The 70,915-nt window shown below is 43.7% G+C and overlaps 3 protein-coding genes across 8 annotated transcripts in view; all 3 read left to right on the top strand.

Moving 5' to 3' along the window:
* The first annotated feature begins 14,684 nt into the window (after positions 1-14,684).
* On the top strand, positions 14,685-28,146 carry LOC110003744 (hexokinase-2-like). Its single transcript, XM_065963269.1, has 10 exons — positions 14,685-14,724; positions 18,342-18,504; positions 19,471-19,610; positions 20,040-20,159; positions 20,286-20,381; positions 20,811-20,910; positions 21,280-21,463; positions 21,557-21,712; positions 26,287-26,520; positions 27,064-28,146. The coding sequence occupies exons 2-10, from the start codon at positions 18,417-18,419 to the stop codon at positions 27,281-27,283; spliced, it is 1,338 nt and encodes a 445-aa protein (XP_065819341.1). The 5' UTR covers positions 14,685-14,724; positions 18,342-18,416; the 3' UTR covers positions 27,284-28,146.
* Positions 28,147-30,512: 2,366 nt separating this feature from the next.
* zgc:77151 (uncharacterized protein LOC337153 homolog) lies at positions 30,513-52,962 on the top strand. Of its 2 annotated transcripts, none has more exons than XM_065963264.1 (12): positions 30,513-30,794; positions 39,389-39,541; positions 41,473-41,580; positions 42,399-42,603; positions 42,752-42,982; positions 43,099-43,205; positions 43,289-43,436; positions 43,540-43,592; positions 44,143-44,240; positions 44,317-44,554; positions 44,829-45,029; positions 45,588-52,962. In XM_065963264.1, exons 1-12 carry the CDS (start codon positions 30,774-30,776, stop codon positions 46,746-46,748), a joined length of 2,724 nt encoding a protein of 907 aa, XP_065819336.1. In that variant the 5' UTR covers positions 30,513-30,773; the 3' UTR covers positions 46,749-52,962. The 2 variants fall into 2 exon arrangements, with proteins under 2 accessions (XP_065819336.1, XP_065819337.1); XM_065963265.1 differs by having other exon boundaries at positions 30,514-30,794; positions 44,832-45,029.
* A 9,567-nt stretch (positions 52,963-62,529) lies between these two features.
* The window catches only part of dbn1 (drebrin 1), a 67,683-nt gene continuing 59,297 nt past the window's right edge, over positions 62,530-70,915 (top strand). For 3 of the 5 annotated variants that reach the window (XM_065963263.1, XM_029281651.2, XM_065963262.1), the window contains exon 1: positions 62,530-62,688. In XM_065963263.1, coding sequence (XP_065819335.1) covers positions 62,606-62,688 — 83 coding nt within the window. In that variant the 5' untranslated portion in view covers positions 62,530-62,605. The remainder of the gene's footprint in view (positions 62,689-70,915) is intronic. The other 2 variants (XM_029281653.2, XM_020656025.3) reach the window with 1 other exon arrangement.

The following is a 70,915-nucleotide window of genomic DNA, read 5'->3' as shown; positions in this document are numbered from 1 at the left end:
TTTTCACAGAGCCATGATGTCCAAAAGGAAGTCCAGGATGAAGCCTGTCGAAGATGCAAAGTCGTACATTCTGTCTTCGAGAGACAAGCCATGGTTTGCAGAAAGATTTATCAACAATATCAAAGGTATGACCTCAAGCCCTTTTGGTAGCTGCAAATTACAGCATTGCATTTCTAAATACTATTCATTAACACACACATTTGGAATGAAGAAATATTTCGGCTACTTGTCAGAAGATATTTTACAGAAAAAAACTGGCTTCAATCTGCTGTTTTGTTAAAATCCAATGCGTTTAGGTATAGGCATGTCTTAATAAGCCTGAATTCTATCAGAGAAGTTTCATGTACACACTGGTGAAATCAAATATAGTCAGTTATTTATTTTATTTCTGCTGTACTTACTGTATAGTGTCCAGCACATTCAAATACCACTAAGGTAAGTGCTAGACCAATAGAAGACAGTAATGAAAACATGAAAGGACTGAAATCTGTGCAACTGTCAGGCATCTTCAGAAGTGACATTTTAAGTTAATGCGTAGAATTAGTTTCACAAACAGAGAACCGAAATACAGGCTCTTGGGTCACGTGGTTAACACATGATGGTCCCTGTTAAACAGAAACCCCATATATTTAAAAGTCATGTCACAAACAAAACATTTTTAGAAAGACACATATGATACACAACTGTACAGAGAAGATCCTCAAGGAACAAAAATACATCATTAGACCAGTGACCATCATGCATTCAATTTGGCTAATTACTAGATAAAGTCATCTCTTTATTTAAGATGGTATGTTTCCAGAGCATTTAGGAAATGAAATCCAGCTCACAGATATTCCCAAAGGAGGGAGACGACATATTGATTTGGGTTAATTCTGTTTCCTTGTAGGAAGAGGAGTGTTTGCTACACAACCAATCGAGCAAGGTTCTTTTGTGTTGGAGTACAGGGGGGAATTCATATCAGTGGAAGAATGCCGATCAAGGCACTACTCAGAGATACAGAGTACATTCCTGTATGAATTTGATTGGCAGAAACGCAAGTGGTGGTAAGTATATGAGATGTATTTTTAGTAGCAATTACGGTTTTCTTGTTAAGACCTGAAACGTGTTTAAATATTTCATGAATTAACAAGTAAAATGTTAGACTTAATGTGCTCTATATCTTAAGTGGCTCTTCAAATCAAACTGTGAAGAGACACTTTATAAAAGTTGATATTTGAGTAGCACTAAGTTTGATGTATTGTTTTTGTTTATCTTTTAGTATTGATGCATCCAAAGAAGATGGTTCCCTTGGAAGATTAGTGAATGACAACCACAAATCTCCAAACTGCATCATGAAAAAACAGGCCACATTTGTGTCTGTTTGCTGTAAAGAACATAGAAATAGGAACTGAACTCGATTACAACTATGGTGATTCAAAATGGCCATGGCGTAAAAAGGTGAGCTTGTTAGGTTATGCATTGGTCACCCTACATGATTTTTAAAGTTATTAAGTTCACTTCACATAACGTGTCTCGTAATTGAGAATCTTTGAGTCATAGTCTTAGTCATAGACCAGTGTCCAAAGTATTTTTTTCTAAGAAAAACAGTGACATGGGAAGTGCCTAAAACTGGCTAATGGCTGTATTTGAAGACTATAAGATCTTATAGTACATTTGTGGGCAATCCTCATTAAACATCTTGGGTATGCAGATCATTCCTTTAGCAACTGCTGCATCACGCTTTCATTCTAATCAATGAAACTGTCTACACAAGGCTGAAACCAGCGCTTAATAAGTGGTGTGTTGGTGCTAAAGAGATCTGCTTTACTAACGTAAAAATAGGCCAGTCTGTCCATTTTTACATGAGTTTTTACATGGGTGATATGATGACATGATGACAAATGGATCATAAAGTCATGTCTCATTTTTATTAATTCTAGGCTGTAAGCAAGAAGGCTTCTGCTGTGGCAGTAGAAGCAAACACCTTCCCTACAGTGCTGACATCCCATGAGGATTCAAAGGGAGATTATGCTGGGGTACAGGTAATGAAGTAATGTGGATAATGCCGTTACAAAATATCTTTGTTAACTTATACAACACTATGCAGTTCCGAACTGTGTGGAAGGTATAAGCATTGTTTTTCTGGTGCAGGTTTTCAGTCAAAGTTGCAAGTTTTATCACGTTTTTTTTTTATTTTTTTTTTTACTTGATCAGTTGCAGTTGATTCATGTTGTCAGAGTTGCTGATATAGCTATAGTTGTAGGAAGTATTGAGAGAGGAGATATTTATCATTTATTCTTGATAAAGAGTAGGAACATGTTGTTTCAGAGATGGTTTTAATGTGAGCAAACTTTTGTGACCTGTAAATGTGTCTGGACTTATTATTTCTGTCAGAGCTCATCTTTTTTTATATATCTTAACACCAGGTGACATACAAGCAGGCTCCTGCAGTGGAAGAAGAGACCGATGGTCTTCCTGTTAATCTGTCTCTCTATGATGAGGATGAGGATGCTAGCCTAAAAGTAAATGAAAGAATGAATGTTGTGGAGTTCTGGTATAGGGTACACTATTTACTTGACTGACTAGTTTCTATTTGACTTCCATTTGGTCAGTTAACTCGTGATACACATTCACATGTTCCTGTGCATGTCTTCATGGGGCCCTCTATATTACTCTTCCTGCAAGAGATTTTTCCAACTTTTCTCTTCCACACACACACACACACACACACACACATACACACACACACACACTCACAATGTCCTCATGGGGCCCTCCGTATGGACCTCTCTGTCAGTGACTGTTAACCTACAGGACAACACTTCTCACTATACAAACTAAGTGTTTCACAGTACAAATAATGCACTTTATGAGCAACTGCATGGTGAAGAAAATATTTTGAAGTGAGAGCCCTTTTTGGGCCTCTTTTTTGATGTCAAGATAGGGAGACCTTTTTTGAGGTTGTGAGAGTTTTTGAGAACCCTTAAAGAATAATTCTACTTGGCTCAAAGTTTAATGCCCATTAGAAAAATCTCATCACATATGCAAACATTTCTAACTTTTGAATGTTTTTATGTCCAGGAATATATCCTGCTTTTTGTTTATACTGAGGGACTGTTGCACTAAAGTATTGTGCAACTTTTACACTTTTTGAACCTGTGCAAAGGAGCCAAATCCACACCGTCTAATTCACAAAGCATGTGTGCTTTCATGTGGAGGGAAAAAAAGGCTCTTTTCTAATTTCCTGAGCCTCATTACAAATAACCGCCAATTCACTAACACTGGTGCTACCAGCCCAGCACAGTTAGAGTGAAATATGTACTGTCTGCTTGTAGTAACTGCACCACAGTGTTTATAAGAGTTGTTATGCTCTAACCCCCTGATTATTTCGTCTTTTATGATGTTTAGGAATTTACTGCCAGAGGACCATCCTTGGTGGATTATTTCGACACTGATGAAACTGATGAGAATTGTTTAAATGACCAGCCATTGGTTCCACACTATGATGAAGTTGTTCCAAAGTCCAGAAGGACAAAAAGCATTCTGGTATGCCCCTGACACTTTAAATACCAATAATTTATTGGTCAGTCATTTACCCCTTTAATCTTCTCCCTGTGATTGATTTTGATAAATGCAAACAAAACTGTATAACTGTACCATAATGTAACACTCTCCGCAGATGAAAAAAGTTCCAGATTTTTCTGATTCCCTTTATGATTCAAGTGATGACAGCGCAGAGGGCCCTTCTACTCAGTCTAAGTCTGAGATGGCTTCATAAAGGGTGAGTGGAGGCTGTTACCGTCCTGAAAGCCTTTTTGTTATTGCTCTGTGTTATCACTTAAAGGTTAACCCCTGCCAAACTGAACACCTCTTTTACTAACTACACTGTCAGACATACATATCATTGGTCAGATGGTCATCATTGCACATGTTTGTTGCTCTCCTTGGTGAGCTTGGTGTTGATTTTTGTAGGTGCTGCCATTTTAGTAGTAACATTGTTATTGCATTCATTCATATTTTCTCAAAAATTTCAGTACAGTTCTGCAAAGGGTGTGCCTTTTTAATTCTTACCTCCCATTTGACGAACAAATTGGGATATATTTGCTCCATTATTCTGACATAACCTTTGAGTATTTACTTCTAACATGTAGGTTTGTATATCTAAACAAAAAAGAGATAACCTTACCCTAACATAACTCTTATTTGCAGTTGGATACATTACAAGATTTTCCTCAAACTCTTAGTGATTCAACTGAGAGTATTGTGGAAGAAACTGATGATGAGGATTCCATAAAGGACCATTCCGATGTGCAATCAGACATTGAAGTTATTCCAAAGCTGAGAAGGACAAAAAGCATTCAGGTATGGCCCTGACACTTTGAATGCAAATAACTAAGTGACAGACCTTTCCCCTTTAAATCTGTCAACTGTAATTAATTGTAATAGTTTGCAAAAAAGGATAACTACACACTCTTTTTGGTAGATGAAAAAGTTCCAGATTTTTCTGATGCTCTCTATGATTCAAGTGATGACAGTGCAGAGGGCCCATTTAAGTCTGAGATGGCTTCACAAAGGCCCAGGAGAGGCTGTTACCGTCCTGTAAGTCTCCTAATTACTTTTTCTGGGTAATCACTTTGAGGGTAGTGCCTCCCAAACTTAAAACAAAGTTCCATTACTAAAGTTCCAGGCATGCATATAGAGAGATGCAATCATAAAGACTATCATCAATGAGCATGTCTGTTACTCTTGTAAGGAAGTTTACTGTTTGAAGGTATTTTTATTAAATTTTTGAAGTTAATAAAGTTATCTACCCAGATATTGTAGTAGATTTGTGCTAGTGTTGGGCCACGCAGGCTTAGGACAGTCAAACAATGGACTTGGGCCTGCACCTCATTTGAGTTATTCACTGAGATCACAAAGAGGCCTAAAAGGACTCTTAATCCCAGAATCTCCTGCGGTACTTCACACCTAAGCGTGAAGTAAGGGGGACCGGAACCTCTCTCTCCTCATTAGAGGAGACCTGAGGTAGACCCCCCATGGAGCAGGCCAGGCTACGAAACTCTGAGACTTCCATTATTCTTTCTCTTTCCACGCACTGACTTCAAGTGTTCGGAGACACAAGCGCACCTCCTGTTTTCTGCAACCATCTTCCTTTGTTTTAAGTTTTGGCACGCAGGTAATCCGCGGCCGGCAGTGTTCTAAATTCCGAGCTCGGATTGTCCAGTGAATGCATCTCAGTTTCTCAGAGAGCGTCAGACTATAACAGATTATCAGAAAGATAACGGTCTTATTCCGTCCTGCAACAAAAGGACATCAAAGGACATCTTTCCACTCAACGGAGAACCAACGAAGCCGCTCTCGCCGTAAGGGACCCTCGCCGCCATCAGACGCCTCTGCACCAGGACGGACAGAAGATCTGTTTCTTTTTTTTTCACCAATCGTGGACAAAGCGATTCACAAGTGAGGCTTAATTAGGTCTGGGCAGAATTAGCTTTAGAGAGTGTTTTTAACAATTGTTGATCGAAGCAGAAACTGTAATTTTTATCTTTGTTGGACCGCTGCGTCCTGAGTTTTAACTGTTTAAAACTCTTGTGTTGTTGTTTCAGACCGCTGCGTCCTATATGTGTTTAGTGTAACAGCGTTATAACCGGGTATTACTCTTCTGATCAGAAAGGCCAGTGTAAGCCGTATTAACTTGAATTCGGCTATTGGTTTGTTTCTGTGAATGAAGGGAATTACTCCGAGTTGTGGTGCGGGAGTCGGACTGTGATCCGGCCTCTTCAAGCACGCATTTCTCTTTTATCTTCTTCTATCCTCTTTTCTCCCCCTTCTACGAATAGACACCACACATATTCCCGTGTAAACGTACATCTGGAGACTAACTCCACCACTGCGCTATTACGCACATAGGCCGCACGCACGCACGCACGCACGCACGCACGCACGCACGCACGCACGCACGCACGCACGCACGCACGCACGCACGCACGCACGCACGCACGCACGCACGCACGCACGCACGCACGCACGCACGCACGCACCCAGGTCTTTGTTAGGTGTGCGCCATCGTGAGTGACCACGTGGGTACGAAGCCATCTCCCCCCTCTCTTTTTCCCCCCCTCTCTCTCTCTCACACACACACACACACACACACACACACACACCTTCCACAAGACTTGCTTGATAATGTTTGTTGCTTAGATTAGTTTATAATAGTTATTTGTTCACACCTTCAATTTATTAAAAATAGTTATTAATTATTAATAATATTAGTAATTAAATAACTAATTTGAGACTGATTTGAGTGATATTTTGGTTATATTTACCTCAGTACAGGTTGGTGCCCCAAAACGAGATTAAACATAGTTTAATGATATTTTATTTATATTATTAATAATTAAATATAATTATTAAAGAATATAACCAAAGTTGACTTGATACAACCCCGACACTAGGTTTTTTTAATATAAACTTAATATTGACATAGTGAATTATTTTTAAATGCGGGTCCCTTAGTCTGTTGTAATTTAACAGTATTTCTCTTTAGATTTGAATTTACTTGACTGAAAGCACTCTGAATTTTACTCATCCTACTCTGAATGTGTATACTTATTGTACTACTTATTGTTAATTTTTGGGAATGCACATTTGGAAAAGTGACTATCTTATCACACAACATTTAGAGCATTCATATATTTGATGACTTTTATAGAATCTTTAATTTAAAAAAAAATGTATTTGCTATATTTTAAACTCCCCATCTGTCAAATTAGAAGAGTTTGCACAACTTTCTCAGTCACCATAGATAGATTCACGTTATATACTCAATTATCATGAAAGAAAAGGATCAAATGCAGCCAGCTTACTGAAAGCTACTTCTGTCTCGTTTATTTGTTTTAACTATTTTCTGTTACCAGATGCCAGTATGGCAGATGTCCAGGGGTCGGAAGATGAGACCAGCACCACAACACTACAAGAAAACAGCTTTGCCCAAAACCAGAGGAGGAAGTTTGTGAAACAGCGGTAAACATCTCAAGTCTGCTCCGTTTGTGCTGTTTTATTTTCAATGAGGAACTTGGTTGACACAGTTTACAGACAAAACAAATTCAACAAACACAAACCAATTATGACTCAGGTCATCAATGGCATATGTTGTGTTTGTAAAATTCTTAAAGGACCTTAAAAAAACACTTTATTCATGTGTCCAAAGGTTAGTGTGTTGTTAGCAGGGGGGCTTAAGGGTAGAGGGGAGAAACCCTTTTAGTCTGAGTGACAAGGACCTATATAGATGTACAGAGGACATGGGGGCCTAGTGGGTGTTAGGTATGCGTTTTCTACTGCAATTTATGAGGTCTTCCTGTAAGTCTCTTGTGGATGCTGCTGAGAGGTTCCTGTCCCTGTCTGATGATCTTGTTCCTAGTCCTCACACTCTTGTTAAAGGGTTGGTAAAGGTTCTTCAAAGCATCCGTAGAAAGCTCAGAATACTTCTGGCTGGCCCAGAAACTCTAGAATAACAGTTTACTGCTGCTCTTCAAAATAAGCTTGTCGTTGATGGGGTTGCCAAGGTATCTACACCGTTAAACATGCTTATTTTTGCTACTTTTTACCTCCAGTGTCAGTTATAGTGGAGCTCCAAAAGGCGTCTGCTTATAATGTCAGGCACAGGGGCTTTATTTGCATGTATTCTCTTGAGCACCCCCTCAGTATCCCTTGGATGAAAACTCTACATATATCAGTGTAAGGTTGGTACTCAGTTCCTCCCACTCCAGTTTGCAGCTGTGCGTAGGTTGGACTTCAGTGTTTGGAAGGCCAGCAAATGTCTTCACACCTTTCAAGACATCCCTGGTTTTGGCCTCTTATAATTCCTGTCTTATTTCATTATTTAGCCTCCTTGAATAAGTTCAGCCTCAGTCCTGTTGCCTGAAGCAAAGACTGATTTCCTTTTTGCGTCTTTCAAATTGTTAGTGGTCCTGGATTCTCATCATTTTCACTTTTAATACAATAACCATGTGTTCACAAAGATAATATAATTTGTGAGAACATCAATAGCTTCCGCCACACTTGTCTGGGCGATGAGCACTTCCCAGTCAGTACACTCATTGTCTTGCAAGGTCTCAGTGGCCTCATTGCATGGTTGCTAGCATTACAGAGGCACAGGAGTCAGAAGATAAGAACAGTGTGATGTCACTGCCAGACAGCACCTCTGCAGCATCTGCCCGAAACCAGAGAAGCTCTGCAAAAACTAGAGGGAGCTGAGAAGAATAATGTACAAATTCTGTCCATTTATCTGTAAAAGACACAGGAACAATGTACAAATTATATAATTGTATAAAATCTTTACTCTCTATTACTACAATTTTATAGTTGTCACTATGACCAATCAAGGTATACATGACAAAGACCAAAATGCAGTTTGAGGAGAAGAGATGCAGGATGTAAATCTGACTGTAAAGCTCTGATGCAGCCCTGTAGTTTGTTTGGTAATCAAACGCAAACTATAGAAACAACTAATCTCCATTTAGTAAATGGTCCCTGCTAAGATATAAAGGCTAAAAATATTTGTGTGTGTGGAAGTGGATCCCATAATGTAACGAATGCTAGAAACAAGTTTAAAAAATTAAGTTTTTTGTCAATACCATTTTCAATTTTTGAATTTTTCACACTTAAACACATGTAGTTTAGGCAGAAATTAAAAATTGAAACAAAAATTCAAAAGGTATGTAGATCAAAGTCTGTCATTTTTTAAGTAAGTACACCAAACATTAAAATATGTTATTTATATCTTCTTTAGACTGTTATCTCAACATAAAAACAAGCCATTTGACTTTTCACTTGACCATATGCTGTCACCAGCCCCTAACAGGAAACTAGTGCAGCCAGGATTTCAGGGCAACCTGGTACAATGGGGCCCTATGGATGTGTATATGGGAGGAGGTGGCCACAAGCAATAGATTAAGACACAATATAATTGTATTCTGTAATATAGTCTAAAGAGCTCCTGATGAAATCAAAACAACTTGTGTACCGTCAAACAAAAGGGATTCCTGCTAATCATAGCAATAAAGTGGCTTCATGAGGTTGCCCCATATCGTGTATTATTGTAGTAGTGATCCAATTGCATAACGAAAAGTGCAGGAAGCGTTTATATCTCTGTTTATATTGAAGTAGAAAAAAAAGATGGAAAAAGAGAATACAGGTAGTAATCAAGGTGGAGGAATGTGTTTCCTCTTTGAATCACTCAATTAACTCTGACATCCTGAAAAAAAGAGTAATCCCAAAAACAAGACAAAACCATCCTCAGTCACACGCAGTCTGTGGCTGGTTATCAACTGTGAGGATTGTTGTTCACAGTTGTATTATTAAAGGATGTACTAATATGACACATGAATGTTTTCCAGCTTTCAAGCGATCAGCTGTTTGTCCTTTCCTCTCCATCCTCCAAGAAGTAACAGAAGGAGTGTCTCCTCGTGTTGCGACATTCCTCCTGTGGGTGAAGTGGGTGTCACCTCTCTCTTAATCTCTCTCTCTCTCTCTCTCTTCTTCTTCTTCTTCTTCTCTTCATTGAGGAAGTTCCATCCTGTCAGAGAGCGACGCAGTGCAGGACGCGAAGGTAAGACGGGAGGTCCGACGTGAATCACTGAACAAACTGAGAGGAAGAGCGGAGCTCTCATTCAGTTCATTCAGTGAACGAACTGAACGAGAGCTCCGAGAGTGTGTCAGTGAGTGATTCGTGGACTAAACATACTGAACAGAACAGTCGGGAAAATAAATGTGATTGTTCCAACAGCTTTCAGTTTACAAACTGTAGCTTTATCCAACTAAATTCTCAGCTCATTGGTTTAGTATTCACCACCAGCTATTCTCAGTATGATCGCGAGCAGAACTAAATGTTCAGCCGTGTTTCAGCTTATTAAATTCTGATTCGCAAACAGAGCTGCTGAGAAGTACTGAACGATTCAGTGAACGAATCTTTTGAACGAATCACTTTGCTGAACTGATTCTACTGATTCAGTACATTGAAAAGAACTGCTTTTCACATCACTAGTCACATCTTCAGTGTTTGACACATCTTCAGTGTTTGACATCTTCAGTGTTTAACATCTTCAGTGTTTCACATCTTCAGTGTTTAACATCTTCAGTGTTTGACACATCTTCAGTGTTTCACATCTTCAGTGTTTAACATCTTCAGTGTTTGACACATCTTCAGTGTTTAACATCTTCAGTGTTTCACATATCTTCAGTGTTTCACATCTTCAGTGTTTCACATCTTCAGTGTTTGTCACATCTTCAGTGTTTCACATCTTCAGTGTCTAACATCTTCAGTGTTTCACATCTTCAGTGTTTAACATCTTCAGTGTTTCACATCTTCAGTGTTTGTCACATCTTCAGTGTTTGACATCTTCAGTGTTTGTCACATCTTCAGTGTTTGTCACATCTTCAGTGTTTAACATCTTCAGTGTCTGACACATCTTCAGTGTTTGACACATCTTCAGTGTTTGACATCTTCAGTGTTTGTCACATCTTCAGTGTTTGTCACATCTTCAGTGTTTGACATCTTCAGTGTTTGACATCTTCAGTGTTTGTCACATCTTCAGTGTTTGACATCTTCAGTGTTTGTCACATCTTCAGTGTTTGTCACATCTTCAGTGTTTCACATCTTCAGTGTTTCACATCTTCAGTGTTTGACACATCTTCAGTGTTTGACATCTTCAGTGTTTGTCACATCTTCAGTGTTTGACACAAAGAAAACAACAGCAGATGACAGATTCATTTTATGACGCCTTCACATTAAAGTAAAGAGTTAACGAGAGTTTCAGTGTCTGGGTCTCTGTTTCTATGCTGATGATTTAGATGTTTCCACCTGCTCGATATTGTCGTTGGACCGTCTCTACAGGTGTGTGTTTCACGCTAATTCTCTCACCTGGCTGAGCGTCAACCTGTGAGCACAGTTCCCTTTAGAGAACAGTCTCTTTACTCTCCTCCAAATATCTGAGCCCAGGCTTCAGTGTTGCTGAGACTCAGGTGGTGAAGGAGCAACAGCACCACACGTTGTTTTTAACTGGTCTTTCTCGCTGGTCGTCCTGTTGTAGGGGCGTCCCTCACACTGTAGGGACTTGGGTTGGGAACTGGATGGTCGCCGGTTCAGGTCTCGGTGTTGACTAAAGTTGGTCTGGTATCTGGAGAGGTGCCAGATCACTTCCTGAGTACTGCCGAGATGCCCTTGAGCATGGCATCGAACCCCCAACAGCACGGGTGCGCTCACTGTGTTTTAAAAAATCTGTAAATATAAGTCATCAAAACTTTGACCGACCACTAAATGAAGTTTCACTTCACTCATTATTTTACTTGTGATGTCTCACGACCCCCTGAGGTCAAGTTCAGATCAGTTCAGTTCCTAAAGGAGGAAGTGGCAGCTCTCATGTTGACCTCCTGACCTTCTGATTGGGAACTTTCCCTTTAACAAAGGTCTCTGATGCTGCCGACCTCAGACTGAAAAGCTGGAAGTAAAGACTTGTTCCCCTTTAGACCGTCACTGGACTTTCCTGTTTGAATGCTTTAAATCAGCAGTTTACTTTATACGACTACATGACAGGCAGAGGAAAAGGATTCTGGGTAATTTATTGACAGTAGTTACTTCCATTTCTCTAAAAAGAAGACATTTTTCAGAAGTTTACAACCTTAAAGATCCAATATTATGCCCTTTTTGGGGTTCATATATTTAATCTATGTACCTACTTTTGTACGTTCACAATAGCTAAAGTTCTAAAAAAAGTGTCTGTTTTCATGAACTGCTCCTCCTTGCTCCCTCTACGCTCTGAGTCCGTCAGCTACACTCTGTTGAGCCCACACTGTTAGACCCCACGTGGGCCAAGTCTGCTCTGATTGGTCTGCCGATCCGCTCTGTCGTTATTGGTCAGTTGCTCAGCACGCTTCTCGGAAATTTCAACATGAGCTGCAGGGCTTGCTCAGTGATCTCACACTGACAATGACACCGCACTGACAAATTTTTATTGAGGGGGGCTAGAACTGAGCGTTACATGCGGCTAATGCTACAGCTAATAGTTATGGTGTCTTGATTTGGTGATGCCTTGATTTGTTTGTGATGTCTTGACATGGTTGTTATTTTTGTTTGGTTGGTTGACTTTGTTGATGGTTATTTTCTGCAGCAATTGTTTTCTTAAACCTCCTGTAGCTGTCGCAGAACATTATATTTCTTTGAACAGGATTTGTTGTAATTACAGAGAAAATGTTTTATTTTGAAATGTGTTCAGATTCTATGCTCTGTTACTGACACCTACTGGTCTAATTGTGTATTGCGCTGAGTGTTCAGCATGCAGTGTTCACATGTTTAATTGGAGCAATAAAAACGTGCTGCCAGAAGTTAGTACCAACGGTAGGACACAGATGAAGGAGACGCATCTGTGAAGAACTTTAAAAGACTGCAAAGCCTAAACATTTCTGGTTAGAAGGCGCACACGGTATGTAATTGTATTTTTATTTGTAAAGGACATTTTGTTTAGCTTTTGTATAGTCATCCGTGCTCATAAATGCTTGTGTCTTTATTTACTTCATTTTAGTTTTTCATGGTGTTTGCTGACAAAAGGAAAAGAATAAATATTGGTCAAACATCAGTTGGAGCGTGGCTTATCTGTACCAGATGAAGAAACTTTGGGAGCAGTTATAGCTCCTGTGAGATAAGAGGTCAAACCTTGTCCCCAGGGGATGCTTAGTGTGACACAAAGGTTTTGTATCCCAGCTCCATTTGTTGCCTGATAAATCATTCAACAAAAATAGCTATTGTAGCTTTTTTTTTAAACACTTTATCACACTTAGGGTATTATAAAAACTATCCCTTCATCCAGTGTATCCTCTGGAGTAACTGGGGTTCTTCTTAAAAGCATGAGATATGGTGACTACACACCATCTTTATATGACTGAAATACATTTAAAAAAACTACAACAGGCTCTATAGCTGATATACAAATAGACTATATGAAGTATATTTAATTTCTAAGAACTTAAGGTTATATATATAAATACTGTATTTTAAGTTCATTAATACACATCCATAGGGCCCCATTGTACCAGGTCGCCCTGAAATTCTGGCTGCACTAGTTTCCTGTTAGGGGCTGGTGACAGCATAGGGTCAAGTGAAAAGTCAAATAACTTGCTTTTATGTTGAGATAACAGTCTAAAGAAGATACGAATGACATATTTTAATGTTTGGTGTCCTTACTGACAGACTTTGATACACATACATTTTGAATTTTTGTTTCAATTTTCAATTTCTGCCTAAGCTACATGTGTGTTTAAGTGTGAAAAATTGAAAAATTGAAAATGGTATTGATAAAAAACTTTGCATAATTGAAACTAATAACTATCTGTGAACATCCTGTCCAAATTTGGTGAAATTCTGATTCTGATTCCCAGAGATACATGTGATAAGGTTAGAGCTGTCTCTTTTGGAGAAGCCCTAATTTGACCTATTTTCGTTTTTTGGTAAGATGCATAAAACATCCAAAAAAGTTATTTTGCAGTAAAATATTTTTATACAACCATCCATTTCATAAACTAGATATGTTCAAGTTATGAAAAATATGGTTGTGCTTTGTTCTACCTCGGGTAGAGGTATCTCGAAAACTAAAGCCTTTTTGGGGGTTTGTTCCTCTACTATAACAGGAGGACGTAGGAGAAGCCACGTTTCCGCGGACTTTGAATTTCTGCACATAGATGTGCCTAAACATGCACAGGACACATGGAAAACACACTAAAGGGCATATAAAACCAGAAAAAGCATAATATGGGCCCTTTAAATCTGATCCTCTGAATACAAGCAGAGTCTTTGTCCTGATAGGCCGCCCAGCTTTGGTGACCTTCAGATGCTGACATGACCTTCAGACGTCGACATGACCATGCCGATACGAGACAGGGCGTCAATCACTTTCAAATCAAACTGGTGCACAGCGAGGACAGGGAAGACTCTGAATCTGTATTTTTACACAGAGAGAATATTTAACTGAGAACAAAATGAGGATGATAATAAAAAAATTCCTTTAGTACGCCGACCTGCTGCACGGCTGGGATGCATTCTTGCATTTTTCTCTTTCTTGGACAGATGTTGACGTTCATCTTTATCTTTGTGTCTCGTTGATTTGACCCCCAAACTGATCAACACTGAACATCAGGGTCTCTAACAGAAACACCTTTCTAGTCTTGATTTGGGACGGGCCTTGTTTTTGACGTTTTAACGCTGGTTGTGGTTAAAGTTTTTTAAATCTTCAAAGTCACACAGACTGATCCATTGGACAAACTCAATATCTGAACCAACTTTAACCTCAATGGTTCAATATTTCTTGAGATATTTTCATTCGAGCCAAAGGGTCAAACCAACACCGCTAACGCCTAATGTTGCTAAAACTGCCGCTAGCAGTAATGTTGCTAAAAGTAAGTTGCTAAAAGTAAGACAGATGCCATGATGACTGCTGGTAGTAAAACAACTCGATCCACTTCCGGCTGTAAAACTAATATTGATTGAAGGTGAGTCCAAACACAGCTGTTGGAGAAAGACAAATATTTGAGCGTCATTTAAGACCATATTAACCTTTAACCTCTTCTGTCCAGATGAGCAGCACAGAAGCTAACGGTGACATCACACAGGTGTTAAAGAAAGCCAGAATAACTAACCTAACACCTGTAGCTAACCTACACCTGGACGGCATCCCCCCGGACACGCTCAGTAAGGTACGTGTCACCTGAGGAGGAACTAGAAGAACAGGAACTGTTTTTGATTGGTCCAATTCTGTTAACCACTAACACATACACACACACACACACACACACACACACACACACACACACACACACACACACACACACACACACACGTACTTTTAACCTCTCTCTATTTGTCCGGCTGCTTCACTGTGATTGTGTAAAACCGTCTCTCTGTTGTGAAGAAACAAACAGACTATTTCAGGGAGTCGGAGCTGCTGGGAGGATCTCAGATTAAGAAATCTCTCTCTGTGTGACTCACTCAAGACGATCATCAAACATTTCTTAATTTGACATCACGCCCACTTTTCAGAAGCGGTGAATTTTTATCCATTACAATGTTGAGTGTTTTTGACGACCAGAGAGATCTTACACAGTTACACAAGAACAACACTTGAGCTGTTTTACCCGAGTGTTTTCCTTTTTAATCTGAAGCAGCAGCAGTTAAAGGAGGACATTTCATTATGATTGTTATAACACATTTACCTGACAGCTTCATTTCTAAAGGAGACCTCTGTTGATTAAAAAAAAGTGTTTCAAATAAATGTAAATGTTCATGAAGTCAAAAATCAGGTCCTCCCCAACCAGCTTCAACGCTTCATTATCAGTTTTAATTAACTTTTCTGATTATACTTTGGTACTTTTATTAAAGTATATTCTACTAAACATGTGATATTCTTATTTTAGCACCTCGGTCTTAATTCTCTCTTACAGCTGCAGTTACTCCTGACAATTCAAAACCTCCGTAACGTTAGCTTGATTAATGTGGCATCCCTCATCGCAGCTATCAGGCTCTCTTAATGTATCCTCTGTTACGTTAGCTTGATTAGCGTCGCCGGTCTATCTACCGGTCTGTTTCTGTATTGTTTTGGTTAAAAGCGGGACAGGAACTGTGTTTATAGATATTTGGGGGTTTGGGACACAGAGCTGGAAAACAGGATGTTCCCGGTCTAATGGGGATGTGTGGTCGTGCTACCTCAGGGTTTCCTGGTAATAGTCAAATATCTTATAAATAATATTTGCTTTAAATGTGTCTCAGACTAAATGAAGGTCTGAGTGTTATTTTTATTGTACGTGTTGAAGGCCATCTAAAGACAATAGTCACGATGGAGGAATGAAGAAAGGTGAACCACGTGTAGAGACAAGAGGAGGAGGTGAAGCAAGAGAGAGACGAGGCCTGAGCGAACACGTCGGTGGAAAATTACTGAAACTGAAACGAGAAGGAGAATAAAAGATTGAGAAGATCCAGATTTTATGTTTGTGTGTCTGATCCTGATCCTGATCCTGATCCAGGATTATCTCTGAAACTGTTGGGAAAGGATTTCTAAAGTGTTCAGGGCTGTGGCTTGTGATGACACACCTGTTTACTGATTTACTGGTTAATGACCATGATGGACTTTAAATGAAGATGTTTGTGAAACCAAACACTGAAGTCATGGTCATACGAGCACGCTCTTCTCCTGAGAGCTCTGTGTGGGAGCTTCTTTCCCAGAGTTCCTCCCTCATCGTCACGTGATTGCAGCAGCAGCACTGTTGTAACTTGTCTGAGGTGTTTTTAACAACAGATCGTCAGAGTGAGCCTTCATCAGAAAACCTGGACTTAGAGAAACACGGATACACCTAAACTAGTCCCACATGACTCCTCACTCACAGCTTGAAGGGTTCTGTAGAGGTGTGTCTGGATTCAACAGGTTTAGTGCAATGAGCACACTGAAACCAGATCACTGTGATATCAGAGATAGGTCGGTGCAGATCTTTGAACACTTGTCTGTGCAGTGATTTTCCAGCTTTGAAGGAAGCTGGAAACAGGAAGAGAAATGTGAATTGTTCCCGCCACCTCCAGAGGATTGTTATGTGTTTTAGCAGCTCGGCCTTTTCCTGCACACCAGACTTCCAAACGTCCGGGTTTAGCAGGAGAGACGCATCAACACTGTGGGTCTATGAGACACCCTGACTCGTAGAGTACCTGAACTAAATGTGAGAGAGCAGCAGGTAAACATCATGATCTCAGTCTGACTCCTTCATGACAGGAAGTCAACCTGTCTAAAGATGATTCACGTCTTATAGAGACAGATTTACACACACGTCTCATTGAAGCCTTTAGAGTGCCAGGATGTAGACGGGGACATTCAGCAGTGCGGAGTCTAAAGCCTCTGCAGGGCGCTGCACAGAGAGTTCCTTCTGGTCTTCTTTATTCTTGAAGATTTCATTTGAAACAGTGACCTGCCAGCCTCTCTGCATACTCAGTCCGCGTTTCCTCTCCAGCTTCAGTAAAAACCCCAGAAGAAGAAGAAATCTCTCCGTGGAGAGAGAGGCGGCAGATTCCTAAAATACCTTGAGCTGCATCTAAACCGGAACATCCACTTCCTATTTGAGATCTCTCAGGTGTGATTATTAGTGTCTCCAGCACAGGTGTGACCTGAACCTCTGCATAATACTCATACTTTATTACATCATCATCATTAACATCCGCTGTGAGCGGGAACTGGCCTGCAATGTTTCCTTTACTTATTCCGTTTATTTATTTGGATGTTTTCTGCTCAGTTTGGAAATCCAACCCTGCAGCTGCGGACTTTAACACATGCTGCCCCCTGCTGGGGAAATGATGTCATCTGTGTTTAAGTGTCTGATTTGTGTCAGAGCTGCATAGTGGTGCAGGGGTTAGTCCTGTCCCCCCACAGCAAAGAGGTTCCTGGTTTGAATCCCCGTCTGACGGGAGTCTTTCTGTGTGGAGGTTCCTGGTTTGAATCCCCGTCCTTCAGGAGTCTCTCTGAGGAGGTTCCTGGTTTGAATCCCCGTCCTTCAGGAGTCTCTCTGAGGAGGTTCCTGTTTTGAATCCCCGTCTGACAGGAGTCTCTCTGAGGAGGTTCCTGGTTTGAATCCCCGTCCTTCAGGAGTCTCTCTGAGGAGGTTCCTGGTTTGAATCCCCGTCTGACGGGAGTCTCTCTGTGTGGAGGTTCCTGGTTTGAATCCCCGTCTGTCGGGAGTCTCTCTGAGGAGGTTCCTGGTTTGAATCCCCGTCTGACGGGAGTCTTTCTGTGTGGAGGTTCCTGGTTTGAATCCCCGTCTGACGGGAGTCTCTCTGTGTGGAGGTTCCTGGTTTGAATCCCCGTCTGACGGGACTCTCTGAGGAGGTTCCTGGTTTGAATCCCCGTCCTTCAGAAGTCTCTCTGTGTGGAGTCTGCATGTTCTCCTCGTTCATGTGTGGGTTCTCTCCTGGTTCTCCGTCTTCCTTCCACAGTCCAAAGACATGCTTGTTAGGTTAACTGCTGACTCTCTGAATGTGAGTGTGTCTGGTTGTCTGTCTCTATATGTCAGCCCTGTGATTGGCTGGTGATCAGTCCAGCATGTAACCCCACCTCTCATCCAATGACAGCTGGGATCAGCTCCAGCCCCCCCTGTGACCCTGAACAGGAAGTTGGTTTAGATGATGGATGGATGTTTGTTTGGTTCATTTCAGTCCTGACTTGTTTTTATATCTGCATAAAATTTAATGTTTGTCTTCCACTTGTGCTTGAAGTTTATTTATTTATTGAAACACCTGGTGTAACTGTGACTGACTGCTGTGTGTGTACCTGTGTGTGCAGGTGCAGGTGTACCTGGACCTGTTCTGTCTGTCTCAGGAGAAGCTGCGGCAGGTTTCTGCTCAGCTGAAGAAGGACATGGTCCGAGGTCTGGGCAAACACACGCACCACAAGGCGCCCGTCAAAATGCTGCCCAGCTTCGTCAGAGCCACGCCTGACGGGACAGGTGAGGGATAGAAACATGGACTACCTGAGATCAGATATCTTTATAATGCTGTTACAGCAGCACGTCATCAAAGCCAATAAAACAACAGGTATCCATACGTGAAGGTGGAAAACATTTTAATGACATTAAATCATAGAATAAATGTTTTTTATTCCCCATCATTAAAGGAAGAATGTTCAACATGTTCCACATAAATAAATCATAAAGTCTGTCCTGTGTAAATGTGTCTCTGAGTCCTGACTGTCTACAATGAGGGAGAAGCTCGAGTCCCGCTGGCTGTGTTGTTGTCAGAGCCGTGTTTACATGGACGGGACGGCCGGCTCCTCCCCTTGTGTATAAAAGCTGTTTTAGTCAAGAACTAGAGAGAAGAAGAAGAACATACTCACTGATTATTTGGATGTTAGTAAGAGTTTTTAGATCACGCTCATTCTGTGTCAGTTTACATGAAGCTACGAGCTAACTACAGAGCGCTAACATTAGCATGCTAACACAACAATGCAGGACACAGCTAATGTGAAGCTACGAGCTAACTAAAGAGCGCTAACATTAGCATTCTAACACAACAATGCAGGACACAAGTGATGTGAAGCTATTTAGTTAGCGTGTCTTGCACAATTTTGTCCACCACTGAACTCCTTCATGTGAACGAGAGTGGAGGGGGGTTGGAGGTGTGTCTCTGGAGGAGGGCGGAGGCTTCAGTATAGAGGAGGCGTGGCCAAACAGCAGTTTGTTTTGGTTTCATGCTGGAGCTCAAGGGCGACACCTACTGGCTCAAAAAGTCACACATTCTTCCTTTAAGCTTGGTGTACGGTGGCCCTGAAGGTCGACTATAGGAACATCTCAACATTAAAACATTAGTTCATTAAGACGTCTCACTACACGTCTTGGTTTCTGCACTCAGTGTTTCCTGTGGTCAGAAACGTTTGACCTTTAGGGCCACCGTAATTGTGTTGTCCCCGCCCACAGAGAAAGGCGACTTCCTGGCGCTGGATTTGGGTGGAACAAACTTCCGGGTGCTTCATGTCCGCGTGGTGGAGGACCTGCAGACAGTGGGCAGTCAGCTCTGTGCCATCCCAAAGGAGATGATGCTGGGGACCGGTCAGCAGGTGACACACGCCATCTTTTAAATATCGCTGGTCACCGAGGGTCTTTGAGGACGAGCAGACGTTTGAGTTCCTACAAAGCTTCAAGCTGCATCGTCATCAGGACACCTCAGACCTTCATATGTGTTACAATATGTCTCTCTCTCCCTCTCCCTCTCTCTCTCTCTCCCTCTCTCTCTATCTCCCTCTCTCTCTCTCTCTTCCTCTCTCTCTCTAACTCTCTCCCTCTCTCTCTCTCTCTCTCTCTCTCTATCTCTCTCCCTCTCTCTCTCTCCCCCCTCTCTGACTCTCCCTCTCCCTCTCTCTCTCTCTCCCTCGCTCTCTCTCTCCCCCTCTCTCTCTCCCTCTCTCTCTCCCCCCTTCTCTCTCTCTCCCTCTCTCTCCCCCCCCCCTCTCTCTCCCCCCTTCTCTCTCCCTCTCTCTCTCTCTCAGCTGTTTGACCACATCGCGAAGTGTCTCAGTGATTTCCTCGTCTCTCAGGATCTCAAAGGACAAACTCTTCCTCTGGGCTTCACCTTCTCCTTCCCCTGCGAACAAAAAGAAATAGACAAGGTGTCTCACACACACCCACACACACACACACACACACACACACACACACACAAACAGTTTTTCCGTCTCGATGTAAAGAATGATGTCATCGGAGGTTAACGACCTTCATTAATGTCCTCTCTGCAGAGCATCCTGATTCGCTGGACTAAAGGCTTTAACTGCTCGGGGGTGGAGGGCGAGGACGTGGTGAAGTTACTGAAGGAGGCGATCCACAGGAGGGGGGTCAGTCTGTCACCCTGCACGCCACCACGGTTTAAACATCATTTGTTGTCGCTCCTAGCGACCTCGCTCTCTCCTAGAATCTGACCTGTCATACCTGTAACGACCACTAGAGGTCGCCTTTAAATGTAAAAAACAAACACAGGCATCTTTACTTTTTCTTTGACTCTTTGGCCACTTGGGGGCAGCGTTTACATTTTACCCACTTTAAGTTCTTTAAGCAGCTGTTGTTTGTAAACACCCCAGAGTAACAACTCTCACTCTTTCTCTCGCTCCCTCGCTCTCTCTCTCTCTCTCTCTCTCTCACTCTCTCTCACTCTCTGTCTCTCTCTCTCTCTGCCTCTCTCTCTTTCCCTCTCTCTCTCTCTTTCCCTCTCTCTGTCTCCCCCTCTCTCTCTCTCCCTCTCTCTCTCTCTCTCTCTCTCTCTGCAGGACTTTGATATCGGCTCTGTTGCCATGGTGAACGACACGGTGGGCACCATGATGAGCTGTGGCTACAGAGACCAGAGCTGTGAGATCGGCATGATCATCGGTAACCAATGAGACACCTGGAGGAAATATCTGTAGTTTAAAGTGAACGGAAAGTGATAAAACTACAAATACCAGAAAATCACTGAATGTGCTCTTAGTTTCATCTTAACCACACAGAGCTGAGGGAAAGGGATTCTTTGACCTAGCCATTAGGACTGAAGTCCACCGAGTGAACGGTCTGGGTTCAAGGTGGACACAACGTGGACCTTTAGCCTAATGCATGCCACCATTCCTCTTCAAAACCGTTTTCAACAATGGCGGCAAAAGGCTTCCCAATGGTCTGACGCTGAGGTCCATCAAACCCTTAAGACCTCCGAGGGTCAGGGTCAGGGTCCACTCCATCATCTCCGTGTGTCTTTGTCCGCTGCAGGTACGGGGACCAACGCCTGCTACATGGAGGAGATGAAGAACGTGGAGCGTGTGGAGGGTGAGGACGGGCGCATGTGCATCAACACGGAGTGGGGAGGCTTCGGAGACGACGGCTCCCTGAGAGGAATCCAGACAGAGTTTGACTTGGAGGTGGACAAGACGTCCATCAACCCGGGCGTCCACACGTACGTATGGCGAGTGGGGCTGACGGCGAGGTGATGTCACCGTGGTTACTTCTGCTTCACATCATACGGTTAGCATTGTGTTTCCTCCCGTAGTTTCGAGAAGATGATCAGCGGGATGTATCTGGGAGAAATCGTCCGGCTGCTGCTGCTGAAGCTAACGGAGGACAAGCTGCTGTTTGAAGGTCAGACGTCGGAGACGCTGCGGACGCCCGAGAGCTTCCTGACCAAGTTCATCTCAGAGGTCGAAGAGTGAGTGAGGGGTCCTACATGTTTAGTGAAGAGGCGGGGAGGAGATCCAGATCTGGGGGGAGGGGCTAAAGTGGAGGCGAGATGCTCCAAGACAAATTAGTTTTTATTTGTAAAGAATTCAAAACATAGCACCCCTTTAACCCTTGAACCATGAAGCTCCAGTCTGCAGCCAGAGATTCTATAAAAACACCATCTGATCACCTGATGGCGGGGGGTGGGGGGTGGTCACATGTAACAAAACGACAGCAAATCAGGAAGCGAGCTGACTGAAGGAGGAAAACAACCACAAATTTTTCGGAATCCCAGCTCACTCTGATCACAGCGTCTGCACGACTTCGCTGACAGATTCAGTGAGACATCCAGACTCCGGACTCTGAATGAATCTGTTGACCTGTTTGATTTGACTTGAAAATCTTTATTGTCCCCGAGGGGCAATTTGGTTTGCAACAGAGGTAGTTAATACATCCATAAAAACAGCACAATGACATAAATACATACATAAAACATAACTACCATGGATATCACCATGATGGGCGTGAGTGAGTTAAGGGACAAAGGACCAACAGTCCATATTAAAAGTGTACAGGCAACAATACCTACAGCTTATTTAAAAACCCAACAGCTGATGGAACAAACGACCTCAGGTATCTATTTGATTTCGACCTCCTTACATAAGTGAACCTCCGCCCTGTCGGCAGAAGTCTAAACTCTGCATGCAGGGGGTGCTGAGGGTCTTCCAAGATGGCCTTTGCCTTTCCAGTGGCTCTTACTTGAAAAACATGGCCAAGATCATTCAAGTCAACTCCAACTATCTTTCCGCAAAGTTTAACAATATTTCCCAGCCTGTTTTTGTTAACGATGCTGAGGTTACCAAACCAGCAGATCATTACAAAAGTCAAAATGGACTCAATAAAAGATGAATAAAACATTTTCAGAAGAGATTTGTCAACATTAAAAATCTTTAGCTTTCTCAAGAAGAACAGTCTCTGATTGGCCTTTTTGCAGATGGCGTCAGTGTTCGCATCAAAGTTCAGTTTTTCATCAAGGATGGTACCCAGGTATTTATACTGAGTCACTGTTTCTACAGTTGTGCTGTTAATGAGCGTTGGTGCTTTGTCAGGTGGATTTTTGTCGATCAGCATCTCTTTTGTTTTACAGACATTGAGATGCAGGTTGAAGTCATTGCACCATTTTAAGAAATTGTCCAGAACAGGACCATGGCCTACCTCGTGTCCCTGCAGGAGGCTGACAATCACAGAATCATCAGCAAATTTAACTATGAACCTGGACTGGAACTCACTGACAGTCATTTGTGTAAAGCATAAATAACAATGGTGACAAAACACATCCCTGTGGTGAACCTGTTGAACACATCAATGCTTCAATGCTTTACCCTTGTTCTTTGTGACCTCATTGTGAGGAAGTCGACAAGCCAACATATAGTGCCAAAGTCAAAGTCAGGTATTTTAGACAGCCTACGAGCAAGAATATGGGGCTGCATGCAATTAAAAGCTGATGAGAAATCCACAAAGCACAAACGAGCATGTGTTTTCAGCCCCTCCAGGTGCCCAACAACAAGATCCAATAATGTTGCAGTGGCATCGTATACCCCCTTCCTTGCTTGATAAGCGAATTGGAGTGGGTCAATTATGCTTTCGGACATGATTCAGTAAGCTCCTTTTGACGATACTTTCCAGACCTTTCATGACTAGGGAGGTGAGCGCCACAGGGCGATAGTCATTCAACTTTTTGGGGTTTGTAACCTTGGCTACAGGTACTACAGTGGATTCCTTCCATAATGCAGGAACTTTTTTCTGTGATAAAGCTGGAAGATGAATGTAAAAATGCCACTCAAGAACAAGCCGCAGCCCGTGATGCAGTCAGGCCCGTGGCTTTTTCTGACACTTGTCTGTTCGAGTGTCCTACAGACATCCATTTCGTCAATCTGTATTTGACTGCCCTCTGAAGTACCTCTGAACTCAGCCAGTTCGTCAGTAAAATCATGTGAATCAAATCTCAGATAAAATGTGTTTAACTCTTCTGCTGAAACAGAATCAGGTTTATTGAGATTAAACACCTGTTTTTTTTTGTCCTGAATACCGACCATGGATTTAATTCCCCTCCAGGCAGAGCGAGAGTTACCACTCCTTAGTTCATCTTTAAATCGCATTTTGGCCAGTTTGATTTTTTTTTTCACAAACTTCTGAGCAACTAGCAACTCAGTATTGAGTGGTGTCTCCTTGTTGGAAAGCTAGCTTTTTCTGATTCAGAACTCTCTTAAGGGATTTACTGACCCAGGGCTTATTGTTTGGGTACAGTGTCATTGTCTTCCTGGGAATAATCCTGTTTTCACAGAAGGTGATGTAGCTCGACACAGTGGAAGTCAGTTCATCCAGGTCAGAACAAGAATCCTTGAAGACTTCCCAGTAAGTACTGTAAAGACAGCCATTTAGTTCACGAATAGCTCCCTCTGTCCACATAGGAACCTCTATGCGCTCAACTTTCCCTCTCTTGAGGGCCGGCTGATAGACCGGGGCCAGAAAGACACAATTGTGATCTGAGGAGCCTAGTGGTGCTATTGCATAGGATTTATAGGCCGCTTTAATGGTGCCATAACACATATCAAGCACTTTACCATACCTTGTAGGGCATTTTACATACTGGTGATAATGAGCAAGAGGCTTCTTAAGGCAACAAGAATTAAAATCACCAAGAATAAAATGTGGAGCATCAGGGGAAATGCTTTGCAAACTATTGACAATCGTGGATGTTGCATTCACCATGTTGGCTCTTGGATGAATATATACCACTGTCATAAATACTTGTGGGATTTCTCGTGGCAGGGAGAAAGGGCGCAGAGAAATGGGTAAGAGCTCAATGTCTGGGCTGCAAAGAGCTTCCCTAACTATGACAGTCTTACACCAGCGCTGATTTACATACAAGCACACGCCCCCTCCCTGTGATTTGCCAGTCAGCTGTTCGCCAAAACCTTTGATTTCATAGTCTCGGCTCAGATCGTGCTCTGTAAGCCAAGTTTCTGTCAGTGCGATCACATAAGCATTTTTAAAATTGGTCGTGCACTTCACACACGCTTGAAGCTCATCAACTTTGTTCCTCAATGACTGCGTATTTCCGAGGATAATAGACGGCAGTGGCAAGCGCCGCATCCCGAGTCTGCGTAGCCTCTGTCTCACTCCTCCTTTTCGGCCACGCTTCCTCACTCGCGCCGCTGTGTCCTCTCGACTGCCGGCTGGTCTGTGCAGCCGCTGTAGCTCTCCTCTTTTCTGGCATTGCCTTCTCCCCCGCTCCGCTGTCTGCTGCTCCGAGGCATCAGCTCTGCGTTTACAGATATACGGCGGAATGCCGTCGGGTAGAGTCCCAACAGCCGAATTGCTGCATTGAATAAGAAAGTCCCGACTATATTGGAGTCTGTAGGGCCGATTGTTTGTTTGTTTGAATGTTCATGACAGTCCCCAAGGCAACAATGTTCATAAGCAAAACACTCACAAAAGATCCATGATTAATCCACGTAGTCAAGGAAAATTTAGTAGACACCGTTCACATAAAAGATTATTAAAAGTCAACATAAAAGACCACACTGCAAGCACTCGTGACTACTACTGACTACTACTGCTGCTTGTCGCCGCAACACGGCAGCGCCAGACATCCCATCAACCCTTTGTGTCACATCGTTCTACGATCAACGATGAGGTCACACCGCGGTACGTGTTGGGCTGTAGGCGCCCTCTTCTGAGGAGCGTGCGCGTTTCACCACAGATTTAATGGCATGAAACAAACTCTCTTAAACTGTCAGAATCAACGTCAGGGCAGAACGCACCTTTCTTCACCTTTTCTCTGTTTGGGGCTGAAATCCAGTTTTTCTGGTGACGACTCGTTTTCATTTAGTTTCTTCTTCAAAGTCAGACATGGAAGTAAACAAAGGTAGTAAACATGTCTGTGTCATGATGTCACCTTTATTTGACCTCATGATTTGACCTCATTATTTGACCTCTTTATTTAGCTTCTTTACTTGACTTTTTTATTTGACCTCTTTATTTGACCTAATTATTTGACCTCTTTATTTAGCTTCTTTACTTGACTTTTTTATTTGAACTCTTTATTTGACCTCGTTATTTGACCTCATTATTTAACCTCTTTATTTAACTTCTTTACTTGACCTTTTTATTTGACCTCATTATTTGACCTCTTTATTTAACTTAGTTACTTGACTTTTTTATTTGAACTATTTAATTGAACTCTTTAATTGACCTATTGAATTGAACTCTTTATTTGACCTCTTTATTTGACTAATTTATTTAACTTTTTTATTTGACCTCTTTATTTGACCTATTTATTTGACTTCTTTGTTTGACTTCCTTATTTGACCTCTTTATTTAACTTCTTTATTTGACCTCTTTATTTAACTTCTTTATTTGACTTCTTTATTTAACTTCTTTATTTGACTTCTTTATTTGACCTCATTGACAGACCTCTTTATTTGACCTCTTTTTTTAACTTCTTTATTTTACCTCATGATTTGACCTCATTAATTGACCTCTCTCACACTCTCTCAGGCCGGACAGCGGGTTGGAAAATGCTCGGAGGATTCTCTCACAGCTGGGTCTGAAGTGGAACGAGGTCGACGCCCACGTGGTTTGCTTGGTCTGCGACACCGTCTCCTCTCGCTCCGCCCGTCTCTGCGCCGCCGCCCTGGCTGCCATCGCCAACCACATGAGGGTGAGCCGCAAGCTGGACCGTCTGACGACCACGGTGGGGGTGGACGGGACGGTGTACCAGAAGCATCCAAAGTAAGAGCCAATCAGACGGAGGCAAAGTGATTCACAAAGTTAGAAGTCAAAATGTTTTATTTCACGTGAATACGTCAAAGGTAAAATCACACGGGGACGCATGGCGTTAGCAGTGAGGACGAATATCTACGGTGAGCCTGAAGGGACAAACATGAGATTAATGGTGCTGAGTGGAAACATGAAACCAGCCTCTAAAGGTGTCGCTGACGACTCCGAGGTTTGGAGATGGCGTTCAGCCGATGAATCAGCTGTTGTGTCCGTGAAACAGGAAGTAAAGAGAAAACAATCACAGACGTGTTCCTGGTGTTTTTAAACATGAAAACAATTCTTTTATTATTTAGTGGAAACTTCCACTTCTTCTTCTTCTTCTGTGTTTCTGTCCCTCAGGCAGCAGGGGGCGCTCCGTGTTGACTCACTTCCTGTCTGTGTGCTTCCTCTTCACTTCTCTGCAGAGGATGTTTAAACTCACCGTCCATATTTATACGAGATGATACTCTGCTCTGATTATCCTCCCTCACCTCATATTTCTCTCCTCCTCTTCAGTTTCAGCGAGGAGCTTCAGGAGACGGTGCGCCTCCTCGCCCCCAAGTGTGACATCACCTTCCTCGTCTCCGAGGACGGCAGCGGGAAGGGTGCTGCCATGGTAACGGCTGTGGCACAGCGGCTGGCTCTCCAGTCGCGGCTGTTGGAGGACAGTGACGGCAAGGGAGACGATGAGGACGAGGAGGAGGAAGAGGAAGAGGAAGAGGAAGAGGACGTTTAACAGCAGAGAGAAGATAACTGTCTGATTTTAATTCTGAAATATTTTAATACAAATTTTTCTTCTCAAAAGTGTCGGGTCCTTTCAGGTGTACAGCTCATCTCTCACGCCACAGCTTGTCTCTCACGCCGCAGCTCGTCTCTCGTCTCTCACGCCGCAGCTCATCTCTCGTCTCTCACGCCGCAGCTCATCTCTCGTCTCTCACGCCGCAGCTCATCTGTCGGGTTTTACTTTGGTTTCATGAAGCAGAGATTGCTTGTTTTGTTTATAGAGAACAAAGTGATGTTGGTTTAGTTCTGAAACAGATTATTCATCAGGTTAAGATTATTTCATGGTGTAATGTTTCATCTCACGGCCTGCAGTACCTGTGGCGTCCACCAGGGGGCGCAGCCAACATCTGGGGAATCACTGACTTCCTGTTTTTGAGTTTCCGGAACTGCTTCTGCAGATGATCTTCAGGGCCACCGTTGAAAAGTTGTCCCTGTTTTTTTCCTCAAACATTAAAAGATCTTAGTTTTATTTTGAGTTTTTTATCAAAGGAGTGGAAATGTGGGAGGATCCCACAGGTCACACGTGAGGCGATGCAGCGGCGTCGGGACCTGCAGACGTTTTTATTTCACTCGTTCACAACAAGGAGGCATGTTTATAATCTTTCAAACATGATGAACAGAGCTTTAATCTCATGAAACACTTTTATAGGAGAGGGGTCAAAGTTCAGCTTCAAAGTTTGAGTGTGACGTCCATATCTTTATTTGTTTTTATATCGTTTTATTCTTAAAATGTCTTTATTCTTATTATTTAACTGTTTGTATTCGCTGCTCTGTGCGTCACGCTCATGTCAATAAAGTTAATGATTCATATTTGAATGACCCTTGACCTCCCTCATCGACAGTTTCTGCCGAGTAAATTTAGAGAGTTCACCTGACGCCCAGCGACCACCGTCGTGCTGTGATGTCATCACACCACCGCCTGACGCCCAGCGACCACCGTCGTGCTGTGATGTCATCACAACCACCACCTGACGCCCAGCAACCACCATCGGGCTGTGATGTCATCACAACCACCGCCTGACGCCCAGCGACCACCATCTTGATCTGAAATTTAAATCTTGTGTTGTGTTGCTGTTCTCCTTTAGATGATTTTACTTGTTTACAGTAATATTTATAATGAGTTTATATTTATAACCCAGGAAATAAAAAGGATCTGATCTGAGTCCTGCTGGAGCCGCATGGTGTACACACAATGTGCTTCCTCCCCCTGCTGGACACAGCTGGGAACTGCAGCCTGAGAGAGAGAGAGAGAGAGAGAGAGAGAGAGAGAGAGAGAGAGAGAGAGAGAGAGAGAGAGAGAGAGAGAGAGAAACAGTAAAGAGAGAGAGAGAGAGAGAAACAGTAAAGAGAGAGAGAGAGAGAGAGAGAGAGAGAAACAGTAAAGAGAGAGAGGGAGAAACAGTAAAGAGAGAGAGAGAGAGAGAGAGAGAGAGAGAGAGAGAGAGAGAGAGAGAGATTCAAAAATGCCCCAGATGTCACGAAAACAAACACAAATTCCCCATAAATAGTCATGTCATTGAACACAGCACGAGTTATTCCTCTAACAGCTTCAGAGTTTCAACATGGCAGTGAGGGAGAAACTCAAAGAACTCTAAATGCAATTAGTTGAAACTTCTATAATTTCCAAATCTCAATTAAAATCTGTCTTAAAATATTTGATAGTGTCATCCAGCCCATAGCGCCGTACGGAGGTGAAGCATGGCGTCCACTCAGTCATCAGAGCGTCACACGACGAACATCCAACAGAATCTTTACACGCTGAATTCTGCAGACACATGCAGAGCAGACCCACTAATCATTCACATTCACAAGAGAACAACTTTTAGAACCACCTGACATCCCGCCACACACACACCCTCCAGACTCAACAGAGATTATGAATGAGCAGAGCATCTCTCTACTGTCAGAGATAGAAAGCAGAGACCGACCAGCTACACGCTCACTGACCACCAACTGGCAAACAGGAAGACACAAAAACCAAGTGACAGTTCTAGACCACTTTTACTGAGGGGGCCAAACTGGGGCCAGGTGATAAATAGACAAAGATGATCACTTTAATATCTATATATAAATATTTTGCCAAATAATAGCGCACATCATTAAATACCATGATTTATATTTGTTTCAGTAACAGAATCAAATACTAGATTGTGAGTCAAATAGGCTTCTGTGTATGTGTTATTAGGGGGGCTCTTCCTTTTGGAGGGGTGGCCACAGGGGGGACCAAGCTCAGTTTTACAGGGGCACTGGCCCCTGTTGGCCCCTGACTACAACCGCCCATGATGGCAACCAAAAGAAAACAGAACATGTGGTCACTGTGGGACAGGTGAGGTGGAGACAGAGATGCACTTTTTCCTACATTGTAAAACGTTTGATGAAAGGAGGAACTTTTATTTTAACAAGTTAAAATTTGGTGGCGCCCCTCCAACACGTGGGACTCTGGGCGCCCGCCTACATGGCCTCTACCAAGAGCCGGCCCTGGTCCCACAACCACCGCCGTCCTCATTCACACACGGGCTGCTCCGACCTCCACCTCAGCGGGGAGGAAGTGTGGACGACGGGAACAAGAGGAAAACAAAGGAGAAATCCTTCCTGTATATTATCACATATGATCTTTAGTAAAGAGTCTCCAGATAACTCGTGTTATGAGCTGGTGCTTTACAGATAAAGACTGATTGATTGACATTCAAAGCCGTATTTATTTACATAAATATTAACATAAATATGTATATTTGAAATGTTAAGTGGAACTGAAATGAATGTACACAGAAAATATGTTATTCTTTGTTGATATTATTTTTACGCTGCTAATATCATAAAGGTAAATAATGTTGTTTTATTTAAATCTTTTTGTGATTTATAAATAAACTTTATTATTATATCATATAAACGGTTTGAGAGGAAACATCGAGCAGCTCAAGAAGGACAAGAAACTTTATTTGGACCACTGGTCATGATTCACCCAGAATCTGTACTGAACTTTAACCTTCCGGTTCTGATGGTATTAAACACCTTTACTTCCTTATTATTATCAAAGCAGATATTCAAACATTTTAAAATTATAATTAATAATTCATTTATTTAATATTCGAGGTGAATCTGAACACTTTAGCTCCTGATAGTCTCAAAGATATAGAATCTAATATTTACATCCCGTCCTAACTAAGCCCCGCCCACAGAAATCCGCGTCACCCGGAAGTACGTCACGCCGCTGAAGCTAAAGATGCTTCAACTGCCGTTTCACTGTGACTTTAACATTAAGTTTTACTCAGTGGCAAACTTTGGCCACACCTAGATCCTGTGCCACTTCCACACACGCTAAAAAAAATACTTAAAAAATAATAATATATAATTTATTTTTCTGTCCGTGCGTTTGTTTGTGTGACGGCGAGTCCCGGCGGTGTAACCGGAGAGGGGCCTCAGAGAGGGAATGCAGGACTGCAATGGAGCACAATGGTATCCAGGTAAAGCCGATATTATTTCCTAATAAAGGTCGATTTGTGTCGCCTTCAGCCAGCGGGCTTTCCGACCTGTTGACGTGGGGAATATTTTCACCGAGTGTCGCTGTGGATTCAACGTGAAATTCGGCGTTTAATTTGATTTCCTTTGAATGTCGTATTGATTGTGTTCTCATATCAAGCAGCAGCAGCGAGAGTTGCTCTGACTGCAATTACAACTTTATTCAACCAGGCTCAACTTTTTTTTTTTTTCCTCCCCGCAGAAAGGTGGAGAATAACCGGGGAGATGTTTTAGTGTTCGCAGCGGGCCGCCGAGCTTACCGTGTCGGCTCCTCACACACACTCAGCCGTTAAATCCCTTTTTAATATTTCTGATATTTCACCGTGTTAATGATTAATTTCTTTGTGTGTCGTGTCGACAGTCTCCGCGGCTCCTCTGCTTACCAACCCCCACCCTCACCGACCGGCCGAGCACAAATACTAAATATCCGCGTTAAAGAAAAATCAGGAAACTTTGCAGCGACACGTCGCGTCGACATGTTTGATTTGGTGAATTTATAAAAGCTGAAGGTCTGGGTGTCGACAGGGACGAGGGGGGCTGCAGGGCTCTTTTAACCATATTGATATTATTATCAAATCCCTCCCGACATTTTGTCTCCTCCGTAATTACCTCCCTTTGAGGAGGAATGTTCCGTTTTTAGACTTTAAATAAAGACACATATTAAACCATCCACATTAAAGGCTGAATCTTTTTTTAATTTCTTTCCTGTGTTTTAATAAATATAAAATAACAGCAGGATATGAAATGATTAAACGTCAGCCCCTCCATGTGTTTTTTATATTCTGCTTTAAATATTAATATTCTGCAGAGATTAATTTATTTCAATAACAGGAAATATCAGCCAAGGTCAGGACTGTGTTTATTGATTCAAAGCTGCAGTTATATTATTATGATTATTAATATCTGAGTGTTTTCTTGCTCTCCTCCTGAAACTGTAAAAACAACAAATCTTTTTCTGCATTATTCTCAGAAATATCACGAGAACTGACGTAGGCAGGGCGCAGATTAAGGTTTCCATCTTAAATTCTTTACTGTGTCTCTAACTCTCTCTCCCCCCTCTCTCTCTCTCTCTCTCTCTCTTTACTGTTTCTCTCTCTCTCTTAACTCTCTCTCTTTACTGTTTCTCTCTCTCTCTCTCTCTTTACTGTTTCTCTCTCTCTCTTAACTCTCTCTCTTTACTGTTTCTCTCTCTCTCTCTCTCTCTCTCTACTGTTTCTCTCTCTCCCTCTCTCTCTCTTAACTCTCTCTCTCCCCCCTCTCTCTCTCTTTACTGTTTCTCTCTCTTTCCCCCCTCTCTCCCACCCCCCCTCTCTCTCTCTCTCCCCCTCTCTCTCTTTACTGTTTCTCTCTCTCTCTCCCTCTCTCTCTCCCCCCTCTCTCTCTCTTTACTGTTTCTCTCTCTCCCCCCTCTCTCTCTCTCTTTACTGTTTCTCTCTCTTTCCCCCCTCTCTCCCACCCCCCTCTCTCTCTCCCCCCCCTCTCTCTCTCTCCCACCCCCCTCTCTCTCTCCCCCCTCTCTCCCACCCCCCCCTCTCTCTCTCCCCCCTCTCAGATTATATTATGTGGTTTTATTTTCCTGCCTCAGTTTCTCCACTAGTCTGACCCTGCAGCAGCAGCAGCTGTATTCATAGCTCTGTAAAAACACGTTCATCGTCCTCCGTTCTCTTCCTGGTTTAAGTTATTTACAATAGAAATCATTTCAATACAAAATAATTAATGGATTAGACATAAATGACTCAAACTATCATGATTTATTCAACCTTTAATCCAGGACAACCTGAAACATCTGACTGTAGGTCGTTTGATCTGAAGAGTGAAATCATGTTTTAATGTATCTGTAAATATTCAGAGCTGAAAGAGTTAATCCATGAATTAATTATACGTTCATTACTGAAACTTATTTATTAAATAAACTCCAGAACAACCTTAAACATCTGTCTGTAGGCGTTCAGCGCCATCTGAAGAGTGAAATCATGTTTTTAACTTGTTTCGACTTTTCTTCAGATTCCTGTTGTAATCTGACGACCAATCAAACGTCACCATTTTAACACATTTTAGTTTAGAAAGTGAAAAATACTTTTTATGTTTCTTGCTCATGAAGACACAAACAGTCGGAGCTGTAAGGCTGGTGTCCATGTGGCGTTCGGTTCTGAGCGCCGCTCTTTTCCACATGTATGATGTTCCCCGTAGTTTTGTCTCTTACGGATCGTGTCTTGGGCTGTATCCGAATTCAATCTGTCTCAATCTCTACTCAATCTGTCAGTGGTCAGTATCTACTATCTGTGCTGTATCTGTTACTGTTTAGTACCTACTGTTCAGTAGGCAGATATTTGTTCCTACTTCTTCTGATTCATTCAGTATGAAAGTGACGTCATTTACCCGTTTTTTTTGTTTAGCCTTATTCAAGAAGAGTAATGCTCATATACAGTCAGGTAAACAAAAAACAATATCACAATGTAAATCAAGTAAAAGATTAAATAATTAAATAACATACAGTACATAAAGAACAAATGAAAGACAGTAATATACAGAATATAAAATAAACAATAAAGACACATTTAAATAGTTAAATCATTATTTAAATAGTTAAATCATTATTTAAATAGTTAAATCGTTATTTAAATAGTGACATCGTTATTTAAATAGAGGGGGAAAGGTTTTATAATAATGCAGACATTTGTTTTATTTTCTGTTGTTAATTTAAAGTAGTGATTTCAGTCGAGACTTTAACTCTAGATTAAAAATTGATTAAATTAATCCACGCTCGTTTGTTTTGATTTGGAGGCAGATGAGACGTGACGATTTACGTTTAATTTTGCACTGCATTGTGGGTAAAACACAATTCATTTCCTGAAAGCACGCATCCGATCCATACTGCATGAAACCAGGAAGTTAGTATCCACACTGAAATGTTCAGTATACTGAGGTGGACCCAAAAAATGACCACTGAATGACCACGAGGGTTCAGTATACTGAAACTACATACTGAAAAGTACTGACTACTGAACTGTGGATATTCAGAAAGGGCCTTGTTTCCACATCCTCCCTACCCTCACCAGGAAGTAACCCTCTGTAAAGCCCCGCCCTCACCAGGAAGTAACCCATTATTAAGCCCCGCCCTCACCAGGAAGCAACCCTCTGTAAAGCCCCGCCCTCACCAGGAAGTAACACATCCTCATATTAAACTACATACTGCACGCTAAGCCTACCGTTAGCTTACCGTTAGCAACACACTCGAATTCGGGTCAGGTGACATACTTCTGGGTCGAGCTCCTTGCGATGAGCTAGCATCAAGCTAACGTGACGTCGGTCCGTAAATATAAGTCAAGAATCAGATTTCCGATTAATTAACTCGTTCAGCTCATTAAGCAGAAAAAACTAAAACTGACTAAATCAAAACCGATAAATCGGCCGATATTAGTATCCAGTGACCATCGCTATCAGCTGATTTTATCTCTGATATTACTCGATTTATTCATCTTTCAAATCATTTTGGGTTTCATTATGTAACACGAGCAGTTCTGTGTCACCAGCAGGGGGCGCTGTGTGGATCACACATCATCTCTCTGCAGAGAGTCGGGCGGTGACGCTCAGTTACTTTAACGATGAGGGAACGTCTCGTCTTCATCTTTTATAAAGTTTGAAATCTGCTCTGAGGGTAAATGTTTACAAGAATAAAATGATCATAAAGTTACATCAGAGAAAGAATAAGCCGATACCGATCATCATGTGATTTCTAATATCGGACGATGTTATTGGCTGGATAATTGTGTTCTGACCCTTTAAATGATGTGGTCAGTTTCTCCTCTTTACTCTTCTCTCTCCGTCATTCTGACCGCACGTCTTTTTAAACCTCTGAAGTTATTGTTGTTGTGTTTCTGGACTCTGAGTTTGATTAGTTTTCCTGAGGGTTCGGCCGTTTTCTTCTAGCAGACTTCAGAGCGTGTTTGGCGTTCAGCGGCGACCTCCTCCGTGACGCAGATATTCTGTGTTTCATTTTAACAGTCGTTAGACAAAGTGACGGCGAGCTCGTTGTTTTTCTGGAGATTCTTCTCCGTAGTCGCACATTATATCTCTACATGACGTCGTTCTTCTTCTTTTCTGTAATGATGACGTCGTTCTTCTTCTTTTCTGTAATGATGACGTCGTTCTTCTTCTCTGTAATGATGACGTCGTTCTTCTTTTCTGTAATGATGACGTCGTTCTTCTTTTCTGTAATGATGACGTCGTTCTTCTTCTTCTCTGTAATGATGACGTCGTTCTTCTTCTCTACATGACGTCGTTCTTCTTTTCTGTAATGATGACGTCGTTCTTCTTCTCTACATGACGTCGTTCTTCTTTTCTGTAATGATGACGTCGTTCTTCTTCTCTACATGACGTCGTTCTTCTTCTCTGTAATGATGACGTCGTTCTTCTCTGCATGACGTCGTTCTTCTTTTCTGTAATGATGACGTCGTTCTTCTGTTCTGTAATGATGACGTCGTTCTTCTTCTCTGCATGACGTCGTTCTTCTTTTCTGTAATGATGGCGTCGTTCTTCTTTTCTGTAATGATGACGTCGTTCTTCTCTGCATGACGTCGTTCTTCTTTTCTGTAATGATGACGTCGTTCTTCTGTTCTGTAATGATGACGTCGTTCTTCTTCTCTGCATGACGTCGTTCTTCTTTTCTGTAATGATGACGTCGTTCTTCTTTTCTGTAATGATGACGTCGTTCTTCTTTTCTGTAATGATGACGTCGTTCTTCTTCTCTGTAATGATGACGTCGTTCTTCTTCTCTGTAATGATGACGTCGTTCTTCTCTGTAATGATGGCGTCGTTCTTCTTCTCTGTAATGATGACGTCGTTCTTCTTCTCTGTAATGATGACGTCGTTCTTCTTCTCTGTAATGATGGCGTCGTTCTTCTTCTCTGTAATGATGACGTCGTTCTTCTTCTCTGTAATGATGACGTCGTTCTTCTTCTCTGTAATGATGACGTCGTTCTTCTCTGCATGACGTCGTTCTTCTCTGTAATGATGGCGTCATTCTTCTTTGTAATGATGACGTCGTTCTTCTCTGTAATGATGACGTCGTTCTTCTTCTCTGTAATGATGACGTCGTTCTTCTTCTCTGTAATGATGACGTCGTTCTTCTTCTCTGCATGACGTCGTTCTTCTCTGTAATGATGACGTCGTTCTTCTTCTCTGCATGACGTCGTTCTTCTCTGTAATGATGACGTCGTTCTTCTCTGTAATGATGACGTCGTTCTTCTTCTCTGCATGACGTCGTTCTTCTCTGTAATGATGACGTCGTTCTTCTTCTCTGCATGACGTCGTTCTTCTCTGTAATGATGACGTCGTTCTTCTCTGTAATGATGACGTCGTTCTTCTTCTCTGCATGACGTCGTTCTTCTCTGTAATGATGACGTCGTTCTTCTCTGTAATGATGACGTCGTTCTTCTTCTCTGCATGACGTCGTTCTTCTCTGTAATGATGACGTCGTTCTTCTTCTCTGTAATGATGACGTCGTTCATATCAGCGCTGTGTGCAGCTCGTGTTTCTGCTGCGGTGACATTTCTTCTGTATCTGTCTAAAAATTGATCGTGGGCCTGCTGCAGCTGTAGAGCCACGGGGGGGGGGGTGCCTGTGGTGGGTATTTGGGTGGGGGGAGAGAGAGAGAATGTGAGAATGTTCTGCATTAAGGCGCCAGCAGCAGTTTGTTTATAAAGAGCTCAAAGAACCCAAAAAATATTTAATATCAAATCAGTTTATGAAATAAAGTAGCTCAGGACTTGGGTTGGGAACCAGAGGGTCGCCGGTTCAAGTCCCGGTGCGGACCAAATATGGAAGTTGGTCTGGTAGCTGTAGAGGTGCCAGATCGCTTCCTGAGCACTGCCGAGGTGCCCTTGAGCAAGGCACCAAACCCCCTCCACCAGCTCAGGAGCGCCCGCTGTGGGCCGCTCCGTCATTCTGACACCTCTGCCTTAGTGCATGTCCAGAGGATCCTGTGTGTGTGTGTGTGTGTGTGTGTGTGTGTGTGTGTGTGTGTGTATATTTCAGCCTGTGTGTGTGTTCATGACTACAGAGTGTAAAAACAGAATTTCCCCTCACGGGGATCAATAAAGTAAATCTTAATCTTAATGAGCTAACTAAAGAGCGCTAACATTAGCATGCTAACACAACAATGCAGGACACAGTTAACGTGAAGCTACGAGCTAGCTAAACTAAACACGTAGCTTTGATATAAAGACAAATATTCTCATTATAGTGTCGTATAGAGGACGCTGCTGCTCTGTCTGACACTTAAGCGGCGTCTTTTCCCGAGGTAAGACGTGACGTAAATAAACAACGTGGAAGTAGCGGCCGTAGCAACAGAGTCCGCTACACGACGTTATAATGAGAATATTTGTCTTTATATCAATGCTATGTGTAATCCAATGGAATGACATCATCCACAAAAGAGAGGAGAACAACAAACTGACCAACAGAAAACAGAATGCAGATGTTTAATTAGAGCACGGAGATCGTAGAGGTCGCCCGCAGACACTTTAGGCAGTCACTTTATAAACGTCATTCTCTTTCTATTGGCTCGAGGTGAAATCTCCGGAGTATATGCTGCCGCGTTCAGACATCAGCTCACTCAGATATTCTGCGGATAAAATACTCTGGCCGGAGAAACTCCGGGTAAAGTCCGCGCGAAAAAAGCGTCTGTTTGCGTTCACACAGCCTAAAGAACCTCCGGGTAGACTAATCTCCGGAGTTTTTCAGGAGATTTCTGTCTGTGTGAAAAGGGTTTTAGTGTGTTGTGTTGTGTATGAAGATGTTTCCAGGTGTTCTGCAGAGTCAGCTGATATTAGTTTTCAGAAATGAATAAAGAATAAAAGAATAAAGATCATGCAGGTTTCAACTCGTCACTCTGTCTCAGTGTGTCGGTGTTCAGGCGTCTGCAGCTCCTCTGATACCTGCACATATTTTGGGTAACTATCAGGAGATCAGTGTGAGGTGTTAATGTGTAACGTTTGGAGTGTGTGTAGTCTGTTATCATGCTGCACAATGATTGTCAGAGGTGTTCCAGCCTCTGCAGGACGTACGCCGTCTGCACGCCTGGGAGGACGCTGCTGCAACATTTCACTTGATGAAGAGCTTATTTAACTTGTTTCAACACTGCGAGCGTTCTGCAGGATGTTGAGCTGTGAGGCACAACCAGAGAGGACGCTGTAACTGCCAATCTCCACATAGTCGTGTGCGCCGCTTCCTGTCACTCTAGTCATCGCTCCCGTCTCCACGTCACGTGCTGCGGTCCGTCTCTGGAGCGTGCCAGCAGCGCCGCTCCACTCTGCTGTGTTTGAAATACGCAGCACGCGTCAAGCTGTACAGACTAGATCGACCCGGACGGTCCTAGAGTCACAGCCACGTCTCTGATTGGTGGAGCTCGCTGATACCATGGCAATGTTTCCCGCCTCTCGCGATCTATGCAAATGGATAGTTTCGCTTGCAGGCTAGCTAGTTAGTTAGCTAACAGTAAGTGTGCTAATGACCTCGTTCTGCTGCAGTGAACGTAACACAAACTAGAAGATGTTACATGTTTTAACAGTATAAACACGAGAACAACCACTTGAGTTACAAGAAGAGGCATCATTCGAAATGCATTGTGGGATGGGTAGTTCCTGACTCCAGAAAAAAAGCGTGAACACAGTCTTGTACTTTGTTTTTCCCAGTTTTTTAACACCATTTTGGCGCCAAATCAAATGTACTATAGTCACTAGTAATGGGGTAGCTGGTTGTCATGGCAACGGGCTTCAATTTCTAGACCTAAAGATTTTGTGAAATGTCATTTGAGGATTTGAAGGGAGAGATATACTTCTGGAAGCAGAGCTGTTGATGTAATATTTCCTCATCTGGGATTTCAGCATTTCTCTGTTTGAAGGTGAATTTCTGTTTCTTTAAAGTCTGAATATAAATATGTGATGTTAACTCTCTCTCTCTCTCTCTCTCTCTCTCTCTCTCTCTCTCTCTCTCTCTGTCTCTTTGTCTCTTTGTCTCTTTGTGTCTCTCTCTCTGTCTCCCTCTCTCTCTCTCTGTCTCTTTGTCTCTTTGTGTCTCTCTCTCTGTCTCTCTGTGTCTCCCTCTCTCTCTCTCTCTGTCTCTCTCTCTCTCTCTCTCTCTCTCTCTCTCTCTCTCTGTCTCTCTGTGTCTCCCTCTCTCTCTCTGTCTCCCTCTCTCTCTCTGTGTCTCTCTCTCTCTCTCTGTCTCTTTGTGTCTCTCTCTCTCTCTCTGTCTCTCTGTGTCTCTCTCCCTCTCTCTCTGTCTCTCTCTCTCTCTATGTCTCTGTCTGTCTCTCTCTCTCTCTCTCTCTCTCTGTCTCTCTCTCTCTCTGTCTCTCCCTCTCTCTGTCTCTCTCTTTGTCTCTCTCCCTCTCTCTATCTGTCTCTCCCTCTCTCTCTCTCTGTCTGTCTCTCTCTGTCTCTCTCTGTCTCTCTCCCTCTCTCTCTCTGTCTCTCCCTCTCTCTCTCTGTCTCTCCCTCTCTCTCTCTGTCTCTCTCCCTCTCTCTCTCTCTCTCAGTGGTTGGGTGCTCCCTCCTGCCAGCGAGGCAGCTACGCCTTCTACAAGTCGGTGAGCAGCCGCGCTGAGCCCGACGGTCCGGCTCAGGTGTGGCGTCTCGGGGAGTTTTACTTCATCCGCTGTGGACCGCAGGACCCTGTGTGCATCGCTGAGGTCAGTGTGGGAGTGCTCCTTTAACAATTCAGCCAATCAGGACTCAGTAGCAGCGTTCAAATAATTTGTGTAGGCAGCTCGTCTCCAGTTCCACGTTAAAGAACGTTTGACGCGATTATTTGGCTTTTTTCAGCGTTCTCGGGTTTCAAGGCGTGCACTGAGTACACAGCAGCCGTGTGTGTTTCACTCGTGCTGTACGTCGTTTGAAGCTCGTTGAGATCACAACCATGTTAACCCTTTCAAGGTCCAACCAACAAAGCCGCTACAATCTACGCCAGACCGACCACAAACACATGACCATAAGTGGTCGAGTTTCTTTTCTGTCCTCAGGATTTGAGACACTGCGTTGTTTAATGATCGTTAGTTAAAGATACGAAGCGCTCTGGTTTTAAACTTCCTGTTGTGACCTTCCTGACTCAAACATTATACCGCTGATATTTGTACATGGTGATGAATTATTTAAAAAGTTAGACATGAAACTCCCCCATAGAGCAGGAATGGAACGATCCATGTGCTCGACTGAGACTCTGACCAACGACTCGGTGAGTACTCGACGATACGGGGTCACCTCTAGTCTGAAGGAAAAGTGAAATGTTTCTGATTGCAGGAACATCAGCAGCAGTGCTGTTGAAACGCCTGAGAGTCACGCCTGACCTCCAAACAGCTGCTGCTCGCCCTGACAGTTATCTGTCTCTGTTGTCTTCACTCTCATTCAGCGTCCTGCACGTCCAGATTTATTATGCCTTCACTTACTCCTCACAAACTTGTATGTGTGTGTGTGTGTGATCATAAATAAAGTTAAGAGCTGCTGCAGATGCTCTGCTCGGTCTTATCTTTTTTTAAACTGAACTTCTGTTACTTATCTGCCGGCCGACGCTGTGTCTGACATTTCACTCAAGGTGACGGAGATTTCATTAAAGAGTCAGTGAAGAAATCTGTGAATAAACAAGATATGTCTCCGTCATGGACGATAAGAGTGTCAGAAAATGTCTGACTGGAAGGATTTAAAATAGTTTTGTCATGTCTTCATTTAAAGCTGCAGAGGCTCGTTCACACACGCTCTCTGTAACCGTCCTGAGGAGCTCGTTCACACACGCTCTCTGTAACCGTCCTGAGGAGCTCGTTCACACACGCTCTCTGTAACCGTCCTGATGAGCTCGTTCACACACGCTCTCTGTAACCGTCCTGATGAGCTCGTTCACACATGCTCTTTGAAACCGTCCTGATGAGCTCGTTCGCACACGCTCTCTGTAACCGTCCTGAGGAGCTTGTTCGCACACGCTCTCTGAAACCATCCTGAGGAGCTCGTTCACGCACACTCTTTGTAAACGTCCTCACACACGCTCTCTGAAACCATCCTGAGGAGCTCGTTCACACACGCTCTCTGTAACCATCCTGAGGAGCTCGTTCACACACGCTCTCTGAAACCATCCTGAGGAGCTCGTTCACACACGCTCTCTGAAACCATCCTGAGGAGCTCGTTCACACACGCTCTCTGTAACTGTCCTGAGGAGCTTATTCACACACGCTCTCTGTAACTGTCCTGAGGAGCTTATTCACACACGCTCTCTGTAACTGTCCTGATGAGCTCGTTTACACACGCTCTCTGTAACCGTCCTGAGGAGCTCGTTCACACATGTTGCTCACAGAGGGAGGTGTTGCCAGTCAGAGAGGAAGGGGGCGGTTGTAGTGTTTATAAGAAGTCCAAGATGGCAGGCGGGTCTGATGCTGTGTTTTCCTTCCGATCACTGTGTCAGTGGACAGATGCACAGGATAAAAAAATAGGATTTTTAGAATGGGTGTGTATGTGACTTCCTGTGCTTCTGCAGCCAGCCTCTAGTGGACACTGGAGGAACTGCAGCATTGTGTACTTCATCATCAGCTTTTTTCATTAATGGCTGATGTTGAAACTTTGTTCCCGTCTCGTTCAGGTGACCTTGCTGTGGGAAGACCAGACACGGCGCCACCTGCTGGCCAGCGCCAGACTCTACTTCCTGCCTGAGGACACGCCGAGGGGTCGGACCAGGGAGCACGGAGAGGTGGGTCAAAGGTCACACTGTAAACCGGATCCTCTTCATTACAGATAAAGTACTCCCAACTGTTCACGGTACGGCGTTTCTTCAACATGTTAATGTGAAAATAAAAATTTGGTTAATTCTTTACTTTTCAGACTTCACGTTCTTTTATCTAAATTAAATATCTGTTTCTAATTTACCTGAAGGTGTTTCCTTTAGTTTAGATTTTAAAATCATATGAGGACATGTTTCCTGTAAAAGACATGAGGGCTAGTTTATAATATAAATATAAGTATGTGCTAAACAAGATCACAGCTGACAAACTGGAATGGGAGGAAGTTTAAAGTGGGTGAACAGTTTGTCACGCTGTTCACACGGTCAGCGAAGCTTTAAAGGACGCCGTCACAGAGCGACACTCAGCTGCTGCTCGTCTGAATCAAAGGCTCATAACGAGGAGGAAGTCAACCTGAAGAGGAAACATTTAAACTCTGGAGACCAGAATCTGTCTGTAGGACCGCCCCCATCGTCTCCAGAGCAGATCATGGAGGTTAATATCAACACGCCTCAGGAACATCTGGAACACCTGAACCAGATCAACATCCGGTCTGAAGGGGGATCAATGATCCCCCACTGGAGTCTTTAATGTTTCTGAATCTGAAGCATGAAAAGTTGTGTAATACATTAAAACATGAACGTCACTTCAACATGTGCAGCCTTTAAACTCTTACATCAGCGTGACTCCTCCCCCCCCCGTGTGACGTCACCTGAGAGATGTTGGTCCCGTCTGTGAGAGAGAGAGAGAGAGAGAGTTTATCTGTTGTGTTTTCTCTCTTTGTGTTCAGGATGAGGTTCTCGCCGTGTCCAGGAAGATCGTGTTGCGGGTGGAGGATCTGGTGCGCTGGTCGTGCGTGGAGCCGACCGGTTGGAGCGTCGAGACGAATCTAGAGACGCCAGCGTGCGGGACGAACAGGCTCCTCAAATCTCTGCAGAGCAACAACAACATCACAAACAACAAGATGAGCGAGCCACTCCGAGACAGAGATGACAGTAAGAAAACACAACTTTTAAAGTGTTTCGCAGCAGGACGCCATGTCGGGTTTCAGGTGTTTAATCGTCTTTTGCATGTGGTCGTTTTGTTCTGAACATTCGGCGCCGCGTTCGAGCTTGGAGGTTCACTCGTCGTTTCTCTTCTCAGATGAGCAGTCGGACAGTCACAGCGTCAGAATCCTCAGCTACCCGCAGTACTGCCGCTTCCGCTCGCTGCAGAGACGCATCCAAGACGGAGCGAGGGGGGCGGTGCTGCAGGACCTCCACCTGCTCGCTCTGGGCGGAGTCAAAGCGCTGCCGAGCACTCGACTGATGTACTGCAGAGACACCTTCAGCCACCCGACACTGGAGAACAACGCTAGCTTCTCCTGGCAGTTCAGTGAGTGAAACGCCGTTATCAAGGCGTGTTAGTTTGTAAACATGCAGGGGGGGGATCCAGGACCCCTCCCCACCCACCAACCAGCTTCATCACCTTTGTGTTCTCTTCTGCCGCAGGATGTCCGTCTCTCAGTCTGCGAGGGCGACCTCGCAAGAGGAGAGGACGAGACGGCAAAGAGTCGCCCACCTCCGGCCAATCAGAGTCCTGGATCGACAGGATGAAGGTTTGATCTTTGATGACCTCATTTGAACGTTTAGTTAAGGTGTGAGTGTTGACCTTTAACCCTGTCTGTCCGCCCGCCCTCAGGAGAATGTGATGGGCAGCGTGGAGGCGGGCTGTGAGGGCGGCTGGCTCCCTCACCCTGAAGAGCAGCTGTTCCTCGATCAGCTGTTCACCTTCATGGACCGGAGCGGCTCGCCGATCCACAAAGTGCCCAACCTGGGCTTCAAGAAGAGTGAGAGGCTGCGTCTGTTATATAAGAATATTTATCTCATCAAAGTGGTGCTTTTATTTTGACATTTCCCTTTTGTAACGTTCTCCTTCCTGTGCGTCCTCAGTCGACCTCTTCCTCATGTACTCCGTGGTGAAGAGACTGGGAGGTTATAAAAAGGTGAGTCGCTTCATTTTGTTCCTGTTTCCCTGCTCTGAGGTTCAGACTCTCTGCATGTTCAGAAGTTTCACAGCACGGGACTACTTCTCCTCGTGGGAGTGCGCCCTAAAAGTAGACGTGTCTTCACAATCTTCTTTTTAAACATTGCTGTACATAAATAAACAACACGACTTCAGAAGGTCAACACTTTTTTATATTCAGGTCTAATTACAGGTGTTTTTTTCCTCAACTGTTTTTAGGTTCTTGTTTAAATCTCACATATATTTTTATCCCTACACGGGTTATGTGACGTGTTTGTTTGTGTCTCAGGTGATGATGTCATGATTGTTTGTTTGTGTCTCACGTGATGATGTCATGTTTGTTTGTGTCTCAGGTGATGATGTGTTTGTTTGTTTGTGTCTCAGGTGATGATGTGTTTGTTTGTTTGTGTCAGGTGATGATGTGTTTGTTTGTTTGTGTCAGGTGATGATGTGTTTGTTTGTTTGTGTCTCAGGTGATGATGTCATGTTTGTTTGTCTCAGGTGATGATGTGTTTGTTTGTTTGTGTCAGGTGACTAACGATCGTCTGTGGAAGGTGGTCTATAACGAGTTGGGAGGATGTCCCGGCAGCACCAGCGCCGCTACGTGCACCAGGAGACACTACGAGAGGTCAGAACACAGAACAGATCAACAGATTTACCCAGAATGCACCAGGCGTCCTGTGACCACATGTTTTATATCTCAGGCTGATGCTTCCTTACGAGGAGCACCTCCGAGCAGCAGGAGGAGGAGGAGGAGGGGGAGGAGGAGGAGGAGGAGGAGGAGGAGGAGGAGGAGGAGGAGGAGGAGGAGCCGAATTCAAAATCCCAGATCTACCCTTCCCCCTGAAACCACGAGGGATCAGAGGCAGGAAGCCGCTTCAGAGAGGAAGAAAACCAGGAGCCAAAGCCAAGGAGAAGAAGACGACCGCTCCTCCTCAACCTGTGAGTATCAGCGTCCTCAATAATAATAATAATAATAATGATAATCTTTATTTATAGAGAAAACAAATAGGCAGGTCATAGAATAATAAACAAGGCAAGATTAAGGAATAAAAATCAGTTTTTTTATTCTAGGAAAATTCCAGGAATTCTAAAAAGTGAAAATATTAACAATTTAAAATCAACAAAACTCAGGAAAGGCTCGCCGGAAAAAGTGTGTCTGAAAGCACACCATCCTCCAAACAAACCCAATAAAAGCTCATCTCTTGTCTTCCAGCAGATAGTGAACCCAAACGGCGCCATGGTGGTGAAGCGTGGTCGAGGTCGGCCGCCCGGAACACGCAACAAGGCCACGCTGATCGCTCAGGCTAAGCTGCTAGCTCAGCAGCAGGCTAAAGCTAAAGGAGCAGCAGAGTGTCAGCAGCAGCTGCTTCCAGCCAGAGCTGCAGGAGGAGGCGGAGACAGCAGCACGCACAGGGTAAACACTCTGCACCTCACTGCAGAGATTCAAGAGTCAAGATTTGTATTTGTCACATGCTCATACAGATGTGCAGTGAAATGTAAAGACTGTTCCGCAAGGCCATGCAATAAACACTCAAATTACTAATACACATAAATACAGTAAAATATAGAAATATAATGTAAAATTAAAGAATAGAAATATTTGAATGTACAAAATATAGAATGATGTAAACAGTGTAAAGTTTCCAGGGTGTCAAAGTGCAATGTGCAGATTGTAATGTGTGGTGTGTGTGCATCATGTAGTCAAGATGTATGTTAACGTGTGAACTCCACAGAATCCCTGCTGGATCTGACCCACGCTGACAGAAGGCCCGACATAGATCTAATCATGATAATAACAATAAATTACATTTATATAGCGCTTTTCTAAATACTCAAAGACGCTTATTCGTATTTATTATTTAGTTTCAAAGTTTTCTTTTCCTTCTACAATCATCAAAATACAGGCGGCTGCGGTCACATGACCTGGTGTGAAGGACTAACGACCTCCTTTCTTCTTCTCTCCTCCCTGCAGCCCATCCAGCCGGTCATCCTGACCCACAACATGCCCCTGACCCCTGACCTCTCCCCCCTGTCCGCCCCCTTCCTCCCCTTCCAGCCCAAACTGAAGGATCTGAAGACGGAGCGCGGGGAGTCTGCAGCTCCCACCGTCCTCCTCTCCACGCTGCCTCGGCACTTTGTGGGCGGAGCTCTGGGAGGGTTCAGCCCCATCAAAGGGGTGTGTCCTCTAGACGTCTTCAGAAACCGTATCAGCCTGCAGAGGGGTCCGGAGAGTCCCGCTCTGACCCCTCAGGACCCCAACCAGCACCTCCCCACCATCTTCACCCTGCAGCCCAAAACGGGAAGTCCGGATTCCCCCCATCCAAGCACGGACCGGACGCCGCCTCAGCCCCACCCCAGCTGCACCGGTTGCAGTGCGGACGACGGGGCCCAGAGAGGGGGAGGCCGGGAAGCAAGGACCCGACCCCCTCTGCCCCCCCTCAGGGTCCTTCCTCTGAACCTGGACTGCAGCGTCCAGGTGTGTCAGCTGATGAGGACTCGTCTGGGCTCGTCTCAGTTCCAGACCTTCACCCGCCGCCTCTCTGAGGCCCTGTCCCAGGACCTGAGCCCCAAGCCCCCCTGCTCCCCCATCACGCCCCCCCCAGAGCAGGCCCTTCCCCTCAACCTCAGCAAACGCTTCCCCGCCAAGAGAGCTGCCACGGATGGACCAGAGCCCAGTCCAACAGCTGTCAACGGGACCTCAGACCAGCACATGTCCAAGAAACCAAGACTCAGCACCCAGACCCAGGACCTCAGCCCGGGGGACCAGACCGGCTCTGCAGGAGGAGAAGAAGGAGAGCAGGATGTGGAGATGAAGAACCAGGAGGAACCTGCAGACCTAAGCTCCCCCAGCAGGATCAGGGCCTTCCTGCTCGGGTTGCCCCCTTTTCAGGTGAAACTGGAGGAGGATCTGAATGGGACCGGGACCAGGTTTGGAAAGTTTCTCCCCCCAGGATCTTTAGTGGAACAGCAGAGGACCGAGATGGAGCAGGGAGTGGTAGTAAAGGAGGAGGAGGAGCAGCCATGTCAAACTAAACAGGAGGATTCGGATCCCAGACCCTGCTCTGGTCCTGGTCCTGGTCCAGCTGAGGTGAGGAGTGCGGGGCCTTCAAACACAGACACTCACTGTTTTTAGAGTCGGCGCTCTCTTTGTAAGCATGAGAAAACTGCCCCCCCTGAGTCCAGGATGAGTGGGCCTCAGAGCGGGCTCAGTGAGGGGTTTTTGGACCTGTTGGATCTGGCTCGTGTTGGATCCTGAGGATGAGGAGCGAGACGTTTCATTTCTTCATCTTTCAGAACATTTGAGCCTCGACGGGTTCTGATTTTTGTGTCTTTCTTCTTCTCGATCACGTTGTTGATATTTGCAGAGGAACGACGACGCAGAGACAATCATTGATCAGTTTCTTTCCTTTTTCATTTCTGTGTCTTAAAATGTAAAAACAGAAACACAAACACTGCCATAACGAGGGATGGGGATCCCAACGCCAAACACGCTCTTTAAAAAACCCCAAAATCAAAAACACGAGCTCATCGAGTCTCGTGGGTCCGACAACGTCACGCTATCTAACGAGTCGTTTATAAAACCGATTGTCTAATGAAGTCTTTTAATTAAATAGAAGAACCAGCAAACAGTTTTTAAACCCCTCAAAGATTAATTCTGGTCATCTGAGGATGTCTGAACTAACGGAGAGGTTTCAAATTTTACCAAAGAAAAAAGGAGGAAGTGAAATTAAGATGTTTCTTTCAGAATATTTGACTTAGCGAGCACGACCACCATGACCCACCAGGTCGACACTGAGCGTTAAATTAACCACAATGCACCTTCGACTATTGTCATCCTCCTCCTCGTCCAATCAGAGCCCCCCATGGTGACACCATTCAAACTTGTATCAAGTCCTGAAAGAGAAAAATATGAATCCAGTGTTCAATCAGCGGGTTCGAAGCTCGTTAGCTAAAAGGTTACATTATGATGTGTTCAAGGTCAGGTCGGTAAAATGACTATCAGAGAACAATCATATGTCATCATGATGTTCTTAAAGCCAACGTCATGAAGAAGAAACTTCAGGTTTAGGTAAGAAAAGATGAATCAGATCTGATCGTGATCCCCATCCCTAACCCTCATAACACTATAAACTATTCAATGTGACGCTGAACACGACTTAGTGGAAATAAGAATTACATAAATGGGTGATGCTATGCATCGAGACTTCATAAATGAGCATCTGTAGTTCTTTAGTTTTTAAATCTCTACATCTGTAGAGAGATGGTTATTTTCTGATAAAGTGTCCTGATGTTATCTGGAGCTCCTTCACGTTATAGCTCGTTAAGTGAAGCCTTTCTATAGTCCTGCTCGTTAGCTCAAATATATCAACCTTTCTTACACACACGTGCCTTAAACAGCCGGCTTCACCGCCTGCTTCAAATCCATTCAGTTGGAGAGATACCTTGATGTTGGACCTCTTTAGTTTCCCTAACCCTCCACCCCCACTCCTCAGCATGTCTGTCCTTTAAATAACAAGAAACTAGAGTACCCCTCATCTTAAACCTCCCGAGAGAAACCAGAGTACCCCTCATCTTAAACCTCCTGAGAGAAACCAGAGTACCCCTCATCTTAAACCAGAGAAACCAGAGTACCCCTCATATTAAACCACAGAAACCAGAGTACCCCTCATCTTAAACCTCCTGAGAGAAACCAGAGTACCCCTCATATTAAACCACAGAAACCAGAGTACCCCTCATATTAAACCACAGAAACCAGAGTACCCCTCATATTAAACCACAGAAACCAGAGTACCCCTCATCTTAAACCAGAGTACCCCTCATCTTAAACCAGAGAAACCAGAGTACCCCTCATATTAAACCACAGAAACCAGAGTACCCCTCATATTAAACCAGAGTACCCCTCATCTTAAATCAGAGAAACCAGAGTACCCCTCATATTAAACCTCCTGAAAGAAACCAGAGTAACCCTCACCTTAAACCAGAGTACCCCTCACCTTAAACCAGAGTACCCCTCACCTTAAACCAGAGTACCCCTCACCTTAAACCAGAGTACCCCTCATCTTAAACCAGAGAAACCTCCCGAGAGAAACCAGAGTACCCATCATTTTAAACGCGGGGTTGCAGAAAAGACCCGACCTTTTCCACTCGAAGATTAAACCATAAATCGTAAACTCCTGGAAACACTGCAGCAAAACGTATTTCTCTGGTTCTAATATTTAAAGGTTTGTCTGTAAATAAAGTGAACATTTAGAGTTTTGTTGTATTCCACTTTTCTCCAAACTTCCACCACCGTGCATTGGCGACCACCACTTAGCCTTCATCACCAGCAGTGTATAGGATGTTCATGCTGGTTCTTATTATTGCTTTTCTTGGGTATCATTTTCATCTGCGTTATCAGGGTGAGCGTATCCCATCATACATTTGGGTAAATGAGAGAGTTCATGATTTACGGTAACAGGAGGCGTTGACTTTAACGCCTGTTTGTCAGAAATCATAACGCATTTAACCCAGTTAGTGTGAACGTACAGAATGGGAACGTCACATTTTGTATTCCTTCTAGTCTCCTGTTTTTAATCTAATTTTAATAATCTAATAAAAACATTTAAGTTGATGGTTTTAGGCTGCGACACATTATTTGCCTGTTGACATCGGCATGAACCGATGTGAGTAACCGATCAACTTAACGCTGGCATCTAGTTTTCCAATCTCTGATTCAGAGAAGAGGTTTTTTATTGTGCACCAAAAGAAGTCGTGACACAAACATCGGATTTCCCCGATTGGTGCGTCTCAATATGAGCGATGACTAGCCAAGTCAAAGTCAGTTATTATCACACGCTTTAATGGTTTCCCTTCATTAGTAGCAGGTTAACTGTTTTCCACCTGTTTCTAGTCTTTGTGCTAAGTTACGTTAGCCATCCTCTGGTTCATATAAAGTGTACAGACATGATAATGGTCTCAAACGTCTTGGCTAACGCTCCATGAGAGAGAGAATTCAGGGACTACTAAAAATGTTAAATTCAAACAGACTTCTACTTAAGATCAGCTGATTCAGTCTCTCCAGATTTTATGTCAATGATTGTTTAGAAAGAGAAATCCAACAGATACCATTCACGCCTCGTCACCAAAGATTATGTTAGCTTTTTTAGTATAATGCAGCGCTCCAGCTAGCTCCTCCCCCTTCTCATGTAAAGTGCCAACACCAAACCCAGACTCCATGTTAGAAACATCAAGGTATCTTTTTAACCGCCGCCTTTTCCTTTGACTCGTTTGGTTTTCTGCCAGACGGACGTCGGGTCACATTTGCACACCTACTGTACAAACTTGCTTCACTTGTTTTTTTTTTTCCATATTTATATATTTGCCAACGTTTTGTTATTTTACCCGAGTAGTGGAATCATGTACGACAGCGAAATGACCTGGTGCTGTTTATTCTTAGTTATGTAGCTAATGCCATATTGTTGTTTTATTTTTGTGTCTAAAGCTGCAAATTCTTTCATCTCGGCAGTCTGACTTCTGGACTGCAGTCTCACGCAGCTTCTATTCCAATAAATCTGACTGCTTAGGAAAAGATTTGCAGTTTTTTTAAAAGATGTTTTTGACTGTTGGCCTCATGTGAGACGGATATGAAATGTTTCTGAATGAATGCATGAGTAGTTAATGTAAACTCAAAGCACACATAATCCACCGCTCATCACCTCTGAACATTTGGTGAAAAGAGTCTTTAGATTGTTAAGAAAAGTCACTTTTCACTGTGATGTCTGTTCTCTCCTCGACTCCAAGGAGAAAAACTTTGATTCATCTTTTGCAGTAAGAGTTCATATTTCTCAGAAAATGTAACAACAGATCATGTATTATTTTTTACATTGTGTCCATAAATCTTTTATTTTGAAGGTGGAGTTGTTTGTCTGAGCATGCTCAGTGCGTAACGGCCTCGCTTTGCTTCAAAGGAAGGAGTTTTGTTTTGGAGGGATGGTCATCGTGCGAGGACACGACCGGTCACTTCCTCGAGTAGAGAAGAAGAAAATGACAAACTGACTCTCGACCTTCAGAACGAAACGTACGGGATCCAAACACATTCATGGTGTTGCTTTAATACTTAAAGTTAACCTTAATGTTAGACTGCCATCATTACTTCCCCGTGGCGTCCAGTGATCGCCGCTTAACAAAACGCCTGGTGTATAAAACAATGAGGTCATCAGGTTCTCTCTCTGAGCTGCAGGACTCCTGATGAATATTTTAATAAACTTCTGGAGGTCAGTCGGGGTTTATAAACATCTCTTATATTTTCTTTAAGGTAAATGTTTTTGGACTGCAGTACCTTGAGTGACCACTGGGACACATTGGCAGCATTTTGCTGGTCCCCATATTCTCCCAGTGGGAAGCTTGGACTGGTTTCAAACTGGTGTGAGCCTACGCAGGGTTAAACTTGTTTCCTCGGCTTGTGAACATCAGAGTGCAACGCCATGATTTCATTTATACCAATGAGAAGCTCCGCCCTCTGAGCACGGCCTTCAAAATAAACTTCTTACAAACTACTTCCTTTGGAGTAAACATCGGCACCTGAGCTTTTTGCATTAGTTATTTTATTTTGTGCATGTTGATGACATCACGCCACTGAGGGCCTGCTGGGTCACCTAAAGGGGGGCGGGTCTTGTAGTCTAGCAGCATGTGAAGAGAGATGAGTAGGTTTTTCTTTGGTTATTTAAGCTTTAGTTTGTTAAGGTTCCTATCTTCTTTTTTTTCTTTGATAAAGTTAAAGACTGGGATGTTTACATTTTGTTCTGCATGTTCAGATTTGTTATCTCCGGTGTTTACTACTTCAGCATCGCTCGTTAGCGGCACTGCGCATTTACGTCAAATCAAAGTGCCTGATACCTGAACGTTTAATTTGCTCGTTAGCCTTCACGCAATTGACTTGAACTACGGCTCCTTTTGTCGCCTGATGTTTTGGGAATCCTGTGTTTCAAATTTGGATTAAACGAGGAGATAAACAACGACAGGATGCTCGTTCAGATCCCACAGCGAGCTAACTGGACCTACAGGATCTGACCGCGACTAGTGGCCACCTGAGCGCTCAGAGACGAGACTCATCCTGTGACGACATTCACACAGAGGATGATCAAATAACGGGTGCTACATGTGACATTTTAACATACACAAAACAAACAATGTAAAGACTGCTGCAGCTTCGTTAAACAATGGACGACCACATGATGGAGCAAGATTCTTAACGCCGAGCGGCTGCGACCGTCTCTCATTGTCTTCATCGGTTAATCTCAAAATGACTTAAAAACAAGACGTGGTTGGAGTCTGTCCTCGAGGCTGAAAAGACTTTCTGATCGTTTGTTGTTAAAAAGATGAAACAGAATCATTGAGCTCCAGTTACCGACGACACCTTCCGATATCTTCAGTTAACTCCTAAAGAAATCCATCATTATTAATTTCTCATGCCTGTGATTGAAAATGTTTCCATTAAACATCTGGAGCTGCAGATTAGTTTTCTGTTTAATGATTCAAATGGTTTCAGCTGCAGCGGGTCTTATAATCTCATGATGTTAAATTATTTCATATTCTCCGTTCACATCTCCGTTCAAATATCTCGCCTGAAATGTCAGTTTGAAGGAATGTAAAATATAGTCAAAGTAACGTCAACATTTAAGTTTGAGTTCAAAGTGACTCGTCTGAAGTTAATTCATTTTTAGATCTGAAACCACGAGCCGAGAATAACGACTAAACTTTAGATTCATGACTTTGTTGTTACGCCTGCTGGAGACTAAATGGAAAGGATCTCTAACATGAAGTCGTCGTTTTCCAGGAGCTTTAAAGAGTTTTATAAGATCTGCAGTCCCATCCTGGAGACACGGCAGCAGAATGTGAAATATGTGTGTATGTTATAAATGCTGCATGTGGCACCTTCTCACAAACTGTTGGATGTTTAGAATCAATGAATGTCTCGGTCACTTCCTGTGATTGTTTTTTTATCGCAACATCATTCTGCTCATGTTTTTATTTCCTCTTTTCTCTGGAACTAAAAAAAACCCAGAACAACTTAAAAAACACACAAATGTGCTTTTCTCTACAGAGCGTTCTGAGCTTTTGCAAAGTCAGTCTGACGAGAGAGCGGACGCTTTCTGCTAAGGTCAATTCCTGCGTGCACCTGAAACATCCACCAAGGTGTTTTTGAGTGGGAGGTTTTTGTGTTTCACGTCGAGTGTGTGATTTTATGGTTGAAGATCTGCAGCATCAACTCCAGTTCCATTTCATTATTTTAACAGCTGGCAGTGTCAGGTACCATTCCATTTTAACACTGTATATTTATAATAAAAGTAACCTGTTAATAAACATCAGACTGGGTTTCATTTCTGTCTTTTTGAAACGTCTGATGACAGATAAAGTAACTTCACACCTAAAGGGTGAAAACATTTTAACTTATAGGATGAATCGACACTTGTTTAATTTAGATGAAGCTTATGGAGAAAAGGGAAATTGTGAGACCTGATATCAAACCTTGAAATAAGTAAGTTAACATAAAGTATACTTTAAAATTAAAAAAGTAATAATCAGCTTCAAGAAGAATGACCACCTCCTCCACAATAAACTTTTTAAGTTTTGCATAGAGCCCAACTCAACTCAATTTTTATTTTTTAAGAGGATAAAATCTTAATTTAAAGAATTAAAAGTTGTAATGTTTGTGTTGTCAGTAAACAGTTATTTTATGTGAAAATGTTCCAAGTATCAGCTTAAAGGTTATTTAGTTTTTAAAGTTAATTTAAATATTTTATTTTTGGGCTTTTAATGGAGAGATAGGACAGTGGACAGAGTTGGAAATCAGGGAGAGAGAGAGTGAGGAATGACATGCAGGAAAGGATTCTCAGGTCAGATTTGAACCGGGGCTGCCGGCTTTGAGGACTACAGCCTCCATACATGGGGCGCGTGCACTAACCACTGCACCACCAGCCCCCCTATAAAGTTAATTTAAACAGACAATTTATAAGGAAGTGCGTTTAAATCATGTTTACTGGGTAAGAGTTCAACAAGCTGGAATTCCTCAGACTGACCACTAGATGGAGGCAGAACTCTGATATGAAGGAATTAATGTTTCTGTTTTATGAGATTAATTTCAGTATTTTTCCAAAACAAAGAATGTACTTCATATCTGATAACGTTTTTTCAGTTTTAAAGTGTCCTTTCATTTTAAATACTTCAACTTTTATTCAGCAACATCAGAATCAGCTTTATTGGCCAGGTATGCGTACACACACACACACAAGGTCGTTGACTTTGGTGAACTGTGCTCTCTACAAAAAAAAAGTACAAAAGTATGACATTAAATTCTTCAGCATTAAATATTAAATTCTGAAACATGAACCCTGAATCATGTCTTCACCTCAAAGTTAATGATTCCCATCTGTGGGTGTTGCATTTTGTCCCTTTAAGGCATACAGGTCCCCACAATGAGACTGTGTAAACAAACATATGTCCCCATAACAACAGAAATACAAGTTCACACACACACACATCGATAACATTGTTCCTGTAGCACACCGAGGAATGTGTTCATTTCCTGTTTGGTGTGAATGTTTGCACTTTGAAACAGACTGAGAATAAAGTCTGTGTGTGTGTGTGTGTGTGTGTGTGTGTGTGTGTGTGTGTGTGTGTGTGTGTGTGTGTGGTGGGGGGACTTTCAGGGACACACGTCAGACTTTCGATCAGTTAATTGGGGACGTCACAAGTTGATGAAACATGAGCGTAAGCTTCCGTTACATATGGAAATAGATATGTACGCTTTTATGATATGTCCTTCACTACCCATACACTCCCACTCCTTATGTCAAATAATAACCGACAACGCCACCTGGGGGCTTGAAGGACAACTTAAAACTCCAAATGTAAATAATTAAGACACACAGATTTGAACACTTATGAGGCAGAGATGTGGTTTCAAAAGAATTTAAGGGATTTATTTGAATAAATCAAAAGGAAATGTGCAAACTAAGGTGGCCTGAAGCTGTGGGGAAGAAAAAAATGGTTAAACAATATAATAATGCAAATACTAATAAGGACAAACCGCAGCAGTTTAAGCCACCTCAAAGGAAAACAACTATTAATAAAAGTAAATCAATGTTTGAACTCAAAGCTAAAAATACTGAGCCCCCCTACTCACCACCAGGGGGAATTAGTCAGGACTGATCTGGGGAGAAGGGAATCATGGACCAACTATCACAACTGCAGCAACAACCAAACAAATGCCAGGACAGGAGCAAGAGCACGAGCCATGCATCAGGCATCCAGGTGCCTTAAATAAGCTCACCTGATTCGTGAGCCGGGGGAGGGGACAGGTGAGAGGCTGCGTTCAAGAGCTGACCTTCAGCCCCCGCCCGATCACCGCCCAGCTGTTCTGTAGTAATCGTCTGTCCCTGTGCGAGCTAACATCATATGTTTATAGTTCCTCACAGAATCTTTATACTAAAAGTTCAAACATTTTGTTTTGTTGTGTTTTGCTGGTCTGACTTAAACTAATAACTCCGCTGCTCCACACTGCCCCCATGGTTCCAGTGGTATTGCATTGTTTGGTCCTTATCTGAAAGCTTCCAGAAAACATGCAGAATAACAGAAGAAATGAACACAGAGCGTACAGATCTGTCCATCTGTATCTGAATGTGTATCAGACGTAGAAATAGACCTTGAACTCATGCTGAGGATTATTGACATGATTTAATATACTGTTTACTTGTAATATGTCCAGGAGCCCATCAACATCTGATTTATTTTCAAGTTTAATTCAGGACTTTTTATTTGTGTTTCTTGGTCAGTGCTGCAGTTTAGTTTTGAGAGGTCTGTCTGGATGTGAAATTTATGACGGAGCTGTGTTTACAGTGAGCTCGTCGACTGAGACAAAGAGGGAGAGACTTCAGAGGGAAATATTTATGAGTCTCGAAGGGTTAAAAGTCTGTGCTGGAGAAATACAACTCGCATACCAAACCAGTGAGACGCAGCCCCGCGGTGAAGTCTGTCTGCCTCTGGTCCGGTTCTGTTTTCTGGATTATAGAGAGGAGACCCTGAATGACACAAACCCCTAAACCCGAGGAAGTGTACAGTGAGCTTTTACAGCTTCGTCTCTGGACATGACGCCATGAGAACTCTGAGAATAATACAGACGAGTAAAGCCAGACAAACAATAAGAACCAGTTGTGATAAACTACAGCTTCAGCTGATCAGAGAGAAATGCAACACTGACATTTAATGAGAATAAAGTTTAGTTTGATTTTAAAGAAAGAAGAAATGACCCGGCTGTGTGCACCACTGACAACAGATTCACAGTTTTCATGCTAACTTGAAACTCCAGCCGTCCGATAACAGAAATGTAAAGCTCGACTTTACAACAGACTGTCAGGATTTATTTCTGTTTAGCATGTTTTAAACAGACAGGAAGTCACATACACACCCATTCTAAAAAGCCTGTTTTTACAGCAGAGATGAACATGTTTACAGCCTGGTTCAAAAAACCAAATAGGTGTGATTAGCTCATGTCTGGATGGACACACACTGTACGGGGGGTGAATGTTTTGATGACTCATCAGTTTTGATTTGATGAAGGATAAGAGTTATTCACAATAAGGCGTGTAGCTGACCTGATTGACAGGTGGGCGCGGTGTAACGGTTTGTCAGGAGGTTTAAATCCCGCCTCAGCTCCAGCTCTCAGCCTGTCGTTAGGTTGACTGAAAGTTAGACTGAGACAGCATTTCCAGCATGGAGACCGCCATCAATGGGACTCCAGCGCCCCCTGCAGGAACAGACGGGTGACATCACTTTCATATTTACAGTCTGTGATATTAACTTTACTTTGTATTTTAAATTCCTGTTTTGATAACTATCCTCGTGTTCTTGTATCTTTGTATATCTTCTCGTCATTTTCTTGAGTTTAATTTGAGTGTTTCCTGTTTTATTTTGTAGTTCTCACCCCTAGTGTTTTGAGTGTAGTTGTACTTCCTGCCTTTGTGTTTGTGTAATTAGTCACACCTGTCTTAATTACTCCAGTCTGTCGTTAAATCTTCACCTCTGACTTCCCCGTGTGGATTTTCATGTTTGGATTTGTTGGATCTTATTTGGATTTTGAAAAATAAATTAGTTTTGTTTTTGGATTTGTCACATATTTGGATTTTCTCTCGGTTTAATCTACTAGTCGTTTCACAGATATCTAAAATGTTTACAATGACTGACTTTATTTCCTCTCCACCGAAACTCCAACAAACGTCTGCAAACATCGGAAACACTGGGGATCTTTACAGAAGATTTTAGAGGAATTAAAATCTGAGCCTCTGGCTTAACGCTGAGTCCATCTCTGAGGACGTGCGCTCAGAAACAGACTGGAAATCATTCTTCATCATACACAGACTCAAGACAAAGAGAAGACACTGAGACTGCAATCAGACAACAAAGAAAAACACTCACTGACACAAAGAGCACAGATGGGAAATACTTTTGTCTGCCTCGTCCCCCAAAGACCCCCCATTTATAGAATCTGATCAATAAACTCAATCAATACCCCTCAGAGCAGAGTGAGGCAGAAACAAACAAAGGAAGTGAAACTAACACCTGCTAAAGCATTTTCTTCTCCTCGTGTCCTTTATAAGAACAGGAATAAATCCAACAGCTGATTCAAAGTGTGAAGTTAAGATCCAAAAACCTAAAATCTGTTTAGTACAGGTGTTGCTTTAACTGAACATGTGGAGCTGCAGATGTTTTGGAGCTGCAGATGTTTGGGAGGTGTTTTTGTATCTTGTGGTCAGTGACCTCTGACCTTCATACAGTCAGTACGGTTCTCACAGTCCTGCAGAAACAGAGTTCCTGAAGAGATAACCGTTTGTCAAAAGTCTACAAACAAAACTCAAAACCTCTTAAATCCACTACGTTCTATAAACTTTTCTTCTACCAGATTAACGTCACAGCTCCTGACTGAGTGTGCTTTTATTTTGTTACCTCATGTTTCAAGTGTTATTTATTCCTTCCTGTAATCTCCAGATTTCAGCCCTGACAGCCGAGTCAGCTGACCACCATGACCAGCAAGACCACCAAGACCACAAAGACCACCAAGACCACCATGACCACCATGACCACCAAGACCACCATGACCACCATGACCACCAAGACCACCAAGACCACCAAGACCACCATGACCACCATGACCACCAAGACCACCATGACCACCATGACCACCAAGACCACAAAGACCACCAAGACCACCATGACCACCATGACCACCAAGACCACCATGACCACCATGACCACCAAGACCACAAAGACCACCAAGACCACCATGACCACCATGACCACCAAGACCACCATGACCACCATGACCACCAAGACCACAAAGACCACCAAGACCACCATGACCACCATGACCACCATGACCACCAAGATCACCATGACCACCATGACCACCAAGACCACAAAGACCACCAAGACCACCATGACCACCAAGACCACCATGACCACCATGACCACCATGACCACCAAGACCACCATGACCACCAAGACCACAAAGACCACCAAGACCACCATGACACACACACATACACACAGACACAAACACACACACACACACACACACAGACACATACACACACACACACACACACACACACACAGACACACACACACAGACACACACACACACACAGACACACACACACAGACACATACACACAGACACACACACACACACACACACACACACACACACACACAGACACACAGACACACACACACACACACACACACACACACAGACACACACACACACACATAGACACACAGACACACACACACACACACACACACACACACAGACACACACACACAGACACATACACACAGACACACACACACACACAGACACACACACACACACACACACACACACACACACACACACACACACAATCCAAACACAGCTTCTGCAGGAAACAGGAGGACCTGCAGGCTGAAGAGAATTAATTAATACTAACCCACTTAACAGGGGGGAGGGGCAGCTCAGTGTGTGTGTGTGTGTGTGTGTGTGTGTGTGTGTGTGTGTGTGTGTGTGTGTGTGTGTATTTGTGGGGTATTAGGGTGAGAGAGAGAGTCATCAGATGAGACAGCATGGATCAGAGGAGGAACAGGGTGTTTTAGCATTTTTAGCCACGCGACCAGAGGGTCTAATGACGACAAAGTCTGTCGCTTTAAATCTCTCAGAAACTTTATGAGCGAGCTCACAACGATAATAAAATCCTCTCAGTAGTTTTTATTCTCTGTTAAGTGTTAGACGCTGGTTTGTTGAACTTGTGCAGATTGTTAAAAATATCCCTTAACATGTTTCCTTTAATAAAGAGATTTCTTAAAGAAATACAATTATTATTATTATTATTATTATTATTATTATTAATAATAATAATAAAGTTAACTGTTAAATTGTTGTTCAGGTTGTTCCTCATGTTCAGTGTTGTGAATGTTTGTGAGATTAAAGGTGAATCCTCTGGAGGTGTTTGGATCCGGTGAGTCCGTCCTGCTCGTCCTCCATCAGGACAAACACTCACACGCTCCTCACACGGTTCAGAACTCAGATTCTTCAGACTGAATGTTCGGTTTCAGCAGGTTCACCTTCGTCTCTGTGCCAATTAAAACCCACCCCCTCCTCTATTATTCCGCCTCTCAGTGTGGCGCTCAGGGAGCGGGGGTGAAGGTATGTGGGCTCAGTGCCAGCTGCCCAACACACCAACCAACCACGGTGCCAGGCGAGGGGGAGGACCCTCCTCTGAATGTCAACTTTTCCAGGAAATGAGGAGAAAAGAAACACATTTTTAGTCCATCATTCAGAAAACAAGAGCTGAGGGGAATTCCAGGAACCTCAGGTCATTGAACTCTCTATCAAACCTTTATTTACAATCAAGCAAATAACACTCAATTTAATAATACTTCACTTCCTGTCAGCACCTGTGCTCTGTCTCTGGTCACTTCCTGTCAGCACCTGTGCTCTGTCTATGGTCACTTCCTGTCAGCACCTCTTCCACATCACAGCTTAGAGGAGATTGGTTGCTCTGCACCAGATGGTTATTAAATTGTGGTCAGCTTGCGTCCAATGGGAGCAGGGGAGTCATCACGCCTTCGACCTTTAATGTAATGAGGTAAGATAATCAGACTTCCCTCCTCAGTCTGAGGACACACTCAGACAGGAAGTGTCTGAATGACCTCATTAGAACTGCTGATGATGTCACTCCTTCAAAGAACCGTCTGTGAAAGTCTCGCTGCTTCTTCCTCCTCCTCTTCTTCCTCTTCCTCTTCTTCCTCCTCTTCCTCCTCTTCTTCCTCTTTCTCCTCTTCTTCCTCTTCCTCTTCCTCTTCTTCCTCTTCCTCTTCTTCCTCCTCTTCCTCCTCTTCCTCTTTCTCCTATTCTTCCTCTTCCTCTTCTTCCTCCTCTTCCTCTTCCTCTTCTTCCTCTTCCTCTTCCTCTTCCTCTTCTTCCTCTTCTTCCTCCTCTTCCTCCTCTTCCTCTTTCTCCTATTCTTCCTCTTCCTCTTCTTCCTCCTCTTCCTCTTCTTCCTCTTCCTCTTCCTCCTCTTCCTCCTCCTCTTCTTCCTCTTCCTCTTCCTCTTCTTCCTCCTCTTCCTCCTCTTCCTCTTTCTCCTCTTCTTCCTCTTCCTCCTCTTCCTCTTCCTCTTCTTCCTCTTCCTCTTCTTCCTCTTCTTCCTCTTCCTCCTCTTCCTCTTCTTCCTCTTTCTCCTCCTCTCTCCTCTTCCTCTTCTTCCTCCTCCTCCTCCTCTCCCTCCTCTTCCTCCTCTTCTTCCTCCTCCTCCTCCTCTTCCTCTTCTTTCTCCTCTTCTTCCTCTTCCTCTTTCTCCTCTTCTTCCTCTTCCTCTTCTTCCTCCTCCTCTTCCTCTTCTTCCTCCTCCTCTTCCTCTTCCTCCTCCTCCTCTTCCTCTTCCTCCTCCTCCTCTTCCTCTTCCTCTTCCTCTTCTTCCCCCTCCTCCTCCTCCTCTTCCTCTTTCTCCTCTTCTTCCTCTTCCTCTTCTTCCTCCTCCTCTTCCTCCTCCTCCTCTTCCTCCTCCTCCTCTTTCTCCTCTTCTTCCTCTTCCTCTTCCTTTTCTTCCTCCTCCTCTTCCTCTTCTTCCTCCTCTTCCTCTTTCTCCTCTTCTTCCTCTTCCTCTTCTTCCTCCTCCTCCTCCTCCTCTTCCTCCTCCTCCTCCTCCTCCTCCTCCTCTTCCTCCTCCTCTTCCTCCTCTTCCTCCAACAGGAGACACACTGACACATTTCTTCCTGCTGTGTTCACTGAGTGTCAGTTTTTCAGAGATGATGAAGAGCTGTATTTAAACACTTTTGAGTCATGTGAACCGTCCGGCTCATCTCACTTTATTGATGACTGTTGAAGAATATCTCCACAGAGGAAGAAGCCCAGGTGAGCTAAATGATCACCTGAGACTCCGCCCTCCTGCAGAGAGAGAACATGAGGACATGTTTGTAGTCACAAGAAGGTCACATGAAGACTTTAGAAATCACACCAGAGACGACATGAAGAGGTTTCATTGGTTGTCACGCCTCCATGTGACCAATGAGAACTGTTCGTGCCGTGGAAGCTGCTGAACTGATCGATCCATTTTACTGCATCTGGATTAGCTTAGCATAAAACCCACAGCAACATGTGAGGAGAGTAAAACATTGTTTATCTCACAGCAGAGAATAAACAGTTGTTTACCTTATCTCTGATAAACTGTTAGCTTACATTAGCTGAGTCATTGTTAGCTTAGTAATGCTAGCCTTTCAACAGTTATGAGCGAACAGTGACTCTCCCACAACACTCACTCTACCCGTGTGTATGCTGTCTGAATGTTTAATGAGTTGGACTCAAAGTCCCACAATGCATCATGAATGTTCCTGATGCTCGCTAACCCAGCGTTACTCTCGATGTACAGAAACACACGTATGTAAACGTACAAAGTCGATTTCCATGTGAAGTGTTCTGGTCTGTGTTTACATTTGTACTCCAAGCTGTATTGATGTGAAACACTGAAGCTTCAGTGTTTATCCAGCTCTGCATGGGTCTGTAAACCTTTCTGTGTTCTAACCTCTCTCCATTTTTCAAAAGCATCTCCAATATTGATCCTAGTTTGAGCACGTTTCTGCTCGTGGAGCTTATTAGAAACATGCAGAGGCTTTTTAGGTCGGGTACAATCACTTCTATCTGAACCACTTCTCTTGACCGCTTCCATCACTGCAACACCTGTTGACCTGATAACTGCTCTCATATCTGGCAAACCGAGGGGTGTCCAAAACGGCCGTGTGGGGGGGTCGCCTTAAAAGCGCCTACCTTCTCTGGTCCAAACAAATCCAGAGCATTCAGGAGCAGAATCTAAAGTTAGAAGGAGGACATACTGGCTGCTGCATTGTTGTCAGAGAAGCCAGCACTTCAACATAGCATGTTTCCTTAATGATCAGATAGTAAGATACCTTTATCATCTCACTCTCTACACATCTCACTGAGTGGACCTTTAAAGAAACAGTATAAAGAACAGATGCTCATTTCATGGCCTTAAAACCTGAGTGACATCATGGTTGTGATCTTCTGAAAGGCTTCTATTACACGTATAGGAATAACATTTCTTATCAGTCTGAATAATTTGAAGTGTAGATATTTACATTGCAGGAGGGAAACATTATGCTCATTTTGATTTCTTTGTAACGGTCAGAAATGATTGTTTTAAATATGAGTTCTCTCAAAATATGAACCTGGTCTTGTTATAGAGAGAATACACTGCTGGGCACTAGGACCCATCAGACTGCTCAGCTGGTAACATCCCGGCGCTAGGACCTGTCGGACACCGTGATCTGTCTCTTTGTCTCCACCAGTCAGAGCCTCCTCCTCCTCCTCCTCCTCCTCCTCCTCTCCGTCCCTCTGTAGTCTCATTCCGTGTCTCTCTCTCCATCAGCAGCGGTCTGGATGCTTGCAGGGACAGAAACATGGCTGTGAATCTCGGCAAGAACAGACTGGCCCTGCTGACCGCCTACCAGGACGTCATCGACGAGACCTCGGACACCGACTGGTGAGTCCTCCGGCCTCTCTTCTTCACTTTCCTCCCCCTCTCTCCTCTCCGGGCTTCTCTCTGGGGGGGTTTGCTGTCCGGGTCGGTGCTCGTTGAGGATGCGCAGGACAGCTCACAGCAGCAGCAGCATCCTCCTCCTCACACCCGGACTGTGTGAAGGGGGGGACTACAGGGCCGGGTGTTCAAGTCCTGTCTCTGTCAGGAGTTCACCTTCCCGGCATTAAGCGCATTATGCAGCTGCGCGCTCGGAGCAGACAAAGTGAGAGTTTCAGGGTTAAAAAACACAGCAGCAGCTTTTGGTTCTGGACTGAAGTGCTCCGCAGAGTGGGGGGGCAATGTGCGCTGCTGTGCGCAGGACACAGAATGTGCACGCTTTGTTTGCTCTCAGTTTGTGTCGGGACCAGGTCTACTCTGAGCCAGCTGGGACTCATTTCTGGATTTTCTGTTTAGGCGATGCAGAGCTGCGAGTGTGTGTGTGTGTGTGTGTGTGTGTGTGGGAGGTGAATAAACGGGCCTGGTCCAGAGATACTGGATGAGCCCCTGCATCCCCAAAACGAGGGCGGAGAGGAGAGGGGCGAGGCCGGCAGGAGGGAGGGAGGGGATAGAGGGGGGGAGGAAGGGTGGGGGGGGGGTTCCATCATCAGCCTTTGTGGCCTTTCCTCACTCTGACACAGAGCCAGAGGAGGCCACACAGAGCAGAGCCTGCTGAAACCCCTCTGTAACAACACCATGAGAGATCCTCAGGACACATTCTTTATGTTCATCTGGTGATCTGAACCTCTGTTTACTCCTCAAAGTCTCCAAAGATGAAAAACTATTAAAAAAAATGTTATGTATAGTTTTGTTTGAAAGCTTTTTCAGACTTCATTGATGCTAAAGTTGAATTTATTTAAATGTCTTCAGGCAGGGGCGTGTCCAGAGGCGTGGTCAGGGGGTGGCATGGGCCCCCTAAAACCTGATTGGCCACCCCAGGTCCCTCCCCCAAAATCTTAAACTATGATTGGCCGTTTGCCTGTCCAGAGGAGGGGCTTGTGCTAAAATCAACGATTATGTCTGTGTTGGAAACAGTAATAGTTTATTTTTGTGTTTTAACGTGAGCAGGACGGACGATGGCGGCGTGTCGAATGAACGATAACCACGAGCGCTTCAGTTGAATTACAGACGTCGTCTCTGTTTGTATGAAACAGTTATGTGTTGGACCTCAGTAAGTATAGCATATGATGCTGCTCATGGGGTCCCTAATAAAGAACAAATCTTTACAATTTAAAATAAACACAACAGCAGTTTGTTTTTGTTGGCCAGCAGGGGGCGACAGAAACAACAAAGGCTTTTACAAATGTATTTCAGCAAGCCGACAATCTGATCCAGTGACTATCAGTATCGGCTAATTTTAATGCAGATATGCACCGCTATTACTCAATTTATTCAGCACTCAAACATCATTTAATTTGAGTGTCATTGTATTACACGAGCAGTTCTCTGTCACCAGCAGAGGGCGCTATATGAATTAAAACAAACATCATTACTCTGCAGAGTCGAGCGGTGATGCTCGTTCATGCTCAGTTACTTTCCAGTCGAGTGACCATCGTCTTCATTATAAATCTTTTATAAAGTGTTTGATATTTGAGGGATCAACATAATAAATGTGTTTATAGATCTATATATCTCTAGAGATTGAACATAGAGCTAAGCTATGTTTTTCTCTTCCTAATATCGATATCGGCCCCAAACATCTCTTATCAGTTGGGCCTTACTTTTCTCCACAGTCGGCTCAAAGATCATTGATTGATGTGTTTGTGTCACCTGATGAAGTCCAGCTCTCTTGTATCTCTGTGTTTGGTCTCCTCCACCTCCTAAAGGAGATTTCTCTCGTAATGATTTGTGAAGCTGCAGAGTCAGCTGGTCTCCTCTTGGACTGTCACATGATCGTCTTTCTTTCTGAGCGTTCAATGTTTTTGTTTTGCAGAGTTGTTATCAGAATCAAAGTGATGAGTGACCTCGGGTTTCCGAGTCATTGCGGTGGTTAAAGCTCAGATTACACTTCCTGTTTTGATTTGTTGTGGAGCCAAAATATGTCCAGTTCCCGTCTTCACGGTGAAACCTGAATCTGGACCATCTGCTGCGGGTCTTAAGACTGAATCAGGTCACTTAGTGATCGGTTCTGCTTTCAGTTTGTGGAGAGTGTCGGGGGGGGGGGGGTGTTCTTTTGGTTCCACATTCAGTCTCTGGATCTGAAAGTTCTCATCTCTGCTGTTTGCTCGATGATTCTCATTAAATCTGAATCACTGGAGGATTAGTCAACGTTTCAAAAGATTCTTGTTGAGCCGCCCTTCAGATAAAACCTGCGAGGTTCTGCTGAAGCACGAAGTCAAAAAAACTTAAAGAACCGTTGGCGTGATCCATTTGTAAACGACCATCACCAGGCAATGGTAATGCCGTGTTAGCTTGTTGTTTGGTAACAGCGTGTTAGCTTGATGTTTGGTAACGTGTGTTAGCTTGTTGTTTGGTAACAGCGTGTTAGCTTGTTGTTTGGTAACAGCTTGTTAGCTTGATGTTTGGTAACGGCGTGTTAGCTTGTTGTTTGGTAACAGCTTGTTAGCTTGGTGTTTGGTAACGGCTTGTTAGCTTGATGTTTGGTGACGGCGTGTTAGCTTGATGTTTGATAACGCTTGTTAGCTTGATGTTTGGTGACGGCGTGTTAGCTTGATGTTTGGTAACGGCGTGTTAGCTTGATGTTTGGTGACTGGGTGTTAGCTTGATGTTTGGTAACGGCGTGTTAGCTTGATGTTTGGTAACGGCGTGTTAGCTTGTTGTTTGGTAACAGCGTGTTAGCTTGATGTTTGGTGACGGCGTGTTAGCTTGTTGTTTGGTAACGGCGTGTTAGCTTGATGTTTGGTAATGGCGTGTTAGCTTGATGTTTGGTAACGGCGTGTTAGCTTGTTGCATGTTAACAGCGTGTTAGCTTGATGTTTGGTAATGGCGTGTTAGCTTGATGTTTGGTAATGGCGTGTTAGCTTGTTGCATGTTAACAGCGTGTTAGCTTGTTGCATGTTAACAGCGTGTTAGCTTGATGTTTGGTAACGGCGTGTTAGCTTGTTGCATGTTAACAGCGTGTTAGCTTGTTGAATTAAACAGGAAGTGAAGCTGATGTCTGGCACCGTGTTGGTACGGGTCGCTGCGTTCTGTGATGGCGAGCGGCCAACAACTGGCACAAAGGTTAGCGCTCCCCGTCACGTCGGCTCCTTCTGACAGATGATCCTCTGCTGCACGGAGACGATGCTCGGGGGCCTCAGGCCTGCCCCCGATTCTCACACTCGATGAGGTTTGAACAAAGGCAGAGACTTCATAACACCGCTGACCCCAAACAACACCCCAACAACACATTGCCCCCCCCCCAACAACGCATCACCCCCCCTCCCCCAACAACACATTCCCCCCCCCCCCCACTCCATTACTCCGTCCTCAGAGAGCTGTCAGTGTTTCTGCTGCTTCACCGTCAGAGCTGCAGAGCCTCAAACCTGAGTGGGGGGTGGGGGGGGTTAAGATCAGGATCACATGACGAGAGTCTGCTGGTGTCTGAATGTGGCTCAGTGGTTCATCGACTCTCGATCAGTACGGTCTGTCTTTGATGACTTCTAAAAGAGATTTCAACTCAGATAAATAAATAAATATTTGAGCTCCCGTTTGGATGCTTTTATTTTGAAATAATTTGAGGACCCAAGGATAGTGTGTTTTGTTTTTTAAGGTTTATTTTTGGGCTTTTTGGGCCTTTATGGGACAAACTGCTTTAAAAAAGGGCCATGACACCACGGCTCAAAGTTTGGATCAAAGTTTGAATATTTATTCAGTAATCTATAACGTGTAAAGTTCTGTGGTCTCTGCAGTGTTTACTTTACTTTCCCCCGATCAGCAGGAGAACCTGTAGGAGGTCAAAGGTCAAAGTTCCTTCTCACTTTGCTTTTGTATTGATGGTGTAATCATTATTTAGGACTTCATCTGACAGCGTTGGGGGGGGGATGTTCTGACTCCTCAGGTTGTCATGGAAACATAGATGTACAATAAATGTTTGTGTTATCAAACAGGCTTTTATACTGAAGGAGAGCAGGCGTTAGGGGAAGTCCCTGAGACCTCCACAGGTTCAGGTAATAATTAGCTCCCTGATTTGTTGGATGTATTTCCTTTTGAGGCGGTTGAAAGCGGAACATGGCCGCTCTCTGGTTTGTGATTAACTTCTCACTCTTGGACATTTCCTTCTTCTTAATCCGCTGAGGCTTTAACCCCCGCCTCTCTCTCTCTCTCTCTCTCTCTCTCTCTCTCTCTCTCTCTCTCTGAAGCCGAATCAATCAAGGCGCTCTTTTTTTCTTGTCATGCAACATGAAGCTGTCGAGGTTTCTTCATTAATTACACGACATCCTCAAATAAAGCTCGTCCTCTGAGCGGCCTTATCTCAGCCTCGCTCTCGGCGGCTCAGGGCCTCGATGCTCCACAAGCGGAGGAGATTTGAGAGCAGAAGACGAGCTGCTGAGAGGAGTCAGCCGGAGGAAATGATCCGGACGAGCAGCTGGATCAGGACTCTGAGGATCTCTGAGACGATGGTTACATCATCATTGGGTTTATTTACAGCCTGTAATTATAAGAGAACATGATGAGGAGCTGAGTTAGCACCAATGCTGTAGTTTCTGAAAAACGTTGGTATTAATATAAGATTTGGTTCAATCCAGAATCAGGTATCATGATGGCCTCAGGGTGGATGATATAAATGTTGGTGATGGTGGTGAAACACTGTCAAAAGAAGCCTCAGAGCTCCTAGATTAGCTTTTAACTTTACGTCAACTATAGCATTTCATTTTAGAACCAGGCTGTAAACATGTTAAGTTCTGCTTTTTAGAATGGGTGTGTATGTGACTTCCTGTGCTTCTGCAGCCAGCCTCTAGTGGACACTCAAGGAACTGCAGGATTTTGCACTTCAGCATCGGCACACTGCTGGAGGTTGCTGTTCGGGTAGAACCATCGTTGGGCTTTATAACTCCTCTTCAGAATCAAATAAGTGACATCACTGAGACTACGTCCATGTTTCATACACTCTGTGATAATGAGTGAGCTCTGAGAGTCGTTTAATTAGACATCTTTGAATCATGAGCTGGAGCTTCTTAAGGAGCACTAGAGGGAATGAATTTGTTAGGTTCAAACACTGGACCTCTAATCTGTGGTCGTTGTAGGAGGAGCTTGTGGGTCAGGGTTAGGCCTCAACATGTTAGCAGGAAGCTTTGGAGCAGGAACATTTGGTTCACTTCTATCCTAAAGTGTGAATCAGAATGTGGAGGATAGTCTCGGTGGTAATGCTTCCAAACGTGCAGGTGATGCGTGGCGATGGATGACGATGTAAAGGTGAGCTGGTCGGACACCGGAGACGTAACAAGAAAGGATTGTTATCTGATGTCTGAGCGACAAAGTAAAGAATGTCTCCCCTCCAACCACAAATCTCAGACTGCAGTGAAGGTGACTTCATGAAAAGACCGCAGAGCGTTCATGGGTCTCCGATATCAAACAGCCCGCACACGCTCAGGAACGCTGAGCGCTCGGTGAATGCTGATTGGCCCAAGGCGGCTGTCACATGACCCTCTCACCCCTCCAGCTGTTTGAAGCAGCCATTACCTGACGAGTCACCTCTGTCGGGATGACAAAAGAAGAAATGTGAGGCGAGAGTCTGTGAGCTCTGAGTCATGTTTCAGAACAGCTACTGTACCTGCGTCTGCCCCTCCCCCGCTCACTTCTTTCTGGTCATTTATTAATGTAGCTTCTGTTTTTACCCTGGGGAAGCTTTTTATGCTCTCTGAGGATTAGACTGAAGGTCGAGAACCCAGCAGAGCGCTGATGGAGGTCAACGGAAAAACAAAAAACATCCCGTGGTCATGTTCTCTTCGGCTCTCTGTGTCCTTTAGAGGGCGATGTTTGACTCGTGTTTGAACGGTCAGATAATAAAACATAAACCTGATTCATGGAAGGACAAATGTACTGAATGGGGAGGGGTCAGCTAAATGTATAACACATGTATTGATGGATAGCCCCTTGAGTTGAATCATCTTGTTATTGAGGGGTCCAACACAGAACATACCACACAGACACATTCAACAACATAAAGGCTCTCATACACCAACACACCTGCACATTACCCATAATGCCACAGCACTAGAGCTAGATCACACAGAACATATTATACTAATAACAATAAGAATATTTATACTAGTCATAATGATGGTAAGCCTCATAATGAAGGAGGCAAACCAACAGGTGTTGCAGTGATGGAAGTGAGCAAGAGAAGTGGTTCAGATAGAAGTGATTGTACCCGACCTAAAAAGCCTCTGCATGTTTCTAATAAGCTCCACGAGCAGAAACGTGCTCAAACTAGGATCAATATTGGAGATGCTTTTGAAAAATGGAGAGAGGTTAGAACACAGAAAGGTTTACAGACCCATGCAGAGCTGGATAAACACTGAAGCTTCAGAGTCCACCACATGGTGACCTGAGTGAGCATCCACTCTAGAGAGGAGGGGGGGGAGAGACAGCTCTCTACAATTTTTAGAATTTAGACTGCAGTACATATTTTAACCACTAGGGGTCAGAGTTACATACTGCTCCTTTAATGTTTTTGGTTTATATCTGGTAAATTATTCCAGTCAGAAGGAGTTTTAAATGTCTTTCTATCAATGCTGCGTGTAGTTGAACAGAATCTCAACGTGAACTGAAGAGTGGAGAAGAACATCCTGGAGAACAGGAAACATGCAGCAGGTTCATTAGAGGAAGTGCATGTGTGAAAACAGCTATGAATCCTTTTCTTTGACAGGAGGCTAAATGTTTTGGTTCTTGTTGATTATTAATGAATCTCACACGCTGTTAGCACATTGAGGCCCAGAACAAACAGGCCTGAGGCTGACCGCGCTGCTCTTGGTGGTTTGATCTTGTTTCCTGACCTGCAGGATTTATTCAATCATCATAGCTGAGGCTGTCTGACCTTCGTCTCTCCCTGAGTGTTTTACCTCTGGTACACTTAGCGCTAACTCCCCCTGAGGAGATAGCGATGTGGATTGGTCCACTCACTGATTTGGACTGCTCTAACATTAAACCCAGTTTCTACTGTTTAGCATGTTTCAGATCAGTCTGACATCTGAAGGTCTCATCTTGATTAAACCCCGGTTGTGACGTTAGGGGAGTGTCAGGGCCGAGTGTTGGGAAGAGTGACGGGCCGAGTGTCGGTCCTCATTCCAATACTGCTGTCAGAGGTTTAAGCTGAGCATGCGAGCGATGAGGCTCAGGAGAGTTTCTCGAGTTTTTCCTCACACTAAATCATTTGCACACTGCACTCACAGTTTCAGAGCTCGAGGAAGAGAAGGAGAAGAAGGAGAAGAAGAAGAAGTAGTGGGAGATAAAATTAGCCATAACAGAGAAGTCAGTCAACTCTTATTTTTAGCTTTGCTTTCACACTTCGACTTTATTTAAATTAGAACACGTTCAGAAATCCAGTCAAAGTGAACTCAGCAGACTTTGAACATGGTACAGGTAACTCTCCTTCCTGTCCTTCCTGTCCTAACTGTCCTTACTGTCCTATCTGTTCTTCCTTTCCTTACTGTCCTTCCTTTCCAAACTGTCTTTACTATCCTTCTTTTCCTTCCTTTCCTGACACGTAACGCACCCGGTAACGCACGCGTAACACATGCGTAACGCACATGGTACTGCACACGGTAACGCACACTTAACGCACCAGATAACGCACACTTAACGCACCCGGTTACGCACGCGTAACACATGCGTAACGCACCCGGTAACGCACACGGTAATGCACACGTAACGCACCCGGTAATGCACGCGTAACACACACGTAACACAGGCGTATCTGGTTACGTTGTGTGTTGAAGTCTCGGCCAGCAGAGACCTGATGCTGTCGATCAATCAGAGGACGTCTGCTCATTAGAGAGAGATGTTCCAGGAGATTCAACAGTTTGAAGTTTTCACACCTTCAACACGTTCCAACGCAGACTCTGGTTTCCTGCTTTGGCGAGTCGATGGTTTAATGTTTGAAGTCAGACGCAGAGACGAGTGTCAATCAAGATCTGAAGAATCTGATGAGTGACTCATTCACGGCGAGGAAACTGAAGGATGACTGTGAGAGAAACACTCTGATTACGAGTGTGTGTGTGAGGGGCTTTCAGTGAGTCTGAAGTGTGTGTGT

Source organism: Labrus bergylta, chromosome 14, assembly GCF_963930695.1.
Source record: "Labrus bergylta chromosome 14, fLabBer1.1, whole genome shotgun sequence".
Lineage (NCBI taxonomy): Eukaryota > Metazoa > Chordata > Actinopteri > Labriformes > Labridae > Labrus > Labrus bergylta.
This window is presented reverse-complemented; position numbering and strand designations above follow the sequence as displayed.

Excerpts from the sequence above, each read along its gene's own strand:
- LOC110003744 (XM_065963269.1), top strand. The coding sequence starts at position 18,417 with ATGGTCCGAGGTCTGGGCAAACACACGCACCACAAGGCGCCCGTCAAA. Across the intron at positions 18,505-19,470 it reads AGCCACGCCTGACGGGACAG|AGAAAGGCGACTTCCTGGCG; the intron begins GTGAGGGATAGA and ends CCCCGCCCACAG. Across the intron at positions 26,521-27,063 it reads GTGTACCAGAAGCATCCAAA|TTTCAGCGAGGAGCTTCAGG; the intron begins GTAAGAGCCAAT and ends CCTCCTCTTCAG.
- zgc:77151 (XM_065963264.1), top strand. The coding sequence starts at position 30,774 with ATGGAGCACAATGGTATCCAG. Across the intron at positions 42,983-43,098 it reads TAGCTTCTCCTGGCAGTTCA|GATGTCCGTCTCTCAGTCTG; the intron begins GTGAGTGAAACG and ends CTTCTGCCGCAG. Across the intron at positions 44,555-44,828 it reads CGACCGCTCCTCCTCAACCT|CAGATAGTGAACCCAAACGG; the intron begins GTGAGTATCAGC and ends CTTGTCTTCCAG.